The following is a 72089-nucleotide window of genomic DNA, read 5'->3' on the forward strand; positions in this document are numbered from 1 at the left end:
ATGCACAAACAAATCTATTATTGACAATCACTTGGATTAAAATCATATTAGCCTAAAAAAATTATTATTTATCTTATTAAGTGTGATTTCAAGTACAAATTCTCTTTAAACCTGCAAGAGAGGGCGTGATCAAGCAATAACAATAATATCAAGCAACATAATATTATTGATACAACAAATCCTCATCATCATAATAATAATATTCTCCAAGCATAGTATTAGCAAGATCCTGGGCGTGATACTAACATGATTAGTAACAAATCCTATCATGTCACTAAACAATAAAGATCAAAGCTTTAGCCTTAACACGATACTAACATGATAGAAAAAATATAGGAAACAACCTAAGCATGATACTAGAAAGAAATAAAAGCATCCTAACATGATACTAGGAATTAATATAACCTAAACATGCCTTCTAAAGATATAGAGCAATTAAATTACTTACTTTGTTGCCTAGTATCTCTTTCTATCAAAACAATACACACGTTAGTAACTTCAATGAAAATATTAAATCAAACAATTAATGTAAATAATTGAAATAGGGATTTGGGACCAAACCCTCAGAAATTATCAACCTTTCATGTCTAGGGCGAAGACAACTTCGAGCAAGGTTTAGAAAAAGGGAGTAAGAATAAGCTTCTAGATTTGAGAGAGAAAATAGAATACAAAGATGATTGTTCGTTGATTATTTAAAACGGGGAAATACGACCCTATTTATAGAGAAAAACATCCAGAAACGATAGAAAAGAGTTAGAATTCGAATCGGAATAAAATTGGTTCTGTCGTAGAGCTATCGCCACGAGAGAGCCATCGCGGCGCTACAGAACTGTCCCTAGAGCCAACAATTAATTTTTGGCGAATTTTGTTTTTAATCATATCTTTTCATCCAGAAGTCAAAATAAGTCATATTATATGTCGTTGGAATATCTGACAAGAGGAAAATGTAGGTCGTTATCTACCTCTCCCTAGAGCCAAACTTAATTTGTAAATACTCGACCAACCTAATACAAGTATATGGTAAGTCAAGGGTCGAACCCAAAGGAATGAGTAGGAACGATGCTATAGCCTATGTCAAGCTAATTCGAAGAATATAAATGGTTGTGGTTGGTAAATAAGATGTCAAAAAGCTAGACAAATCGAAGAATTCAATATGCTAAACACTAGGGATATTGGTTCCACATGCAAGCTCAATGATTATGCTAATTTATAGATCACTCAATCAATTCAACATCACAAGGGACAAACAATAGTTGCAATCAAAGGAATCCAAAAGCTATCTCCTATAAGCCAAGCTAGGGTTCACTATAACAAGGAAAATCACAATCAAATTTAATCAATTAAAGCAATTGTCAAAGCAGGGGTTCATGTCATTGAAATTTGCAATGCAATCTAGATTAATCTTATAGGTTGATCACTCCTAGTTTAATTAATCACATGCAAAACTATGTCAACCAATTTAATTGCAACATTCAAATCAATTTAGCATCATCAACTAGCAAAAATTATCGATCAAGCATGCTTGAATAAATCTCTCTGCCTCCATTAACGCCTCTGAGAGGATGAAGACCCTCTTCCTGACGCGGTCAAACTTAAAGGTTGGCCCGTCCTTCAGACCCTTAAAGAATTTTTTTTAGGGTACCTCGTCAAACAGCCTTTGAATCTAGATTCTCACTAGATTGAACCGCCTAACATAGGAGCGAAGGCCTTCTCTCTCTCTCCCTGGCGTATGGTGCTCAAGTCGAGACTTGTTTTCTTGGCAGGGATGTTCATCGAGAAGTTTGAAGAAAACAAGAAGGCAAGCCTATTGAAGCTATCAATACATCCGGCTAGCAAATTGCCAAACAATTGTTGGGCCATGCCCTTCAAGGTAACCGGGAAGCATCTGCACCACATGGCATCATCCAACCCCTGCATATGCATAAGGTTGGTGTAGGCCATGAGGTAATCCTCAGGGTTGGTGGTGCCATCGTAGGCACCAACCAATACATTTCTTAACCTTGGCCGGCTGTGCTGCCTCGGTTATCTCCCTAGTGAACACAGAAGTTCGTTCACCAAGTTTGAGCAGACGAAGCTGCCCGTCCAAGGGTTGGACATTATATGTCGCCTGACCTCCAAAGAGGGTGAGCTGCATGAATGGTGGGACATATTGCCTGTATGGCATTTGAGGCACATACGGGGCCTACCCAATCATCTAAGGGCCAGTATTGACGGACTTGCCGCTTGTATGACTCTCATGCAAGGATTGAGAATTCCTTGCGGAAGTGTTTTTAAAGCTGTCTTGGAAGCTCGATGTGAAGGCTGACTCAAACAGATGTTGCCTCCTATTACGTTCGATGATGTGTTAGGCATCAGAGAAGGTTTTCTTGCTGTCATCCGGCTGAATTGCCCGGATGATCTTCCTTTTTCCCGATTGAGGCAGAAGGATCTTAGACCAGTCAATGGCAGGTGTGGCCTTCTCTTTAGGATATGGAGTATGTTGCCTGTCTCTGACCGGCTTTCTCCTCTCAGCTTGAGATGTCTTCTTAGCTGACTGACCCTTGTTAGAGCCAGCCTTCCTTTTGTTGGTCAGGTCCTTATTTCACCCTCGAAACTTGTCATGAATTTCATGAGTTCGTCTCGTGTGACTAGAGCCTGGCCCCTTGCTGTCTGGGTTTCCCCAAGCGGTGGCGCATTAGATTTAATGGGACCAGCTTCATTGTTACCCCGTTCCAGTTTTCACACAGTGTTTGTGGTGTCACGAATGGATCCCCTCAAGTACATATTCAAGAAATCTACGCTTAAAAGACGCATCTCAAGGTGGATAGTCAACCTAGCCCAGTTTTATGTAAGATTCATGCCTCAAAAGGCTATTAAAGGATCTGTAGTCTCGGACTTCTTAGCGGACTTTCCAATAGAAGATTCGACACCAATACACGACAATGAATTTCCTGATGAAGACTTAATGGTCACGGAAGATGATACTTGGACTTTATACTTCGATGGAGCCTCGAACCAAAAGGGATGTGGCGTAGGAGTCCTATTAGTATCACCTAAAGAGGAGCATGTTCCAATTTCAATAAAGTTAGATTTCGACGTTACCAACAACGCTGCAGAATATGAAGCATGCGTAGTAGGCCTCGAAACAGCTTTAGCATTGGGTGTAAAGAAACTTCGAATATTCGGAGATTCTTCCTTGATCATCAACCAAATCTCCAAAAGATGGAAAGTAAGGAGCGAAAGCTTAGCCCCTTACCAAACCTATCTGGAAACTCTCACCGATCAACTGAAAAAGGTAGAATACACATATCTGCCAAGAGAAGAAAACCAATTTGCCGATGCCTTGGCAAGACTAGCCTCAATGGTTAGGATTCCTAAGGAAATTGAGCAAATGCCTTTAACTATAGAGAAAAGACACAAACCAGCATACATTCAAGCTATAGAGGATGATGAAACAATCCAAGAAGAAGAAGAAGAAGAAGAAGAAGAAGAACCATGGTATACCAATATACTCAATTATGTCACCAAAGGAGAATACCCTCCTCATGCTGACAACAGAGCAAAACGAGCTTTAAGACTTTTGGCTTCCCAATACGTACTCATAAATGATGTGTTACACAAAAGGGTACCTAAAGGTCGAGCCCTATTATGTGTAGGCAAGAAAGACGCTCAAAGAACTATGAGAATAGTCCACGAAGGAGTATGTGGAACACATGTTAATGGCAAAATGCTAGTTCAAAAGATAATGCGAGAAGGATATTATTAGACTACCATGAATAAGGACTGTCATCAATATGTAAAAAGATTCCCAAAGTGCCAAATTTATGCAAATTTGCAACATATTCCTCCATCTCTTCTCTACACCTACACCTCACCACGGCCATTCTCAACATGGGCAATCGATATAATCGGAAAAATCACACCTCCTGGAACAGGAGGTCACGAGTACATCTTGGTAGCAATCGATTACTTCACGAAGTGGGTTGAAGCACAATCATATGCTAAACTCACTGCAAAACATGTAGCACTCTTTATCGAAAAGAACATAATTTGTCGATACGGAGTCCCACATGAGATGATAAGTGACAATGGAACTCACTTTCAAGCCGAATGTGAAGAATTGTTACAAAAGTATGGTATTCAACATCACCATTCTTCCCCTTATAGACCTCAAGCAAACGGAGCAGTTGAGGCAGCTAACAAAAATTTAAAGAATATCATCGAGAAAATGACAGAAAATTACAAGGATTGGCCTGACAAACTCCATTTTGCACTTTGGGGATATCGCACGTCAATTCGAACGTCAACAGGAAACACGCCATTCGCCCTAGTCTATGGAATGGATGACGTGCACCCTGTAGAGCTAGAAATACCTTCTCTACGCATTGCGTTAGAAAGTAAACTCGATGAAGTTGAATGGACTAGAGCACGGCATGAAGAGTTAATTCTACTTGACGAAAAACGACTAGAAGCTCTACATCATACCCAATGCTACCAAACTCGTATGGCTAGACACTTCAACAAGAAAGTCAAGACAAGAAACATCAAGGTTAGAGACTTGGTACTAAAAGCACTAAGGAAAAATGTTTTGGATCCAAGAGGCAAATTCAGGCCTAATTGGTCCGGACCATACATTGTCAAAACAATCTTGTCAGGAGGTGCAGCTCAATTAACTAACATGGACGGCAATGAATTCTCAAACATGACCAATCTTGACCAACTTAAGAAGTACTACCCATAACTACTTGAGTAGGATACTCAAGAGAGCTACGTTTGGCCTGATTCCTTAAGAAAGGATACGTATGCAACCCCTTAAAGGGTGCGGCCACTTTAATTATCAAGAATCTCGCGCCCCAGCATCGACAAAAACAAAAAAAATAAAAAAAAAGAGACCTTGTCGCCAAACGACAAGTTTACGCCAGGCGACAAGAGGAAAAGTCTGGCGACAGACTCGCATGAGCAGCGCCAATTTTCTGCGGACACCTGGACAACTTTGGTGCATTCTGGAAATTTTTTTCGACTTCCGTACTTGAAGAAATTTTTTCGGAAAAAATATTTTAAGTCGTTTTCATTTCTTTAATGTAAAGTTAATTTAATTAAAAAAGATGAAATTACATTAATAAATAAAGAATTACATTATTGATGGAATTTAAATAAAACTTAACAAAATTAAAATTAACTTAAATTGTCTAATAAATTGAAGGAAAAGCAATACTCTAATCTTTCTTTTCTTTCTTAGTCCTTTTCTAATTCCTGTCAGAAGCTTCCTCTTCATCCATCACTTTTGCTAAGAGACATCCATTAGAAGCTCTACATTTGATTTTAGTATGGATAGTCTCTCCCACAGCTAAAACTCCATGCTTTTTCTCTACCCAAACCTTCTTTTCTGTAGAGTCCCCCTTTCTTTTCCCTTTATCTTTATTAGCACTCTTCTTCTTAGACATCACAGGGGTCTTAAACTCAACTCTTTCACCTAGGGGTTCCTTAGCAGGAATTTTCTTGTCACCAAGGAAAGTCTTCACATTGGTCTTCTCTACTTTGGTTCGGTCCTTTTGAGATCTACCAGTCAACCATTGCTTCACATCATTGGACAAAGAAGGTGGAACCTTTTGGGTAATCACTTCCCATAAAGGCCTAGCACACCAATACTTGTCAAATCTTTCAACTTCTTGTGAAACGGGGAATTCATAAGGGCGACGAAGATCTCCCGTGTGAATGGTTTGCGCAATCCCATACTGCCTCTTTACTCTACAAGGAAAATAAAAGGTCAATTTTGACAAGCTAGGAAGACGGCAAAAGGGTTGGCTATTACAACCAATCATCTTTTTAAGCTTCCACCAGGGAATGACCCATTTAATGGAGAAGTCACAACAGGCAAAACACATTTCCCAACTCACGGCGACCCATCTTCAAGGAGAAACGTTTCTTTCGCCGAACAAAGCAATTGGGGGTATATTTGTCAATATTATCAGGAGGACTAATTAATTCTAGTCTCTCCATGAGCCACATCTGTAAAAATCAACGCACATAATCAGTATTGCTATACAAAAAATATATTTTTAATTTCTGTAATTAAGAATATTATTTTTCTACCTGTAATAAAATTGGAGAGCCTCGAAGAGGTGCTTCTGGATTCTTTTTCAATTCATCAAGACTAAGCATAGTCTCTCCAACGATTAATGGCATTGGATTTCTCCCAGATTCAATTTGTTCTAGCACAAATATTATAATTGCTTGACCATCATTATTTTTACCATTAATGAGAAAATATTGGCTAAGCATGCAAAAGAGGAAAGCTCTTCTCCTATAAACATGAAAAGATTCAGAGCGTGGTCTATCAAAATAAAAACGTGCAAATTCTTTTAAATCAACATTATTACCATGCACTATGTTTTTTAGATCTTTACCCCTAAGGTCAAGAAAACGCTCATAATCTTTGTAATAATACTCATTCACCCTAGGCATTACCACAAGATTTAATGAAGGAAAGCCTGGAATGGCTCCAAACTTTTTTGGTAAAGGACAAATTTCATCATAGCCTAATCTAAAGCAATGAGTATTAGGATCCCAATATTCTAAGGTAGTATGAATGAAGTCCATATCAAGATCTACCCCCTTTATGCCATAAATACCCCCCATATGGAAAAAGTCAAGTTCTTTTCTCTCCTTAGCAGTTAAAGAACGACACCACTCACGAGTGAAATCACAAAAACTCTTCTTAATTAAAGCCATGACTAATTTTTTGAGTTAATCTGTTCGAATTATACAGAATTCATCAGGTTTGGGGGCTATTTATAAACAATTTTTGGCAGATTTCGAATTCTGAAAGGATTTGGAAAAATAAGTTTGTCGCCAAACGGCAAGTTTGTCGCGTGGCAACAAATTCTGTCGCGTGGCGACAAAAGGACACGCTTGGCGACGACGCGTCTAAGCCAGCGACAATCACGCGTTATGCAAACCGCGTTTTTTTGACTTCGATTCGACTTTGATTTTGCACATTACACCCCGTTATTCAATACCCCTACATACAAATCCACTCCATATTGCTTCTTTTGATTAAATTGGGCTTAGGCTTATTTTTAGCCGAAGTCATTTTATTTTTCATTTTTTTCTTTTGGGGGAGAAAGTCGGATACCCTCCGTTGATAATAAAAATGACGCAAATTTGCGCAAAAGTCACAATTGCACACACCCACATGCACATGAAAAATAAAATGCAAAGATAAAATAGGCTTAATATAAAAAGTTTGTATGTACAATATGTTTAATATGTGAGTCATATAATCCAAAAGACAAAGTTCTATGAAGTCAAATAAATAAATAAGCACAGGTACAAAACTATGGTGCCGGAGGCCGTAGATGATGAGGTACGCCCATCATATCAAAGAACGCTGTAGCCCGGGGAGTATGCCCCTCACCATCTCCTGACCCGCCAGTCGGCGGAAACCTCAGCTCAGAGCCAGTCCACCCAAGCTCACCAATCGACAACGGCTGAGGCTGCAAGGGCTGCTGCGACGACGAGCCAACCTCGTACGTCCCACCACCCATCGAAGGAGCTGATGTCATGCCTCCTTGGCCCGTCGGCCCACCAAAGACATCCTCAGGCGAAGAAACCGAGTCCTCGGTTGGAGCAGCCTCAGACCGGCCACCTCAGCCACCATCAGAAGTGCGGCGACGCCTTGAGCCAGATCAAGTCGGCTCTCTCCTAGCCTCGGGTCTCGACCGAGTGCGGGGTGAAGGAATAGGTTGTCCCTGCAAAGGTAAATCAAGTCAGATACCAAGTAAAGAATGACACAAGAGAAAGATAAGAGACATACCTCCTCAACGTCGTTCCCCCGACAGGTAGCTCGGTTCCGTAACCTCACGAGCTGGCTGCGAAAGGCGTCTATACACCTCGCCATAGCTGTCACCAACTCGCGAGAAAATTGTCAAAAGAATATAGTCAGTAATAATTCAAAACAAATACAAAAGCAAGAAAATAGATAAGCTGACCCGAGTCTGGTGACGAGGAATGGAGCGCTCCACAAAACGTTGATCCTCGGGGGTTGGAGGAATCATCTCCTCGATCGGTCCGAACACACCCTGGTAATAGATAGACATCCTCGGAGGGACGAACTCCCTAGGCCCAGCCTGATAAAATAAAATTCAAATGACCAGAATTCACTTGGGGGCTACCTAAAGAAAAATAAAAAGTAAAGCATATCGCTGCCTCCTCAGACAAAACAGGGGCCGGCGCTAGCAAAGGCAGCAAGTCATCCTCGTAACTCTGCTCCAAATGAACATGAGACCGCCAAGGAGTGCTAGGAGACGACCGACTCGTAGAGTCACGCATCAACGCCTCATGAAACATATGTTAAGGCGGGCAAGTGGGGACGACGAAAACATCCGAGGAGTGCTGAATAGCTACTCTCTCGCCAAGATACACCGTAGCGTCATACGTCCCCTGAAAATAACGACTCTCGGTAGTGTACCGCGCGGCCAGCGCAGGTATAGCCAAATCAGCCCATGGTCGGTACACTACGTCAGGCTCCTACAAAACAGCTATGTAAGATAAATGTACTCAAAAGAGTAATATTAAAAAAAATAAGTGTTCACGAGAATCTACCGAGAGGATCAGATTTCGAATACGTGCAGTCTCAACCTGGCCAGTACGACCTCCCCAACCAGCACCAACGGGGAGCTCGCGAGGTGAAGGTCTCACCAACGCAAGCGAGGGGAAGTATTCGTAGAACCAAATCTACATAGATAGGAGAAAGTCAGCAAATGCTTGCACAAGTCTAGAGCTAATTTCAAAAGGATAGAAATATACCTCTACGACCCTCCAGAAACCAGAAAGTGCGACCCCTCCAGACAAGGCCCTGTGAAGGCAGGAACGTCCCAGGCCCAGAAGAAAGTCAGCATAGGCCAAGCTGGCCCAGTCATACGTCCCGACCAGGCAAAGGTCACGAACAGCTCTCAGGTAGTAGGGGAGCACTCAACTACCCTTGTCAGGAGAAAAGGTCCCTAACAGCAAGATAAGAACAAAGATGCGCACCTGCTGCTCGCGAGTGGTCGCATCATCCTTAAAAGCCACTACTAAGGTGGAACGACGGATGCACCGGGAACTAAGTTGTCCTGGCTGAGCCTCAGCACGGGCCCGAATAGCAATCAGACCCAATAACTCCAAAACCATCGGTGAGTAGACAGTAATATCACTGTCAAATGGCAGTGGAGAAGAACGAAACTCCAAACCTGTGATGATATTGAAATCGGCAGGAGTGACCGTCATCTTACCCTAGGGAAAGTGAAAGGTGTTGGTGGTGTCCCAAAAGAACTCCACCAAAGCTTGGACGACGAGGTTACTCCCATCATAGGAGTACATGGCCTGAGTAGCCCGAAAGTGGGGAGTCAACCCACTGGATTCCTACAATTGTCGCAACGCCTCGTCTCTGATGAAGTACGCTTTGTATAGCGTACCGATGACGTTGTTGCCAGAACCATGACTGCGAGTCCTCCCACTAATGAGCCCGCGTCGCACCTGCTCATAAATATGGTGCTCGGGAGAAAAGAAAAGAGTGTGCTCATCCCACTTTGGAAGAGGTCCAAGTCTAGTAGAAGGGTCCTCACCCTCGCCGACAGGCTCGTCCTCCTGGCGTGTTTCCCTCGACTGAGAACCAGAGCCGCGTTGCCTAACCATGCTATATTATGCAAATAATAAAGATTAAGGTTCTATAGTATCTAAGGTTCGCCTAGCCGCATGATACTATGTTAAAAAAAAATGGAGTACGTAGTAATAAAACAGAGCACAAATTCAACATTAGCATAATTAGCATTTTCGAGAAACCAAACAATTTCTTTCAATACTATGACAAATATTGTGACAAATTGTACAAGAAGAACTAGTAAAAACACAAAGAACGGGTCTCATTGTTCTTCACGACCTCAAGAGGTCCAACAATGGTGAATCGCTCATTTCTTCACCAAATTGAGTCAAGCAAGTCTCATAAGACTCCCAAGGCAATGCATAAGCATAATCAAGCAAGTTCAAGGCATGAAATTCAACAAACGAAGCAAAATAAGCAAGAACATATTCGAATTTTCGGAAAAGTCGCGAACAAAGAATGCATAATTCAGCAAAAACCGAGTTGAGTTTGAACAAAACTTACATGGATCGGGAAAATAGATGAAATAAGCTTTGATTTTCAACAAGTTTGAGCAAATTCGGTTGAGAATTGGGCGAGAACGAGAAGATCGAAGTTTTGAGCAAATGCGAAAAAACAGAACAACACCAGCGGAAAATGAAGAAGAAAGGGAGGGTGTTTAAAAAACCCGACCTGTCGCCAAACAACAAGTTTATCGCGTGGCGACAAAGCCTGTCGCTTGGCGACAAGCAGAAATAGCGGCGACAAGCAGTTCCGGCTAGCGCTGGAGCGACGACAGAGTAAAGGACTCCATAATATGGTTATGTGAACCTCGTGCAGTGGTTTGGGTTCCTTGGTATGCCAGTTAGCCCCTCTGTTGGACTTAATGATTTTGATGATGACACAACCTCACTTACTTACAGACTAATAAGAGCTTGATTGTTTAAGTGTGTGATCAGATGCAATGACTAGGAGAATTAAGTGTCGTGCAAAGATACCATGAGGAACAAGAAGGCCAGAAGCAAAGCTATCCAAAAAGAAGAGTTCTTTTGCAGGAACTGGTGCTTCAGAAATGAAGACTTGAGAAGAGAAGGTTCCCCTCAGGGAACAGAAGCTTCAGAGCAGAAGCTTCACCAGAGAAGAGAAGTTCCCCTTGAGGAACAGAAGCCTCGGAGTAGAAGCTTCACCAGAAGACATGAAGACTAAATATATTTTTATATTTTAGGATTTATGTAAGTATAAGAAATTAGTTACACTCGAAAAAGCTGTGTGGAATTAGTCTAAGTTGATAAAATTGTGCATGCTAGTTTTTAGGAAAACTGTTATCTTCTAACGGTTATCTTTTTCCTAACTAAAAGATTATATTTATTCTGATTTTAAAAAATATCTTTTGAAAATAAAATCTTCCACATTTTCTAAAAACTTGCGGCCTACTCCTCCATGATCTTCTTCAAGTCATGGTCTTGCACATTGAGGAGTTCATGTTTCCTTAATTTTAGGAACATGATCTTCTTAGTGGGTTGGAGTAGTGGCGTAGTGGATTTGCTGCACAAATAAGTTTTCCCTAAACGAATTTAATCTATAAATAGTCTTTGAAATCAGTTGGAAAAACTCACCTTTACTCACATAAGTTTTCAAGCTTTAATTCGAGTTAAGTGTCAATTCCACATAAGTGATATAGAGTGTTCTTATGTTCTTATACTAGAGTTATTTATTTTTCGAGTTGTAATTTGGGGAATGGGGAAGTTTGAGTGAATTTATGTATGTGAGAAAGAGAAGTGAGAAAGAGAAGAGAAAGAAAAGAGAAAAGAAAGAGAAGAGAAAGAGAAGAGAGATAGAGAAGAAAAAGAGAAGAGAGATAGAGAAGAGAAGAGTAACAAGTTGGGTGACTTGTTCCTCGGGGTTTCAAGTTCGTTGAGGAACTTGAAGTTTGAGTCTTTAGTTTGTAATAGGACCATTTGCCCTATTCTAGTGAAGATTCTTTTCCCAAAATCCCAAGTGGTCGTGGCTTTTCTCCTTGTTAGGGCCAAGGAGTTTTCCACGTAAAAATCTCTCTTGCATCTTTTAGTTCCTTCAGTTTATCTTTCTGTTCCTTTAGCTTACTTTGTTTTAATTTCGCAAAAAGTTTGGCTAAACTCTCATACTACAATTCAACCCCCCCCCCCTTCTTGTAGTATTCATTGAAACAACACCCTCTAAGCAACTTGACATGATTTAATGATCGGCTCGATTACGATTAAATCAAGTGATCGACCTGGTAAAAAGATCGTCTCACTTCGCTTAAAGCGCCTGAACATAGGCTCATTACAAAGGCACTGACATAATGGTTCATAAATAGCAATGGCACCGACATAATGGTTCATAAACAGCAAGAGAACCGACACATGGTTAACAAGAAGCAAAAGCGCCGACGTACTGGCACAGCGGAAGCAAAGTTTAAGCGAACTTTAAAGGATCAACAGGCATTGGTCTTCGGTGATATTCTTCGGAGTATTGTCGCAACAAATGAGGATGACTTTAGGCGAAGGTATCTTCAGCAGCGGTCCCTAGCTTGTGGAGGGTTGTCACAAACAACTTAAGATGGCTACAAGCAAAGTTATTTTCGATCGTGTTCCCTAGGATGGGGAAGATGGTCATAAGCGGCGGAGAATGACTACAAGCAGAGTCATCTTCGATGAAATAGGAGGCAACTACAAGTAGAGGGGTCTTCAAATGCAACAAAATCGGTTACCTTCAGAGACGTGTGCTCGACAGTGCAAGATACGCGTTTCTTAACTTTTTTATCTTTTTAACTAATGCTAGTTTAGAGGTATCGGCGTTACAATAATGATTTAGGATCGCAAAACGTTCTGAATCATTCTCTGTCCTTATCGCTACTTTGACTTTCATTTTCGGAACTTGTGTTTCTCCAAACTCAGTCAAAGTGGGGGCTTCTATAGACACCCAAATGTGTCTCCCCAAAACCAAACCCAGTGATGAATGCCTTTTGCGTCGAATGATTATCGAAAGAGGTGAAAGTGTGAAAGGTCAAGTGTTGCGGTTGGTTTTTATTAAAAATTCTCTCTTTCTGTTTTCGAAAAACAACTCTATTTCATGAAAACATCCAATCCAGTTTAGTTTGGTCTATGACAAGGGTCCAATAATAGTGTAGTTGGATGGGGCTTGCAAAGAGCTTTCCAACGATATATTATAAGCCCAATTCCGATGAATAATGAGGAAGTTATGGCCAAAATACTAAACTGGGCCCGGTTAAGTCTTTACATGCGGCCCGATGATCTAGGGGAGGGCCCAATGATAATTATTATTCCTAAGGTTATTAGAATTAATTATAGTCTTCTAGAATTCACTATAAGGTTCTTTTAAGTCCTAATAAAATTAGAATTAATATTTTTATAAGTTTTATTTGGAATAAAATATTATTTTATGAAAAATACGATTTTAGTTTTCATACGGACTTTACAAGTCGATTTTGATTCATAAGTGGACTCCGTGTTTGAAAACGCGTAGGAATCCAGGCTGTCGCCACGCGACAGAGCTTGTCGCCAAGCGACAAGGTCGGTTTTGCGGCGACAGCGTGGATTTTTATTCCTTATCAAATTCTACCTATTTCCGGACTGTTTTGTTATAAATAGGGTCCTGAACCTCCGTTTTTATTCATTCACAATCATCAATCATCCACAATCATCTATTCTCTCTATGCTCACATCTCTATAGCTTTTCACAAACACAATTCCGCATACACGAGATCTAGAAACACCTAGTCAAGTTCGAAGTTGCATTCGCCATAGACGTGAAAGGTTATAATTTCTGAGGGTTTGGTCCCAAATCTCTATTTTAATTATTTAATTTAATTGTTTGATTTTATATTTTCCTTGAAGTTACTAACGTGTGTATTTTGTTATTAGAAAGAGATACGAGGCATCAAAGTATGTAATCTTGTTGCTCTATTCTTGTAGAAAGCATGTTTAAATTTGTTTAATTCCTAGTATCATGTTAGGATGTTTCTGTTGTTTTCTAATATCATGTTAGTATTATGTTAGGGCTAAAGCTTTGATATTTATTGTTTAGTGACATGCTAGGGTTTGTTATTAATCTTGTTAGTATCATGCCCAGGATCTTGTTATTATATTTAAGCTTTATTATTAACATGATTATGATGATTATGATTATGATGATTGTTATTATGTTGCTTGATATATATATTTATTGTTATTGCTTGATCATGCCTTTTATGCATGTTTAAAGGGAATTTGTACTTGTAATCACGCATAATAAGATAATTAATAATCTTGTTTAGGGCTAATTTGATTATAATTCAAGTGATCGCCAATAATAGTTTTATTTGTGCATTAAATTCAACCAACATAGATAAACAGGTTTAGGGTTAGTCTGTTGATTGCATGCTAGTCAAAAAGCGCGCATGAATACGAGAAGAATAAAGTAGAGGCCTATTTAGGGGAGGTTCAATCTCTTTTAGGTTGGATTTGTACCTTCATCCCCGAACCCTATTTGGTTCAAGACCTTTTGGAGTTGACGATCTCCTGGATCGTTAAGGGGTGTAATCTTCACCTTGTGAACGGTTTACAAGTTCCTAAAACTTGTTGGCAACTTTTTTGCTCTAGCTTCCTTCCCTTTGGACGCCACCATGCTTAATTGTATGATCACGGTGGGGTTCAAGCTTGGGGTTAATGGTTTGAAATATTCCCTACAGAGGTCGTCGTAATTTCGAGGCTAGCTTTCGAAGTAAGAGCCCCTCGAGGTCGGGCGAAGCACGCGTCAAAGGTATAATTATTATCTTAATCTTGTCATTAAGTTAATTATGTTTATGGTTTTATTTATTGCGAGTGCGGTCTTGGTTTTGGGTTTATTTCCGCAGTGAGTTGGACTCACCAAACCCCAATAGCGGTATCGGGGCCTCGCTCGTTTATTTTTAAAATCATATTATTTTTCGAGGTGTTTTATGGCTTAATTTTTCTGGTTTTAAGTTGCTAATTAGATTAGTAGCTCGTTTTATTAATTTTAATCCCATATTAGAGCTGACTTTAGCTCCCGAACCCAGATTTCGACCCAAAAATAGTGAATTTTGGGTGGAAAAGGCGTTCTGGAAATGGTTTAACCTTTCTAGGACTCTTTTTTTAGCCAAAAAACGACCAGAAATGCACTTTTCGAGGGATTTTTCGTTTTGACGAAAAATTTTAAGTCTTTCTAACATTGAAAATTAATTGCATATTTATGGTGGTTATGTAATTGGTTCAATACATATTTTATATGCTATTTTAAACCTCTTTAGGCATGATTACTTTGTTGTAATTTGTGTTTGAAGCTTGGTTTTATTTTTCACATAATTGCAAATTAATTGCATTAAGTGTGAAATTATTGTTCTTTGAGGCTTCTAAGTACTAAAGATTCAATCTTTAATTATGTTAAGTGATTGAAACTTTAAAGTTACTAAATTCCATGAATTTTTTGTTAAACTTTGTTGATTTAATCATTTCTAAGTTGATTGGAATCATAAAGTTTGAAACTTGTGATAGAAAATTGTTTATCTTCATATTGGAAGATATAATTTTTCAAGGATTCACAAGTATTAAAGTTGGAATCTTTATTGAACTTATGTTCATTTTTTCCAAACTCCCTTTTACATTGTCAAAATATCAAGATTAATTTAACAAAGTTAATTATTTATTTTGTTGCACCAAGTTAAACCAATTTTATTAAAGAATGGTTCTTGGAATAATTTTTGGTTTTACGCACTTGGATGAATTTATTTAAGTTGGACTTGTTATATTTTCATTTTTCCTCAAAATTAATTGATTCTAAAATTAATTTAGAATTGATTAAGAATGTCACACAAAATCAAGAATTTTTCCCGAGGCAAGAGCAACAAATCGAGGCCTAAGAGCCCCAAGCATGCTCTCGGCCAGCCGGGCTGCTCACGCAACCCACATGGGGCTGCCGAGGCTTCTGGGCGCCTCGAGTGGTGTGTGCGTGCGAGGTGTACACATGAGGCAACAAGCCTGTGCGTGCGTGTGTGCGAGGGAGGCTACTGCTCGCTGCCAGCAACGAGCAGCAGCACGATGCAGCAGCATGGTGCTGTGCACGCTGTGCGTGCTACTATGCTACGCTGGCCGTGGCTGGTGCGAGCATGAGTGCTCGTGTGTGGCTTGGTGCAGCAGTGGTGTGCGAAGGCTGTGCTGCGAGCTTACGGCATGGTGCGCATAGCTAGCAAGCTTGTGCGGCCTCGTGGCTTGTGTTCTTGCACGCCCCGGAGAAGAATCGACGCGTATGCGATATTCTAAGCTATGGATGTGACGCTTAGCATGGGTCACGGCTATGTGCACCTCCCCTTAATTAGCACATATACCACGGTTTTAAGGCGATATTATTTTGCTCTTTAGCCGTTTTATTTATTTTAATTAATCTTGTTTATTTTAATTAAAATTTTGGAGGCTAGGCCTCAGTTTTGAGCGGCGTTGGTAAAATTTAATTTTGACAAATTTTGGGCTTAATTAATTGGATTAATTAAGTTGGATGCGGAATTTAGTGGGAGCTTCAAATATTAATTGCGCTTATTTACATAATCGGTTAAAACAACTTTGACTAGTTTTAATTAGGCGTGTTAATTGGATTAACCACCTAGATTAGTTACTAATTATCGCGTGTTTATGCATTGTTACTTGTTTTATCGTTGTAAATTGCATGGGCCATTCACAAATAGTGAATGGATGAATGGAATGTATATTCTCTCACAGGTTTAACAAAATGGCAACTAGTGGGGCCCGATTAGGATAGAAAATACGGACTGCAATCCGTGATGTATTTTTGTAAATCTAAATACGGTTTGCGTACCGTTGAGTATTTTTGTACCTTAATATTTAGATTAGTCCTAATCGTAGATAAGTCTTGAAGACAGAGGTTCTTGGAAGACAAAGCCATGAAGTTGCAAAATAAGACCTTTTAAAGACTTGAAGAATTCAAGGGGTCATGCTAGTTGCCAAATGTGCATCAAAATGCTTATGCTTTACATATTTATGATCATTTATATATGAATTATATGTTAGATGCGACTATTTATTCAACCAAGAGTGGCTTGGAGCCATTAGCAAAGCGTTGCTTACCTTGGGAGATTGAGTGCTAAAACAAGCCAAAGCATGCTTAGTCACTCTTTGTTTCCTTGGATCTTGGAATCGACTTATTTTCACAAAATAGGGACAATTTTATGTGTAAATAAGACGTTAAATAAGTTTGAAATATGCATGAATTAAATTCAATCTTATTTAAGTATCATGAATGGTTTTTCATTAAAATTCTTTCAATTTTAGAATCATGTCTTCAAGTAACTCAAACAACCAGTTTTCATTGCGCTCAATTCTTGACAAGGAGAAGTTGAGTGGGCCAAATTTTCTTGATTGGCAAAGAAATTTGCGAATTGTTCTCATGCAAGAGCAAAAGGAATATGTCCTTGATGAGGAAATTCCCGACGCTCCTAATGAGGAGGTGACTCAAGCTACCCTAAATCGATGGCAAAGTGCCAATCGGGATGTCAAATGCATCATGTTGCCCACAATGTCTCCCGAGCTTCAAAAGACTTTCTTTGAGAACGAGACAGCTTTTGAGATCATTTCTGAGCTGCAGAATATGTTCCAAGAGCAGGCCCAAACTGAGAGGTTTGAAACCCACATATAGATCCTTGAGAGCAAGCTCAAGAGAGGAGAGTCAGTCAGCCCACATGTACTCAAAATGACAGGATTATTTGAGAACATGGGAAGGCTTGATGCAGGGTATTCAACCGAGATGGCAATTGACATCATTCTCCACTTGCTGCACAAAGTCTATGATCAGTTCAAGATGAACTATAATATGCATAGCATGGAGAAAACCCTCACTGAGCTTCATGGTATGTTGAAGCAAGCCGAAAAAACGCTCAAGGATGAAGGAAAACATGATATGCTCATGGTCAAAAAGGGCAAGCCGTTCAAACGCACGGGCAAAAAAAGAAAGGCTTCAAGGGGAAAGGTAAGAAGAACTTTCCGTCTAAGCCGAAAGCTACCAAGGACAACAAGGAAAAGAAGGTAGTGTCTTCTAAATCTAATTCCGAATGCTTCTATTGTAAGAAGAAAGGACATCGGAAGAGAGATTTCCTCAAATTCAAGGAAGATAAAAAGAACGGAACCATTGCTTCTGAATCAGGTATATTCGTTATATGCTTAAACTTCACTAGCTCAACATCATGGGTAATAGATACCGGATGTGGCTCACACCTTTGTTCCAATTCCCAGGGTCTAAGGAACGTTAGGAAGCTAGCGAAGGGAGAGGTTGAACTCTAGGTTGGCAATGGAGCCAGAATTGCAGCCGTATGCGTGGGAACTCTCAGTTTGTCTTTGCCCTTTGGGCTTGTTTTGGAACTTGAAAGTTGTTACTATGTTCCCAACATTACCTAAAACATTATTTCAATTTCGGCGTTGGACGCCAAAGGTTTTGAATTTCGAGTAAAAGACAATGAATGTTCGTTTCTCGATAATTTTTTATATGGTATTACACATTCTGAAAATGGTCTTTATGTGCTTTCTTTAGACAAACAAGTTTATAATGTGAATAATAGTACCAAAAGAGCTAAGACCATGGAGTCAAATCAAACTTACTTGTGGCATTGTCGTCTTGGCCACATTAACATCAAACGCATCAAGAGGCTTCTACAAGAAGGCGTTCTTGACTCTTTCGATTTAGAATCTTTTGAGAATTGCGAAGAATGTTTATTAGGCAAGATGATAAAGCAGCCATTCTCCAAGATGGGAGAAAGAGCAGGTGACTTATGAGGTTTAATACATACCGATGTATGTGGACCAATGAGCTCCGCCACAAGAAATGGACATCGATATTTCATCACCTTCACGGACGACTATAGTAGATATGGCTATGTCTACCTCATTTCGCATAAATCTGAATCATTTGACAAGTTCAAAGAATTTCAGAGTGAAGTTGAAAATCAGCTTGGCAAGAAAATCAAAGCCCTTCGATCGGATCAAGGTGGTGAATAATTGAGCCAAGAATTCGATGACCATCTAAAAGATGATGGTATACTTTCAGAACTGACACCTCCGGGAACTCCGCAATGGAACGGAGTATCCGAACGGAGAAATCGAACCTTGTTAGACATGGTACGATCAACCATGGGTCTTAGTGATCTTCGTATCTCTTTCTGGGGACACGCACTTTTAACTGCGGCACTAACACTGAACCGTGCTCCATCAAAAGTTGTAGAAAAGACTCCATACGAGTTATGGACGAAGAAACCTCCTAGGTTGTCTTTTCTAAAGATATGGGGATGCGAAGCATATGTCAAGAAATTGCTTTCTGACAAACTTCATCCCAAATCCGATAAGGTTTACTTTGTGGGCTACCCAAAAGAAACCAAAGGGTATTACTTCTACAACAAATCGGAGAACAAAGTGTTTTTTGCTCGCGATGGTGTCTTTTTGGAGAAGGAACACCTTTCCAAAATGACAAGTGGGAGGAAAATCGAACTCGACGAAGTTCATGAGGATGAGAAACAAAGTCAGAATGACAGTCAAAGTGCTCAAACAACATCTGTTGACAAAATTCAAAGTGATCAAAATATGCAAAGTTGAACCGACAATGCAAATGCTCAGTCCATTACACTACGTAGGTCTTAAAGGCCGAGATCTCAACCTGATAGATATCTTGGTTTAGTATTAACCGAGAATGATCATGGATGGAGATGAACCGGCAACCTACAAGCAAGCGATGGCAAGCACCGACTCTGCTAAATGGCAAGAGGCCATGAGATCTGAAATGGATTCCGTGTTTAAAAATCAAGTCTGGGACTTGGTTGACTTACCCGAAGGTTACACACCTATCGGATGTAAGTGGATTTTCAAGTTAAAAACCGACAAAGATGGAAATGTATTCATTTAAAAAGCAAGATTGGTAGCAAAAGGTTATAGACAAGTTCATGGTATTGATTACGATGAAACCTTTTCTCCAGTCGCAATGCTTAAATCCGTTCGGATTTTCCTAGCGATTGCTGCATATTACAATTATGAAATATGGCAAATGGGCGTCAAAGCTGCCTTCCTAAATGGTATTTTGGAAGAAATTGTGTATATGACACAGCCTGAAGGTTTTGTCGACCAAAACAACGCTGGAAAGGAATGCAAGCTTAAGAAGTCCATTTATGGATTAAAGCAAGCAAGCAGAAGTTGGAATCTGCGATTCGATGAAGCCATCAGTAAGTTTGGTTTTATCAAGAATCTAGATGAGTCTTGTGTTTACAAGAAGGTCAATGGGAGTGACATCGCCTTCTTAGTCTTATATGTTGATGACATATTACTCATTGGAAACAGCATTCCGTTATTAGAGTCTGTAAAGGCTTGGCTCGGAAAATGTTTCTCAATGAAAGACTTGGGAGAGGCTCAGTACATACTAGGCATCAAAATCTATAGGGATAGATCGAAAAGGATGATAGGATTGAGTCAAAGTACTTATATTGATAAGGTACTAGCTCGTTTCCAAATGGAAGGGGCCAAGAGAGGTTACCTGCCCATGTCACATGGCATAACCCTAAGCAAGAAGCAGTGTCCAAAGACACTTGATGAGCGAGAAAGGATGAATCAGATTCCATATGCTTCGCTTATTGGATCGATCATGTATGCCATGATATGTACTAGGCCAGATGTATCGTATGCCTTGAGCGATATGAGCCGATACCAATCAGACCCAAGAGAGGGGCATTGGACTGCGGCCAACAATATCCTAAAGTACCTGAAAAGGAACAAGGATAAATTCCTAATCTATGGTGGCAGAGATAAATTAGTTGTTGAGGGTTATACTGACGCAAGCTTCTAGACAGACAGAGACGACTTCAAGTCACAATCTGGGTACATATTCTGTCTCAATGGAGGAGTGTTTAGTTAGAAGAGTTCTAAGCAAAGCACAACTGCAGATTCTACAACTGAAGCCGAACACTTGGCAGCATCTGAGGCAGCTAAGGAGGCAATTTGGATTCGCAAGTTCATTGGTGAACTTGGTGTTGTACCCTCCATCGAGTGACCAATAGACCTCTATTGTGACAACAATGGAGCTATTGCTTAGGCCAAAGAGCCAAGAGAACATCAGAAGGTCAAACATGTCAAGCGGCGATTTCACATGATTCGAGAATGAAAATCAGAAGATGAAATCAGAATTTTTAAAGTTGGAACAAATGACAATGTAGCCAATCCACTGACTAAACCTTTGCCTCAAGTGAAGCACAACAAGCACGTTAAGGCAATGGGAATCAGACACATCGGAGATTAGCTTTGATTTCCTTATTTTAGTGTTTTAATTAATTTTGGACAATTTTAATGTAAAGCACTATGATGAACCATTCAGTTTTGGAGTAATTAAATTTTTCATGCGATTTAAATCACTCCGTTGACTATTTAATTGTGGTTTAGAATTAAATATTGAGTCCATTCGATTCTTGGGTCAAAATAGGGTATCAAGACCAGTCTTGGTAAGGAAACACCTATTAAGTGAACATTGAATGTTATAATCGAAAATTATCCCTAATCGAGGTCATTTAAACGATGGACGATTAATGACCATTTGAGATTAGTGTGTAGTTTGATTTATAGCACCGATTCTTGTGCTACAAGGACATGATTGTCATGAATCATTTGCACAGGTATTGGTTTAGAACCATACTGGATCGACCTATGAGAATACTTTAAGAGAGTAAAAACCATCATAAGTATACTTCTCATTATTGCTATCGAAAACTTTTTCCTCGACCATGAGTATTGTGAGATTTCTTGTTTGATTACTAGTCCGCTTTGATGATTGTCAAACGTCTGCCGTAATAGGGGATTATAACGGCATCACTCGGGCGGCTAGGTCCTCTTAGTAAGAGAAGCTACATTACAAGACTGGAAATGTCCCCCTACTAAAAATTAGGGAAGATGTCTTTGTTGTTTACAAGGCCTCTCGTAGAACGAGACTGTAAAATGCATGGCCGTGCTCGAATGGATTTTAGAAATTATCTGTTAATTGACAGTCGGACTCGGAATCGAGAAACACTTCTGGACGTAATAAGGATGACAAATTAATCTTACCTTATAGTTCATGAAGAGGCATTAAGCGACATAGAAAAAGGGTTATACACTAAAAGCACACTTGTCCGGAAGGACAAGTGGAAGATTGAAAGGAATAGTGTCCTTCAAACAAGTGTATTATTCCGATAGGGGGTTCGGAATAATTAGAAAGCTAATTTTTAGTAAGGTCAAGTGATTGGAATGGCTGGGTGGAGGCTGCTTCCGATCAGTAATATTAATGCATAATTAATATTACGGCTTAATCTTGACTGAACCCTTCGGGTCACACCCAAGCAACTATCGAGCCAAAGTGACGAATTAATTAGGAAGTAATTAATAAGTCGACCGAGTAATTAATATTTAGACGTCGAAAAATCGAGCTTGGCAATCGCTGATAGCTTTGATTTGATAAGTCGACTGAGTAATTAATAAGTCGACCGAGTAATTAATATTTAGAACGATCGTAATTCTGAAACATTCTTTGGTGCTTGCCAATCGCTGATAGCTTTGATTTTCTTCGAATCCATTCTGATGCGACCTCCGCCCACAAGGTGTACGAGAAAGCCCATTTCTTTATGAGCAAAAGCGCATTTCGCCCACTTCACGAACAAATGATGTTCTCTTAATTTCAAGAAAACTTTCCTCAAGTGCTCCAGGTGGCCTTCAAGGGTGCGGCTAAAGACCACAATGTCGTCCAAATAGACCAACACAAATTTGTCAAGGTACTCGTGGAAGACTTGGTTCATCAACGTACAGATGGTAGCAAGAACGTTTGTTAGCCCAAACGGCATAACTAACCACTCAAAAGATCTGTATCTGGTGACGCATGCCGTCTTTGGTTCGTCTACTTGGGCAATTCAGACTTGATGGTAACCCGATCGAAGATCAAGTTTGGTGAAATAAACAGCATCACCCAATTGGTCGAATAAGTCGGCCACCAAGGGTATAGGATAATGATTCCTCACTGTCAAATTGTTTAAAGCCCGGTAATCGATGCATAATCTCAAATTCCCATCTTGTTTCTTCTGGAAAAGAACCGGTGCACCATACGCGCCTTAGAGGGTCGAATAAACCTGGATTTGAGTAACTTATCAAGCTGTCTGCGCAGTTTCGCTAATTCGGGAGGTGCCATTCGGTGAGGACTCCGCGCTGGAGGTTTGGCTCCCGGCACTAACTCTATGCTATGATCGATGGCTCTCCGAGGAGGGAGTGTTTTCGAAAGCTCCTTAAAAAGAAGGTCAGCAAACTCCTTAAGCAATCCTTTCATGGAAAAAGGGAGGTTCGTCGCATTCTCATCTTCCTTCATCGAGAGAGTAGCAAGGAATATTGGCTCATTTCTCTTCATTCCCTTTTGGAGTTGCATTGCTGACAAGAGATATCCCTTCTGACCTTTCCCTGCTTTAACCGGTGAGCACGTTCGCAGGAGACAGGGATGGTTACCGGCAACAAGTAAGGAGCCCATGTGGGGCATCGGAACAGCTTTACTGACACGGAGAAAATCCATTCCCAATACCATCTCGAAATCATCCATTGCTGCCACAGTGAATTCAAGTGTACCACTCCAGTCTCCAATCTTGCCTTTCACGTTGTTTGAGGTACCGTGGATCGGGCAATCTTCTGCATTGACAGACTTTATACGGCCCCCGCCTTGTACCACTTCCAACCCCAACTGGCTAGCAATCTCCTTGATGACAAAGTTGTGGGTGGCTCTAGTATCAACCATGGCTTGGACCCTTTTTCCATTAATCGATACTTTCACGTACATCAGTTCATTCGGTGGCTATCTAACTTCCAACATATCTGCTTCCAGGGAGTACATGAAACGTATTGAACTTAGTTTCGAGGGTTCCTCTTCATCGTTCTCCGCTTCCTCCCTGCTTTCTACCTTCTCTTGTTCGAATGACATCGAGGAGAGTTTCTTTTGAAGGTTGTCAATTTCCCCCTTGTGGCGACACTCGAACCATTTGTTGAGGCCCACGGCAAAGAATACAAGTGAGGGACTTATCCACGAGGTGGAGCTGGAGGCCGCACCTTTGTTGGACGATGCGAATGCTCCATTTCTTCGAGAGTTGTCTCCCCCACTCTTGTACCTACTCCCCACGCTGTTTGAACTGACTTGGGAGTTCCCGGTGTTGCTCATTGGGGTACTAGATGCTGACCCGCTATTTCCTTTCTTCTGGTTCAATCCCTTATCCGACAAGTAGTCCATCAACCTTTCAGCTGCGGCTATGGCCCCCGACAAGGTGTCTATCTTCTGGCGTCAAATCTCTCTTTGGGCCCAATCCTTCAAGCCCCGTACAAAATTAAACAGGCGGTCCTTCTCGGACATGTCATGGATCTCTAACATGCACGCGAAATATTCTTTCACATAGTCCCGAATAGAGTTCTTATGTTGTAAGGTTGCCAACTTTGTACGGGCCACGAACTCCGTGTTCTTTTGGTATAATTAGGATATGAGTTCCTTCTTTAAATCCTCCCAACTTTGTATATCGGCATACTTGATTCGCCACCAGAGTTTCGCGTCGTCCACCATGTACATTGTGGCCGTGTCAACCTTAATATCATCTTCCAATTGACATATGCGGAAGTATTGTTCCATATCGAAGATGAAGTTAACGACTTCCCTTGAGTCTCTCGCGCCATTAAAAGTCCGAGGTTTAGGAGGTTTTATCTTACGTCCACTTCACCCGAGTCCTCTTTGGGCACGCATCAAGGTAGCACATTTGTCTTCAGCTTCGTCCGCTACTCCTTGAACGAAATTGAGCTGCTCCGTCAACCCATCCACCGTTGACTCAAGCCTTTCTATTTGCTCAGCTTGCTTTATTACTATATCTTTGAGCTTGGGTACTCTTTCTTCGAGTACAGCCTAAAATTTCGATTTCCCTTCAAGCCAGGTAAATTTTTCTTCCCACGTATCAACATGTTCAGGCATCACCATTATGGGCGACTTTAGAATGAGCCTCGGCTATGATAACAACTGTCACGGTCCGAGTGTTCTGACACCAAATCGTGCGGCACACTCTTGTCTATTGGCGACAAGGACGCAAGCCTAGAGTGAAAGAGGTTCATGAGCACACAGCGACACAGACCAAGGGTATCTCAAGGAAGCAGTCGTCAACAACGGGTGCGGAGTCAAGGCTTGTGACAGCCGATGCTTCAAAGCGGGCACAAGAGAAACCAACGAGATAAAGGCGTCTTTTGAGGTTTCTTGGTTTGGTGGGGGATGCTTTAAAACAATGTAAGCACAATATCTATAAAGGCTTAAAACAACACACAAATATTAAAACAATAGCAATGGGGTAAGGAGCTATGATTCAATAACCATTCACTTCTTAAAGAGCTTTATATTGATTCCATAGAGAAATACAAGTGAACACTGAAACTACAGTAACACAATAATTCTCCCTAGCATCTAGAAAGTAAAAAGAAAAGACTTAGAAGGAAAAACACAAGGGGAAAACAAGGAAAAAGAAAGGGGTACATAGAGAGAGAGGCGGATTCTAACACGTAGATACTAGTATTTGAATTATTTTGGTTATGTCTTGAAAACGGAGGTTCCTGGAAGACGAAGCCATGGAGTTGAAAAATACGACCCTTGAAGAGTTGAAGACTAAAGGGGTCATGCTAATTGACAAATGCATCATTTATTTATGTTTTCGATATATATTTATGATTATATAATATACATGAATTATATGTTAGATGCATGTTTAGGATTTCGAATGTTGGGATGATTAATTAAGTTCACTTAAATCAACCAACATAGAAACCCTAGGTCACTAAAATATTGAGTAAAATTTGTCATTCCAAAAAAACACTCATCGACCTATTAAGAGTAGTGATGGGCTACGCTAAAGCGAGACATCGCTATTATTTCAAAGGATACGTAAGGTATGATGATGGGTTTGCCAAAGCAAGACATCGCATACATGTTGGTTTTGGTTATACTCAACGATATGAGTGATAGATTCCTAACATGTCATGGCAAAGTGGATAAGTTGTTGAGAGACCATTAGATGCGACGATTTATCTAACCAAGAGTGGCTTGGAGCCATTAGCAAAGAGTTGCTTACCTTAGAATATTGAGTGTTAAGACAAGGAAAAACATGCTTAATCACTCATTGATTCTTTGGATCTTGGAATCGCCTTATTCTTGCCGAATGGGGACAAATTTAATGCGTGGATAAGACGCTTAATAAGATTGAAAGTTTGCATGAATGCTTTTAAATTTAAAACTTATTATGTTATTTTCTTGATAAATGGTTATACTTTGCACTTATATTTGTAGAATTCCAAATCAAACTATATTGTTTTTCGTGATTTGTAAAGGAAATCTTTGAGAATAATTCTCAAAGAAAGGAAAGAAATTTCTAAAATACAATTCTCATAAATGACTTTATAAGTCTGAAAGGACGGTTGGACATCATGTATTCAAAATAGTAGGTAGTTTTGATAAACATGAAGTATTGAGTTGGAAACTCAAAATTGTCAATGCTTGACAACCAACATATCTTTTATCTTTATACGCTGGTGAGCACAACTCATTGATGTATTAATTCAAGTACGAATTAAAGGAAAAGATGGAACTTTGTTATACGGCGCACTAGATGCTTAATTATGCCTAACAAAGTATAAAAGTCAAAAACACTTAAAGAAATGGTTCTTAATGATTATGAGATGAAGTATGATAAGAAATATAGGAAACAAGGAATAAAGAAAAGGAATAAGATTCCATTTCTACTAAAGAGTTCATGTTAACTTAGCAAGTCATTATCTTCACAAGTATCAAATAATGCTTGAGTGTTCCACTTTAAAAGTGACCTCAAATTATTGAAATTAAGCTAAGTTATTGACTTACAAGCTTAGAATAAAGCAAAAAAAGCTACATTAGTTGTAAGGTTGTATGCTTTGTTTAAAGACATTTTAAGCTAAGGCTGGAACAAATAAATGGTTATTTTGTTCCATAATCAGCAAACAATCCGTTAACACACGGAAAGACTCATATTCAAAGAGCAATAGTTGCGAATTTGTTTGAACGGCATGGTTTCTACACCATGAGTCAGGAATGCTTGATTATAAACAAACATTTCCCTAACATGAAAACTCACAATACTTCAAATCATAGGCATGATTTGTGTTCCGAACATCTTTAGCAATGTCACATTAACAAGAACGTACTCAAGTCTATAAAGGCTCTTGACAGTTGATCGATTCGGAATCATTCTAAGACAAGCAAGTCTTACTTGTTAAAAACCGACAAAGTAAAGAGATATTGTTCTTAGCATAGATAATTGACTCCAAACGCTAAAAAATATTCAGTTACTTCAAAGTTTCACGAAAAATTTGAAAGAATATGGCTATATTCATCAAATGTGAACAAAACTTGACCTTGAGTAGCTCAAGAGTTCAATGAAGACGATGGGGGATAAGCTTCATCGTCGAGAGGGAAACAGCCCGGATCACAGAATCGAATTGGCAAGATATCAAAATGTCTAGATTAGATCAATCGATGTTTGCTTGAAACAAGCATGACCATCACAAAATTATGAAATTGAAATTTTCATAAATAACTCCACAAAGAACATAGTGTGTCTTCACGGAGACCTCGATGCCATTTAAAAATGACTCGAACAATGATAGATCACATCCCTTCCTATAGAACTCTTAAAGATTTGCACAAATGACTAATGTTACACTATACAAAATGTCAAATCTAAGAAAGGACACCATATTCAGTTATGGATAGAAATAACTTCTAAACGTCTTTTCAAGTATATGTCAAAAACTCTTAGCCTCAATGGGAGCTCACTAGCTCAGTGGGAGCTAAGTGACTCAGTGGGAGCTCACCGGCTTAGCAAGTGGTAGGTGGCTTAGTGGGAGCTTAATGGCTCATTAAAGGCTAAGTAGCTCAAGTAGGAGCTAACTGTTTGTTTCACAATGAACTTTTACCCAAAAACAATATACATGTCTCTTTGTAAGCATTCAAGTGAGACTACGGGCATTACCTCCACAACCTAAGTGAGAACATAATGTTTGTTGCTCTAAGTGGTGTCTTTCTGGAAAGTAACACATTTCCAGAACGACAAGTGGGAGGGAAATGAACTCGATGACTATTGAGCTTAGCAACAAACTAGAATTGAGAATCTCGGAAGACTCAAAAGGGTTTTATGAGAATGATTGATTAAGAATACTTGATCAAGAATACTCAAAAGGACTTTACAAGTGACTTAAAAGAGAATTCATTACTCGCAAAGTTCTGAAAAGTTGGAGTAAGATCAAGATAAACGAAGGGCTTTGGAAGCGCGCTTTGGAAGCGCCTTGAAACTCATTGTTTGATGCAATAACCCTGTATAGGTATAGAATTCACTAAAGTTTTGGATTGAATCCTATAAATTTTCTAATAAGTTAGAAATTAACCTAAAACTTACAAGCATAATATTTACTATTAGATAGTAAGGGAATAATGCCTTGTAAAATAGTTACGGTAAATCCAAATTCTGAATAATGGTTAGAGGCCATAAAATCTGAAATAGACTCCATGTTTGAAAATCATGTTTAAAACTTGATTAATTTGCATGAAGGGTGAAAGACCCATCGATCGCAAATAATTTTTCAAGGAGATAACTAACAAATGTGGAAATGTATATGCATACATAGCTAGATTGGTTGAAAATGATATAATTAAATTCACAGAGTTGATTTTAATAAAAACCATTCACCAATCGGAATGTTCAAATCTTTTCGTTGTTATTCTAGCAAAATTGGACATATGAAATATGGCAAAATAGATACCAAAACCGCCTTTCTAAAATAGGATTTTGGAAGTGACTATGAAAATAGTCTAAGGGTTTTGAAAATCTAAATAATGCTAGATTTGAAAGCAAGCTCAACAAATCCATTATGGGATTGAATGAAGCATTACATAAAGGAATTGGAACGTGTTTTCTTATAAAATTAATAAAAGGATTAACTTATGGAAAAACATAGAAATTCTTGTGAATAAAAAGTTTTGTGGGAGCAAGAGTCAATCTTGTAAGGTCCAACAAGAAGTTTACGAACTCTGTTGTAAATTAACTATCAAATGTTAAATGCTTAGATTTGAAAGTATATTCAACAATGGACCAAGCAAAAGATGACACTTAGTACATATTGGGAATTAAGATCTATTATATAGACTTAATAAAATGTTTGAACGAGTAAAGGAATTTACCGTATTAAACATGAATTGGAGGACTTAAAAGGCTTTCGACCCGCATGTATAAAACTGAGTAACTGTTTGAACTAAGTATAAGCTAGGCTAAATATTAAGTTAAACAAGAAAGACTATAGTAGAGACTTTCAACCGTATCACATAGCAAACAAGTTAGCAAAACTCAGTGTAACTGGATGAGCTAAAATGTCACATGGATGGAATAAGATTGAGAATCATTCTACAAATTAAATCCATCATGTACGCTACGATATAGAATCGTCACAAGACTTACTTTCTTAGAGCATGTGAAGTATGTATATAGTACTAATCAACCTGAATCTATGTAATAGATCGTTAGATTATGGCCAAGAACATCCAAAGCACTTGGATAAGTATGAGGATGAATTCCTGACGCATGGAAACGATATAATTTGAGTATTGATGTTGCAAGCACAAACCTTAAGAAGGATCAGATCCTTAACAAGGATGCCATTTGTAAGCACGAGCTAAGAAGCGTCGTGGCTTGAGAACGGTAACATGGATGTGCATCCATGTGTAATGTGTGGAAATTAAGGTAAATTTACACGATCACAAGTGATTAGGGTATCCCAAATCATTAAGAGTCGTTTGATGTGAAACCCAAGCAAAGCATCATTAGAAAGTCTACTAAAATATATGTTGAGAATATGGTTGCCTTAAAGACAAAAATAAAAAAGATGTTAAATGAAAAGTTCGTTGTTAAACGTTGATGATTGTAGGTTGTCAAGTTGAAGATCTCAATCATGAAGATGAGTGGGAGCCATCACTTGGACAATAAATCCTAAATCACATATAATCCATGACACTCTCAAATTTTATCATCTTATTATGAAAGTGATCAATAATGAAGATGCTAATATTAGCAAAGTAATTATAACTAAACCTATGCAATAAGTGAACGACAACATTTAAAATTACACGAAAGAAATCAAGCATATTAAATATGGGTGTGATTCCTATAAATGTTTTATAAGGAGTGTTGCTCTTAAAACATTTGGAAAAACCATTTATCATAAAATGAACCATTCAGGTTTTGGAGTAATTTAATTTCATGCAATTTTATCACCCCGTTTTCATTTAATTGTGGTTTAAAATTAAATTATGAGTCCATTCGATTTTGAGAATATTCAAAATAGGGTATCAAGACCAGTTTTGGATAAAAAAAACACCTATTAAGTGAACATTGAATATTATAATCGAAAATTATCCCTAATTGAGGTCATTTAAATGATGGATGCTTAATAACCGCTTGAGATTAGTGTATAGTTTGATTTATAGCACCGTTTCTTGTGCTACAAGGACATGATTGTCATGAATCATTTGCACAGGTATTGGTTTAGAACCATACTGGACTGACCCATGAGAATACTTTAAGAGATTTAAAAATCGTTATAAGTATACTTCTCATTATGGCTATCGGAACTTCTTTCCTAGACCATGAGTATTGTGAGTTCTCTTGTTTGAGTACTAGTACGTTTTGATGTTAGTCAAACGTCTATCGTAAAAGGAGATTATAAAGGCAACACTCGGGCGGGTAGGTCCTCTTAGTAAGAGAAGTTACATTACAAGACTAGAAATGTCCCCCTACTAAAAATAGGGAAGATGTCTTTGTTATTTACAAGGCCTTTCGAAGAGCGAGACTGTAAAATGCATGGCCGTGATCGGATGGATTTTAGAAATCATCTGTTTGTTGACAGTCGGACTCGGATTCGAGAAACACTTCTGGACGTAATAAGGATGATGAATAAATCTTACCTTATATTTCATGAAGAGACATTAAGTGACATAGGAAAAAGGCTATACACTAAAAACTCACTTGTCCCCAAGGACAAGTGGGAGATTGAAAGGAATGGTGTCATTCGAACAAGTGCATTATTCCGATAGAGGGTTCGGAGCTGTTAAAAAGCTATTTATTCAATAACTTCAAGTGATCGGAATGCCTAGACAGAGGCCGCTTTCGATCAGTAATATTAATGGATAATTAATATTACAGCTTAATCTTGACTGAACCCTTCAGGTCAAACCCAAGAAACTAACGATTCGACGCGATGAATTAATCCGAAAGGAATTAATGAGTCACTCGAGTATTATAAACAAAGACGTCGGATTCTGAGCTTAGGATTCTAAGCTTAGAGCGTCAGAACCGAATCTCAAAAGTCGGGCCAAAATTTAGGAATTGGCGAGACGAAAAAATGCTTCTAACAAGTAAAAACCCTAGCCACGCGAAGTTTAAGGAAGCGCGGCAAATATAAGCGCGCCACGTGGCAGAGCACATGGCAGTACGCCATGTGGCAGCACACGTGGCAGCCACCAAGTGGCATCGCGCCACGTTTGCAGCCACCAAGTGGCAGCGCGCCAATGTGGCGGTGTGACACGTGGCAGCGCGCCACGTTGGCAGCCACTAAGTGGCAGCGTGCCTTGTGGCAACGGGCCGCGGACCCGTTTGACGGGTAATGGACGCGAGCCGCAGGATGGCGACCTAACCGAACCCAACTTGGGGCTAAAGGTTGGGTGCCACATGATTAGCTCACAATGCATGTGAGTTGCCTTGGGGAGCAAGTGTGGAAGTGGTCCTCACCTAACCATGTGACACTTGTTACTTTGTTATTTCTTGGTTTATTAAACTAATGATTAAATTCAACATTTTTTATATGTGGGATTTTTTTGTGAAATAGTCCCACATTGAAAGATGAGTGGAATTCACAAGGAAGCATTTCTTATAAATAGCCAAGGTATGCTTTAGGATTATTCACTTGAGTAAGAGCTCAATTAGGCATCTACACTTGAGAGAAAACCTATAATCTCATAAATTAATCGGGTAGTGTTTTTGGTCGGACTTGGCTAACCTCCAAGTATTAGACCGGTCGGGTCAAGTTGCGAGTAGACTTTCGTTGGAGGTACTTGCCATTTGTGAGACTCGGCTTTTCTCAAGTAAGATTTCCATCCGAGTGAGCGAAGCACGCTTCAAGGGTAAATTAGTCTTTTCTCTATTCTTGTTAATTATGTATTTTGTTATATTAATTGTGAGTTTGTTCTTGGACTCGTGTTTTATTTCCGCGATGAGTCGGACTCATCGAAACCCAACAACATTAGCTAGCATATGGAAGGCGAGATTCAATTCTAGAGGAAAGTAGTTTTGAAAGGTTTAATTGGGTTATTTGTGGGTAGTTACACCCACCTTAATCAAGTAATATCTTTCCTTGCTCCTCCTCTAATGGTTGGTGACTTGTTCGACATATGTTGGTATTGTTGGTTTGATTTTTTTCTTTTCCCCTCCCATGTATTATTTTATTTATGTTTGAGCATGTTATCTCATTCAAGTTTGGGGGAGGGTATTCTATCATGTTTGGTGGGATGTTGATTTATATATGTCATGCACGATTGAATATGCATTTCCATGCTCTTTATTTTGAAAAACTCCAAAAAGATTTTTGTTTCTATCAAGGCAAATTTACATTGTGTTTGTTTTGTTCTTGCTTTGGACATAATACTTTTGGACTTGTATAGTTGAATGTTTTTCTTCTTAAATGATAATGGTGTGCACGGTTTGAGAGTATATTTGGTTGATTCTAGGATAGAGTATGCTAAGGTAGTGTCTTTAGAACTTTTGGGACCTTGAAGCCGGATTCTAATTGTTTTTGAAAATTTGAAATTACTCCCTTTTGGTGAATTTGAAACTAATAGTGAGTTATTGCTACAACCATGTGATGTTTAATTTTTTTTCAAGCCTTCTACCTATCTTGCATGAGGAGCACATGGATCCATGACTATTGTGTGCTTTATCTAGAATTTGACTCGTCTCCTGAGATCGCGACCGAGCCATTTAGGAAGGACAAATGCATCTTTTCGAAGTGGTAATTTTTACTTTTATAGGATAATTTTCTGCTTTCTTGCTAACCATTTGAGCCTTATACCTTTGTTTTTTTCAAGCCACATCTTTAGCTTTTGAGCCTTTTGTTTCATTCTTGTTCCCATCATTGGTTTTTGTGAAGCATTGGTCTCTATTGTTGGAGTTTTGGTGGATGAGAATGATTGTTTGGTTCTTTTAATGAAAACAAGTTTGTGTTGTCAATATTTTGTGAATAAAAAGCAAATGCAAAGTTGAAAAAACCATCCATAGTCAAAAGAGGCAAGGACAATGAAATAATGTGAAAAATAGAAAAATGAAAAAAAATGAGAAAAAGCAAAGCAAATTCTAATGCTTTGACAAAAGTGAAAAAAAAAATTAAAAAAAAATGAAAAATCCAAAAATATTTTGATATAAGTGTATTTCTCCCTATTTTAAGCATTGAGGACAATGCTTTGTTCAAGCTTGGGGGGAAGCATTCTTACGCTTTTTGTATATATGTTTGTGATTTTTCCTTTGAATAAGCTTGGGGTGTTGGTGTTTTTGTTTGGTGATTACTTGTTTTGGGTGTTGAGATTTGGCCAATCTTTGCTTCACAATTTAGGTATATCACCAAATTTCAAATTTTAGCCTACCATCACCCTTTTCGCCCTTACATTACAACCCTTCTCAATACCTTTTGACTTTTTTGGTTGAGTCACAAATCGGTGGAGGGAAATGTGAGTCAAGCTTATAGTCGAGATGTCGAGTAGCCTCAAACTTCTTTCTTTTCCGGTTCCTTCGATTAACCGTTGAGATGCTCACTAAAGGTAGATTTGAAGCTAATTGGGAGAATGTGTTAAAAATGTTTTGAGATGAAAGTGAATTGTGTTTCATTAGTTCTCTATGCTTAGCATATCCTATGTTTAAATCAGCATTGGATATCTTGAAATGTGCACTCCCTTATTTGTTTAGAAATAATTGCATCCATTTGTGCTTGTTCATTTGCAAAGTCCATTCATGAACATTTGTTTTCTTTTCTTTTCTTTTTGCTTCTTTTTCATTCTTTGCCTTGTTTGTTTGGTTTGTGAGATTTATGGATTAATCTCTTAGGAAACTCTTACAAGAGCATCACTCGTCCTCTAGGGCGATCTAGGGGTTTAAATGGCTTGTCTTTAGTTGCTAAAATTGACCGTGATTCCTACGAAAGTGAGTTAGTGTATATTCTTGTCTCTTCTCTTCTTCTTTTGTTTGTTTGAATAAAATCATTATTTTTCCCTTACTTGTTTTGGTTTTTCTCGAGGATGACCAAAAGTTAAGTTTGGGGGCATTTGATGAGTGTCATTTATGGCACTCATTTGATAAGTATTTAGCTTGTTTTTACCTTCTTTTCATAGCTTTCCTTCTTAATAAATGCTTAGTTTTATGCATTTTCTCTTTATTTCCCTTTTCTCTCTTGTTTTGTGTTTTTATGGTTTTTCTTTTGTTTTCTCCTTTATTTCTCCACTTTTCGTGGTTGTAGGTATTGCACGAGGTTCGGGTCTCGATATTGATGGTTTTCTAAGTTGGAAGATAATTTTTAAGTAGACTCATAGCATTGGAAAAGCTCAACATGCAAGGAAGTGGGTGCTCCAAGTTCTAGCTCTTGCACTCTCAAGCCGTAACCTCGTAAAAGGTGGTGTTGGACCCACCGAAGAGTCCATTTGAATCTGCCATGTTTAGTGTTGATTACCATCAAATGCGTGCTCTTGAAGGCCCCAATTGCGAACGCACAAAACGGCGAGAAAGTCGGAAGAAACCTAGAAGAGAGCGGGCGCGCAAGCCCTTGTGCGCGGGCGCGTGTGACCTATGCGCGGGCACGCGTGGCCTGTGTGCGGGGGCGCGTGGCCTGTGAGCGGGCGCTCCTCTCTGTTTTCCGGATTCGCTCGATTTCGTTTTACGCGCCTCTATAAATACCTTTCTTGACCCGATTTTTGTGAGAAGTTTGGAGACATAATTTTGATCATAATTTTAGCTTAGTTGAGAGTTTCTCTCTCTGGATTTAGGGTTAGTTTTAGGAGTAGAGTTAGAGAGAGAAAGAGTGGAATTTCATTGGGATTTGAGAGATTGAAGATTAAAGGTGACAATTGTATTAAAGATCTCCATAATCAATCAATGAGGATTTGTAACTCTATCTCATTTTATTGCTTTGTTTAATTTCATGTTTGTTTTGTTTGGTTTTGATGTTTGATCTTGATTAGTGTAATTGTTCTTCATATTTTGTTGATTCTTGATTTATTTAGTTGTTTGTTGATAGATACAAGAAGCCCTTAAAACCCCAAAGTCGTCAATGAGAACGAGTGAGGTCTCGTGAGGGTTTCCCAAGAGGTTAATCCACAAATCTCTCAAACCAAACAAACAAGGCAAAGCATGAAAAATAAACCAAAAGGAAAGAAAAGAAAACAAATGTTCATGAATGGACTTTTGCAAATGAACAAGCACAAATGAATGCAATTCTTTCTAAACAAATAATGGAGTGCACGTTTCATGATATCCAAGGTTGATTGAAACATAAAATATGCTAACCATAGAGAACTAATAAGACACAATTCACCTTTATCCCAAACAATCTTACCGCATTCTCCCTACTAGTTACAAATCCACCTTTAGTGACCATCTCAATGATTCCTCGAAGGAACCAAAAAAGAAAAAATTCTAGGCCTACTCGACATCTTGACTATGCAAATCGCTCCATAGACTTGACTCATATCTCCCTCCATTGACTTGTGACTCAACCAAAAAAGTCAAAAGGTCTTGAAAAGGGTTGTAATGTAAGGGCGAAAAGGGTAAAGGTAGGGTAAAATTTGAAATTTGGTGGTATACCTAAATTGTGAAGCAAAGAGTGATCAATCCTCAGTAACATAATCAAGCAATCGCCAAACAAAAACACCAATACCCCCAAGCTTATTCAAAGACAAAATCACAAACATATATACAAAAAGAGTAAGAACAATTCCCCCCAAGTTTAAATGGAGCATTATCCCCAATGTTCAAAATAAGGAGAAATATACTTACATCAAAATATTTTTGAGCTTTTCACTTTTCTCATTTTTATCACTTTTGCCAAAGCATTTGCTTGTGCTTTGCTCTTTCTCATTTTTTCTTCTTTTTTTTTTTTTCTATTTTTCACTTTATTGCATTGTCCTCGCCTCTTTTGACTATGGACGGCTTTTTCAACTTTGCATTTGCCTTTATCCACAAAATATTCACAATACATACTTGCTTCAACATAAGAACCAAATATTCAAACTCATACACCAAAGTCTCCAACAATAAGGATTAATTGCTTCACAAAAACCAAGAATGGAAACAAGAATGAAACAAAAGGCTCAAAAGCTAAAAATATGGCTTGAAAAGAAGGTAAATGGCACAAATGGTTAGCAACGAGGCAAATGTAAACCCAAAACAAAGAAAATAAAATCTATTCTAGAAAAAGAAAAATTACCACCCCGAAAAGATGCATTTGTCCTTCCCAAATGGTTCGGTTGCGATCTCAAGAGATAAAAGTCAAATTCTAGATAATGTAAACGATAGTCAAGGATCTATGTGCCGCTCGATCAAGAAATGTAGAAGGCTAGAAAAGTGAAACCTCACATGGTTGTAGCAAAAATTCACTTTTGGATTCAAATCCATAGGAAGCAACACCATCTTCCCACAAACAAGTAGACTAGGGCTTCAAGGTCCCAAAAGTTCTAAACAATTACCTTACCATACTCTATCCTAAAGTCAACCGAGCATATTCTCAAACCGTGCACAACGTTACCATTTAAGAAGTAAAGCATTCAACTATACAAGTCCAAAAGTATTATGTCCAAAGCAAGAACAAAACAAAACACATTGCAAATTTTCTTAACCAATGTTTTTTTTTTCTTTTTTGTATAATTTGTACTTTGTATAAAACAATGATGGACTCTTAAGAAATAAGGTCAAACATTTGTCATTATTAACTGTACTCCTTATCGCCTTTTATCCTTCTCTGTAACGCCAACCCTCCCCTTCTCCCTTCCTTACATGTTTTTTCCTAGAGTCAATCGTCTTACATGTTATGAAAACTCTAAGGGGCCGTTTGGTTGGGGTTAATAACCAAAAAGGGAAAGGGAATGAACATTTGTTGCTATTTGTTTGTCACATTTTTCATTCCCTTTACCCATTTTAATTTGAGTTTACCCCAAAATCATTCCACATTGATTCCCCACCCCCTAGCCTTTTCCATTCCCTTTCCTATGCCACCATACCCACTACCTTACCCAGTTACCCCTACCGCCCTGCCCCTCTCCTCGCCGGAACCCGTCGCACCTGCCCCTTCCCTCGCTGGAACCTGTCGCACCTCCCCTTCCCCTGAAAACCTACCCCGCCCACGCAAACCATCGAAACCCTAGCTATCTCTTTATCATTGCAAATCGATCCAAAATCAGAGAGAATAAAAAGCAGATTATCAACCCAAACCCAGAAATTAAAATGATAGAGAGAGAATTACGATGGGGCCATGAACAGAATCACCGACGATGAAGTCCTAAACATCGGATTTAGACCAAGAGGGGTAAAGGCTTATCGCGCTTTACAAATCTAGCCGCTAGGATGGATTTGCGTGGGCGGGGAAAGGGTTTCCGGGGAGGGGAGGAGAGGGGCTGCGAGGGGTGGGGGAGGTGCAATGACAGGCGGCGAGTCCCGATGAGATGGTGGCTGGCGGGAAAGAGAGGTTGTGTGGTGGTGATGGTGATTCCCTTTGTTTTTTTAAAACAAACGATGTACTACATGGAAAGGGTTTCATTCTATTCTCTTTCAATCTCTTTGTTGATTACATTCCGTTTACCCCGTGCAAACCAAACGACCCCTAACAGTTGAGCTAGTTGACCACCAAGTTACAATTTATTCGCTAAATACTCCAAATGATTCTACATGACAATCAGAATTCAATTTCTCAGCTCAGACAAAAACACTAATAGAACCAATTGATTGAGGGAGGGTAAGGAGTTCGAGACTAAAAGTGTAACAGACTCAACCTCATTGATTCACTTGGTAAACTTATTACTTCAACATACATACATGAGAAGAAAAAAAAAAGGGAAAAAAATAAAATCAAATTTCAGAAAAATCTTTGGTGATATTTGCAGGCATTAGGCAAGGACAACAAAAACCTGACACCAATGGAGAAATCAGCATAAGTTTACCCAAATCTTCTGCATCTTAAATGATCGCTTCCTCATTGATATCACGATTTATCTATCCAATTTCATCAACCGGCTCCAGGATAGCAGCAATCCTCATTTTAATTAGGAGCCCTTTTCAAACTAAAAAGGGTGGTCATGTCTGCTATTTGCACCACACACCAACTGCCACCTTTATTTATATGCCTTTGTTAGAGTAGCTTTTACAGCTTGTGATATACCATAAGTTGGAGTAGGGTGTCCCTAATTAAAGCAAAAAATCAATATTTGTGAGAAATGCTAAACAGAAGAGTAAGAACAGCAAGACTTGCAACAGGTAGAATACCTGATTATTCAACAGCTCCATAAGTGTGTCATAGTCTCCCATCTTAAGTTGCCACCCATACCTTTTTGCTGTGAATAAATAATAGAGAAACATAGTTGTTATCTACTAATTACAAGATTTGTCTAGTTAAAAATATAATAATGTATGGTTAGTAATAGTTTACTTCATAAACATCTTTCCAACGAAAGATCGCCCAAGATTATACCCTATAAACTTTTATCTAGTATCAAACCCATATCTGAAAATCAAACCACAAGTTCAAAACATGTTTACAATAATAACGGCACAATATCATAAACAACTAACAATAACAGCACAATATCATAAACAACTAACAATAACAACAGCCATAGCAGCAATGATAGCAATAACAATAGGTGATATTAAAGTAACAGCAGCAGCGAAATCAATAATAGTAGCAGTGACAAGTATAACAAGTGTAAATTAGTTAAATATTACCCTTACTTAGAGATCATAAGCCCCTATATACAAGCTGGCAAGTACACAATATCATGTCACAAAATACAAAAAAGAAAATCGTTACGTATTCACTAATGCTGCATTTATGTTTTATCCTTTCTGATTTGGGCATTAGACGGCAGTGGCTCTGTATCAGAAGTTTAAAGAACAATTACTCCTTATAACTAAAAATTTGCTCCATTCCTAGTACATTTAAAATTTTAAATACCCATGGGTCGAAATTTCATTTATTTATTTTTTAAATAATCATATGGTATTTATTATTTAGAGGCAGTCAATCTCTCTGTATATGAGGTTCAATTGCTTGCAGATGACTATATATTATCCTGATCCTGGTGTTGTATGCTATAACTTATAATTAAGTGTCATTTCATTATACAATGGTGGATATATTACTACAGCTGTGTGTCTGGAGCATTAATACCTGAGAGAAGAGGAAGACTGTCACAATACAACTTCCAGCTGGTAAGGTAGCTACTGGTGATACACAAGTCTAGTTTCACTCTGACCCAACAACTTGAATACTGTCTCAAGTACAAACCTGTATCTGTGACTATCACACCTCCTATCCCTATCTCTCACAGGATATCTACCGCGATAATCCTGTTGAACAGTAACAGAAACAACTGAGTAAGAAAAGGAATAATCAAAGTTCAATTTGAAACAGATGAATCAGATGAGGAATGATACTTGAACCTTTTAATGTTCCTCAATATCTACATCATATCTTCTTCCTTTTCTTCCTCCTCGTCAAAATCATCTTCAGGGCACTTCTGGGTTCACCACCATTCTCAAGATTCCATCTGTTCATCAGGAACTGATGAATTAGGTACTATCCTATACAAACTAAAAGACCTCTGAGAATAGAACAGGACATGTGCAACAAAAAGTGCAAATATTTAGAAACTGATACATAAAAAATAAATAAATAAAAATTGCAATTTTCTGACAAGGAATAAAAACGCACTTAATTTAAACACAAAATGATTATCAATGATAATTAGATACATAATAATTTCATAAACTCTGGGATAATAAATATAGAATAATTCAAGTTTAAACACTCCTACATGTTTATAAGTTGCAGCAAGTACATTGTATTTTACCAAGCACTTTACAAATTCTGACAAGAAATTCAACTAACTTACACAACTAAATCTGCCAGACAATAATAATTGCTAGCCTATATCATCTGTTAATCAGCTCAATCACCTCAATGTACCTTCTCAAAATTTAAATCTCTATATGTTTATAGTATCTTCATCAAAAGCCCGTGCCTAATCACTAAGAAGAACCAAGCAAGGCTTGGCTAGTGGAAAGATTAAACCAAATCAAGGTGACCTATCTCCAAAAAGTACTTTATATGACTATTATAGATTTTAGTCAATTCTTAGTTTTCTACTCACCCCCTCCCAGCTTCTCCTTGTATTACTCTCTTAATTTCAAGAGCATGACTTACAGAGACTATTAGCCCCAAAAGCTTAACAGGTTATCACACAGAAATGTAAATGGTATAAATTTTTCAGAATAATTAACAAAACTGAAAAAAAAAAAATCCACCAAACATGTTGATCTAAAGACCCATCCTTTGTTCTGTAATAGATCAATCTGGAGGGGTAGTATAGGTATTCTAGTTTATATTAGTTTATTAGGGTTAAGAGTCCTTAGTATAAATAGGTAGAGAGGAGTAGAATGAAGGTAGGCAGAAATTGATTAGGGAAACCTAGAGAGAGTCATGGCCTAAACCCATTTTGGAGAGTTGTGAGCTAAACTCACTTTTGAAGATTGATAGCCTTATCCTATTATCCTATGTTTTGTAACCTTTCAACCATTATCAATCAAACTCCAACCTTTAATCTTTATTTACTCGCATTATTAAATCAGATTTTAATCCTAGAAAGTCAGTCCATTACATGTTCCACCTACAATGAATGATAACAGAACAGCTCCCCTCAAAGATATAATTTAGCTACTAAGTACTCTGAAGAAGTACGTAATTGCCTCATAGGAAGGTTGGAAATAACATATATTGAGGCAGGCCCATCATACTTTAAAAGCTGAGACCACCACCACATAAGTCTCACTTCACAAACAATATGACAACCCAATATTTATGCCAAAAAAACGAAAATTAATTTGTATGTAATCCATCAGCATATAACCTCTCCTAATCAAACCCATATTTAATTACCTTCAACTAAATAAATTGAGTCAAACTGTTAATACAAGTAACCACACAAACTCTCTACCTGATGAGTGCTAAGTGTAAGTTTCTACATTAGTTTTAGGTTGTTTTTAGCTTGTTTTGTAGCTTTAAACTCCAATGACCATTGCTCTTGCTTTCTTGAGTAGTTAGTCGAAGCGAATGCATGTTTATTCGATTCCTTACTCAACTTTGATAATTTTTCCCCTTGTTCTTTCATTGCTCTTGGTTTTGTTGTGTAGGTTCTTGGAGTCTCGTTCAAGTTGATGACAGATAGAGAACTCAAGGGTGGTGAACCAAAGGAGCATGGAAGAAGAATAAAAAAATAAGAAACCAAGTGCTATGGCATGGACAGGAGGTGTGGATTTGTAATAAGTTGTTGTACTTTCTTCTGATTACAATCGGGGGAATAATGAAAGATTAAATTGTTTGATTCTCAAATTAGTTTAGGCAGAAGAAAATTTTATGATAGTCTTTTCTCTCAAGGAGAGTCAACAAGTACTATTTCACGGTATCAAGTCACAATTTGTGACACTTGTTGCATATATTAGCCTTGACAATCTACTCTTACCAGACCTTTTCACCTCTAGCCCATGCTTAAAGTTTTTTTTTAACTCCTTCACAAGTTTTGCTTTTAAGACCCTTCTATTGACTGCTTCCTAGTTTTTATGACAGCAAACAAAGGTAAATTGTTTACCAATTCTAAAGTACAATTGAGGCCAATTTGATTTAAGCAAGCAAGAAATGAAATCTGAGAAGTTCAGCACTGGCCCTTAATCATATTAAGAATCTTAATGGAAGTTGCGATTAGATGTAAGTACTCACCTGGTAGCAGTAGAGCTATCATCTAGTTGAAACAGATTGGCTGCCATGTAGCTACCTTTAAGTACCAACACAAGAATGATCAGGTTTGTATTAGTTGTGACACCCTTTTTTTATCAAGTCATCCCTCAGCATTGCAGCCTTCTCAATATCTCCGGATAAATGGCAGCCAGAGATCAAGAAATTATAAGCTATTGAATCAGGACATATGCTCTCACTCAGCATAGAATCCCATATCCTAAAAGCTTCCTGCATATTACCACCTCTACAGTACTCATACATTATAGTAGAATAGCTCACACAATCAGGTTTGATACCATTTTCAATCATCTCTCCAATAAGATCAAATGCCTCCAGAATCCTACCAAGTTTGCAAAAACCATGTATCAGAATATTATATGTTACTGTGTTGGCCAAAAACCCTTTAATCATCAACTTATGAAGCTGTACAGCATAGTCTACATTTCCAATGCTTGTGTAGTAGCTAAGAAAGCATCCATAAGTAACCTGATTTGGATATGTGTCATGGGTGAGCATTGTGTTGTAGATGAGATATGCTTTGTTTACGTTTCCCAGACTACATAGGCCATTGATAAGGGCAGTGTAGGTAACAACATTTGGCTCACATCCTTCACTGAGCATAATATCCAAAAGTTGAAATGCCTTCTTAAGATTCCCTGCCTTGGTGTAGGCATTAACCATATTTGTATAAATGACATTATCGGGTTTCAATCCTTTGCAATTCATCTCCTGTAAGATCAGCAATAGCCTCTCCCGATTGTTCTGTTTCATTGTAGCATCAATAAGTATTGCGTAACAGACAAGGTCCATTTTGATTTGTCTCTCTATCATCTCACCATAAACACACAGTACATCCTGTACTCTCCCTGCCTTATTATACCCTTGCAAAAGGGCACTGAAACACATTCCATTTAATTCAAAATATTCCTTGTGAAGATCATCCACAAGCTTTTTTGCATCAAACAACCTTCCAACTGAGCAGAGCCCGGATATCAAGGACCTGTAGGTGTACGTGTCTGGAACAAGACCCTTTCCCAACATTTCTCTCAGCAAGTGAAAAGCTTTAGATATATCACCTTCCTTGCAATAGCCATCAATCAGAATATTATAGGTTACCTCATTGCAGTAAATACCTCCCTCAACCATTTCCTTAAAATAATGGTTTGCATCATCCAACCTCCTTGCACGGCAAAGACCATGAATTAATGCTGTATATGTGTAAGTACTTGGTGCAATGCCCTTCCCAGTCATCTCATGATAGAGCCTAAATGCTTTATTAAGTTTTCCAACACTGCAATACGCACTAATGAAGGATGTATAAGTTACCACAGTTGGTGTTAATCCCTTACATATCATTTCTTTGAAAAGAACCTCACCAGTGTTCAACTTCCCAAACTTACAATGCCCGTGAATCAAGGAATTGTATACATAGTCTGTGATTTTTACTTTCATCTCTGACATTTTCGCAAGTAAGCTAAGTCCATCGTCAAGCCTTCCTTGCTTGCAAAACAAGTCAATCATGGCCAAATAAGTAACTTCATTTGCGATTAATCCCCTCCGCTCCATGCTCATAAATAGCGACTCTGCTTGTTTTAATTTTCCGTCCTTCCGTAGAGAATTGATTAGAGCAGTGTAAACAACCACATTGGGCACAACTTTATGCCTCGCCAATTCATCAACCAAACTAAATGCATCCATAACCTCCCTTTTCTTCCTAAGCCCTTCAACAAGAGTAGAAACCACACCCTCACTCGGAACCAACCCAAGTTGCAACATTTCTTTCGTCATTTCCAACGCCTTCAAATACTCTTCAGCTTGACATAACCCAAGCACCAATGTGCAATAAGTGATAACATCAGCACTCAACCCCTTATGACCCAACGAGCTCTTAATATCAACACCTTCTAGAGCCCTCTGATTTTTACACAACCCACGTATCAGCACATTATAAGTTACAACACTCAACTCACAGCCACTCTCTTCCATCATATGGACAACTTCTAGAGCTCTATCTACCTTTCTGCACTCACACAAACAGCGAATCACCGCCGTACATACATAGACATCAGGACGCATATTACGAAAACCACTGAAAATTTGGTCATACAATTCAAGAACTAAACTAAATCTCCGAATTCCAATCAAGGCATGAAATAAAGTACTGAGAGTCCTAACCTCAGGTACAATGTCATTCTCAAGCATCAGCTTAAGAAAAACAACTCCATCAATTTGCCTCCTGCATTGCACGTAATTCTGGATCAACAAGTCAAAACCCAGCAACGACAAAAACCCGTAATCCTTAAAAACCGCAAGAAATACATGGAAAATATTTGGGGGTTGATGATTATGGTGATGAATTAGGGTTTGCACAAGAGATGAAGCAGGCCAAAAAAGATTGGACTGAACAAGGGCATGAACAAGGATAGAGAAAGACGCCATTGAATGAGAGAAATTGTAATGGAGACCTAAGAAATTAAAGAAACGAAGAGCTAACCTTGGATTATCTAGGGTTTGAAGCAACACCTTATCAACATGGCGAGGTTGAAGCTTGAGATTTAGATTAGAAATGGCGTATTTCCACGAACTCTGAGGCTTATTTCTAAGAATTAATGTTAGGTCTCTCACTGTTGTTGATTCTTCAGGAGCTTCATTTCTGCCATTGTTGAGAGTGGTACAAAGTTTGCCTAAATTTTGGAAGGTAGAGAGTTGTCGACATTGCAATGTTTTAGCAATCATTGTTGGGGACGGATGGTTGAAGAGTGCAGAGGGGATGAAAATATGAATGTTGAGTTTGGGTGACGATGCAATAGCCAATACTTGTAGGCTTGTAGCAGCGTTGCCCGGCTACTAAGGATGGCAATACTAAATTGATATCCGCTAACCCGCTTCACCCGTTTTAATTAAATGGATGAAAATCCAATTTAAATAGATGAGAAGCGGATGATGGATCGGATCGGACATGGATGATACTTACTTCACCCGTTAACCATCCACCCATCCGTTTAACTTATAAATAAATTTTTTTATTTATAAATTAATAATAATAAAAATAAAATATAGAAGAAAATTACTTATTTTTGTGTTGCAAGTTAATTTTTCCAAAGAATTTGTTGTTATTGTTTTCTTTTATATTATTAAAAATAAAAAGTTATTGTATAAATAACTGAAAGTTAGAGTTTATGTCTTTTTTCACTTTAATTACGCATCTGTCAGTCATCCGCTCCACCCATTTCATCCGCGGATGATGGACGGATGGATATGGATGATGGGTGAAGCGGGTGACGGATGTAAATGGAGCAATTGGAATAATGGATGGATGCGGATGAAGCTCCACCCGATCCAAATCTAATCCACTGCCATCTCTACCGGCTACTCACTTAAGGCTTGTTCTCAGCTTAAGTTCAGTTCAGTTTAGCTCCAAGCAGTCAGTTCAATTCAGTTTAAAGCCTTATTTTCTTATCTCATAAATAATTCATTTTAGCTCTATTCAGTTCAGTTCAATAAATCAGAATAGGCCCTTAGCTCTATTGTTTTCATCTTACTAGGGGGAGTACAGAAAATATGGTGAAATGCTCTAGTCAAACGAGAGGGTCCAATTAGTAGCAAGTGGGGGCTATATTGTATTTTCGCTACTTTAATTGGGGGGCCAACTGGTAAGTAAAACGGGGGTCGTTATGCTAACTATACCCAGGGCTGAAATCTTCATGAAAATTTCATATCCCGCACAAGTTGAGAATTTTTTTTGTCTGAAAATTTTCTATTTTCGATAAATCAATTAAGAGAGAGAAAGTTCGAGCTTGAGAGAGAAAGTTCTGGTTCAAGAAAGTTCAAGCTAGGGAGAGAAAGTGATGGTTGAGAGAGAAAGAGTGAGCATTGAACTCTTCTTGTTTAAGGTATATCTCAATTGAAATTCTGAATTTATCTTTCATGTAATTGTGTGGAAATTATTGATTAGTTGTATTTTTTAGGTGGTAATTTTAATTGATTAATTCTTAATTTAGATGAATTGTTTGATTAATTCTTAATTTAGATGAATTTGAATAATTTATGTTTTTTTTTATTACTTGCTTTTGTAATTGACTAAAATTGCTCAATGTGAATTTTTAATTGTGGTGGTTTGAATTGAAGACCATTGGTACAATTTAGGGTTTGTGAATTGGTGGTTTGACTGATTTGGGCATGAATTTACGGTTTTAGTTGAAGAGCTTTAGCTCAATTTACTTCAATTTAGCGTCGATGAAGCTGTATATGATGTACAAGGAAAATTAGCTCAATTTAGTCCAATTTAGGGTTTTAGTTGAAGATCATTAGCTCAATTTAGTTGAATTTAGGGTTTTAGTTGAAGATCATTAGCTCATTAGTTCAGTTTAGGGTTTTTGTGTTTGTCGTTTAATTGACATGTAGGATTTGAATAATTATGGATCGTTGTTTGGGGCTCGCAGTTCAATTAGTGATACTAATTATAATTATCAATTGAAACTTCTGGGTGATCGGTGATACTAATCTTGTTTAATTGGCAAGTAAGAGTACTTAATATCAATTGTGATTGTAGATCATTGGCTACTTTTTAATGTGTATAAAGAACGTGGTTAAGACTCAAGATATTCATGAGATGTGTGCATGCATGTACTTTAGCAAAGTAGTGGAAAGCATGTACGTTGTCTTATTAAAATTAAAGTTGCTACGGTCGGTTGCACCGGAGAATACTGATCAGGTTTGGAAAGTGTATGTAGACGGGAGCTCTACTATGAACGGTTGTGGTGCAGGCGTTATTTGTCAGTCTCCTAAGGGGCACAAGTATGAGTATGCACAACGGTTCAAGTTCAAGGCCTTAAATAATGTGGCAGAGTATGAAGCCCTGCTAGCCGGAATTCGTATGTGTAAGGCGGTAAGGGCAACAAAATTTGACGCCTGCTCTGATTCACATTTGGTCGTTAGCTAATACCATGGTGACTATGAAGCAACCCATCCGTCTATGATAAAATACCTTCAAGTGGTCAAAACTAAAGCTAGGACACTTGAAGAATTTCACCTAAGTCAAGTGCCAAGGTCTGAAAATAATAAGGCGGATGCCATGTCCAAATTGGCATCATCCGCCTCCTGTGATGTGCCTCAGTCGGTTTTCTAGGAAGTAATGGAAAAACGAAGTATTGTTGAAGAAGAGCCCATTGGAGTACTTGTCCAAAGCTCTACCTTGATGGATGGCAGTCGGCCATACTAGCTAGACGGCACGCTGCCTGATTTTGCCCAGGAAGTGGTCGTAATTAAGAAGCGTGCTGCAAACTTCGAGATGCGAAATGGAGAAGTCTTCAAGACAAGTTTTTTAAAGCCTCTATTGAAGTGCGTCACCCCAGAAAAGGGGCATCAAGTTCCCGAGGAATTGCACGCGGGGTACCGCGTCTCCCATATAGGCGGCAGATCACTCGTAGTTAGGGTATCAACCTTTCACGTCGAGGTGTAAGGCAAATTCGAGATTGGTTATGTGTATTCGAGTCTCGTGATGGACGTATGGTGTACTTTGAAAAGGCTAGGCTTAGAAATCAAGAAAGGGAAAGAGAAAAGGAATAAGCTTTAGCTTAAAGATAGAAGAGAGAACAAAGAAGATGATTATGGATGATTCCAAATGGGGGAAATTGACCCTATTTATAGAGAAAAATCAACCGTAAACGATAAGAAAAGAGTCAGAATTTGACTCAGAAGCACCATCGCGGCGCAACAGAGTTATCGTGACGTGATGGCTCTATCGCATGGCGACATGCCTATCAGCGCGATAGTAGCTGTACAATAGAAATTCCGTGTGGAGTCCTTCTTCCAATGGAATTGGGCTACTTATAGTCCGTACTTATCTTTTATTAAACCGGATTCAATCTTTTTAAAATGCTTATTTTATCCCAAATAGAATTCTTTATCTTTTTAAAACAAATCATAATTATAATTACTAATCCTAATCCCTTTAGAACTTAAAATAACCTTCTAGATAATTCTAGAAGACTATGATAAATCCTAATGACTTTAGGAATACAATTAAAACTAATGAACCCTCCACATGATCATTGGGCCGCCCATAAAACACATTTAGACCCAGTTTAGTAATTTGGCCATAAATTCTTCGTTATAACTCGAAATTGGGCTTATAATATATCGTCGGAAAGCCCTTTTCAAGCCCTATCCCTACACAGATTTGGACCCATATTATGGACCAAAATAAACTAGATTGGACGTTTTTCATAAATAGGATACCAAATGAATGATTTTCGAAAACAGAAATGAACATTTTATTAAAACATTTTAGAAAACAGAAGAAATCACAAGACTCTTCAACGTTTCACCTCGTTCGATATTCAATGACGTTAGGGTATCTGTAGACACCCAAATGTGTCTCCCCAAAACCAAACCCAGTGATGAATACCTTTCACGTCATTTAATTATCGAACAAAGCGAAAGTGTGAAAAGTCTAGTGATGAGGATGTTTTTATTAAAATATCTCTTCTTTCTGTTTTTGGAAATATTTCTTTTCTCACCCTATTTTATAAAAACGTGCATTCCAGTTTAGTTTGGTCCATGATAAGGGTCCAATAATGGTGTAGTTGGACGAGGCTTGAAAAGACCTTTCCAACGATATATTATAAGCCCAATTCCGATAAATAATGAGGAGGTTATGGCCAAAATACGAAACCGGGCCCAAACCGGATTTTACCTACGACCCAATGATCATGTGGAGGGTCCGAAGGTTTAATCCTATTCCTAAACTAATTAGGATTAATTAGAAGCTTCCATAAGTTTCTAAAAGATCTTAATTATCCTTTTTTGAAAAGATAAAATCAAAGAGTTTGAAATTGAATAAAAACTTTCCTTTTTTAAAACTTTCCTTTTTTAAGTCCTAATTCTATTCGAATTTAAAGATATTCAAAGACAGTCAGATATTATTTTCGTGCCTCATAATCTTTATATAAGTCTTATATGATTGGATAGATCTTGAAATTATCTTTCCAATGATATATTATAATATTAATTCCGAGCGATAATGAAAAAGATATGAATGGAATACGAAACTCTATCCAAAACTGACACCCTTTCGCTATTTCGGCCATATAATTTTATCTAACAAAATATTTTAATCTAATTCCAATTGGGATGGAAATTAGACTTCAAGAGCTTTCCAACGACATATTATATGACTTATTTGGACTTTTGGATCAAAAGAAATGATAAAAACAAAATTCGCAAAAACTGCTGACCGACGAGTTTTATTTCGATTTGAATTCGGATTCTTTTCTTATTCTTCGACTCTCTTTTTTCCTATAAATAGAGTTCATATCTCCCCTTTTTTGAAGCATCTACAATCAACAATCTTCTCTCTAAAGCTAGAAGCTTTCTCTCTCTCTATTCTTTTTCTAAACCTTCCATCTTACAAAATTCCACATAAGCACTAGACACACCTAGCCAAATTCGAAGTTGCCTTCGCCCTAGACGTGAAAGGTTATAATTTATGAGGGTTTGGTCACAAATCTCTATTTGAATTATTTAATTTAATTGTTTGTTTTTATTACTTTTCCTTGAAGTTACTAACGTGTGTATTTTGTTAGTAGAAAGAGATACGAGGCATCCAAGTAAGTACTTTAATAGTTTAATTGATCTTATGATATAGAAATCATGTTAAGATTGTTATTTTGGTTCCTAGTATCATGTTAGGATGCTTTGCTTAATATGATATTCAGGGTGATTTGCTTATATCAATTATGATTTCTAGGATGCTTCCTACTTTATTTCCTAATATCATGTTAGTATCATGTTAGGGCTAAAGCTTTGATTTTTATTGTTTAGTGACGTGCTAGGGTTTGTTATTAATCTTGTTAGTATCATGCCTAGGATCTTGCTATTAATATTATGCTTTAACATGATTATTTTTATAATTATGATGATCATTATTATGTTGCTTGATGTTTATTTATTGTTATTGCTTGATCACGCCTTTTATGCATGTTTAAAGGGAATTTGTACTTGTAATCACGCTTAATAAGATAATTAATAATCTTGTTTAGGGCTAATATGATTATAATTCAAGTGATCGTCAATAATAGTTTTGCTTATGCATTAATATTCAACCAACATAGATAAGCAGGTTTATGGTAAACCTATTGATTGCATGTTAGTCAGAAAGCGCACATGAATACGAGTAGAATGAAGTAGAGGCCTATTATTAGGGCGAGTTCTTTCTCTTTTTGATTGGATTCGTACCTTCATCCCCGAACACCAGTCTTGGTTCCGGACCTATTGGAGTTGACGATCTCATGGATCGTTAAGGGGTGTAACGTTCACTCTGTGAACGGTTTACAAGTTCCTAAAACTTGTTGGCGACTCTTTTGCTCTAGTTTCCTTCCCTTTGGACGCCACCACGCTTAAGTATATGATCACAATGGGGTTCAACTTTGGGGTAATGCTTGAAATATTCCCTACAGTTTTTGGCAACTCCACTGGGGAGGATTTCTATTTTAATTCCTAAAATTTATTTTGGCAATGATTTAGAATGAGTGGATGAGACTCGAAAAGTTCTAAGTATTTCATGTGCGTAATTTTGATTAACATTATTTTCATATGCATAAAAAAGGTTCTCATTGGAAAGACCATCCGTAATGAGTCAAAAACATAGTATTTTTTACACGTAGGAAATTTTAGGAATATCTTTCATAATTAGAACCGAAATAATGCTGCGAAAAACAGGAAAATTTTATGAACACAGAAGGCTGCTGAGGCATGTAGGAACTGGCGTCTAGAAAACAGAGCCTGTCGCCGAAGATATGGCTCTGTCGCCGAGGGACAATTCTGTCGCCAGTCGACAGGACTATGTCGCGGCGACAGTCTCTGTTGGCTGGCACTGCGTTCTTCCAATACCGAGCCAGAAATATGAGTTCTAATTTCGACCAGTTCTAGCACAGTTGGCTCGATTCTACTTCCTGATTGAGTTTTTCTCACTTTTCTGAAACCCATATGTGTTCTACATATGGATATAACCCTTTGGGAATTCATGCTCCATCTACCCGATTGAACGCTCAGAGCAACAAAGGGTACATCCGAGAATCTTGAATTCACCAAACCGTGGAAGCGAGTTTAACTAACGGGGTCCCATCCACACGCGCCAACCCTTCCAAAGGTAGGCTTCCACGCGGTGCATTCAGAATCATAACCATGGACCCTCTTTGACTAACCCATATCCTGAACTTTAGAGAACTAGAGCCATGGTTAGGTTGCAAACTCATTGCATCATATTGTGACTACTTAACTACTTGTGCATTATTTGTTGTGCATACTCTATGTGTTTTTCCTAACCGTTTGTTTGACTTGTGATTAAGTCTAAATAAACTAACCAAGGACTAAAGGACTTTTCTTAATTAATTGATTAATTAATTTGAGCTAATAAATATGTCTAAAATCGAGTCATAGTTCCTTTGAGTCAACCCGGATATTTTATTCCCGTATACTGCACAAATGTCAACTTGTTTTGGTTATATCCGGAGTTCTAAGAAGAGTTACGAGTCGTACAGCCTATGGATCTGTAGCCCCGAGTTTTATATTTCATTTGGCGTTGATTTCGTCCCAATCAGAGTCACAGATCAAAAGTTATGACTAAAATACTACAACCTGTCCAGTTTAATGCATACGTGAAGTCTTAGCTTAGTCTTTGCTTGAGTCTAGTCACATAGTCTAGCCACATGGTCATGACACGAGTCTTAACATGTCACCTACACACACTAATCGTAGTACACACTTTGTGTATATGTCACCATGACCATGTCTTAGGTTCATGCATGAGTCGTCCTTTTCGTCATTTGAGTTAGGGGTCCGTCCTATTCCAGAAATTTCTATAGCTTTCCACAGTCTTTCACATCACTTCTTCATACATTAAATATCTTACACTTTTCTTCTTTCACACTTTTTACATTCATGCACCACTTTCATCTTACATGCTTCCTTCATACATCATTCACCTCATTACACTCTTTTCCCATTCATGCATGTTGAGTCGAGTTTGAGTCATGTGATTGACAAACAAAAAAAAATGAGGGTAATGATGAAACAAATGCACAAGGCAAGCTTCTCACCAAGATTTCATGATTTCTTCTTCTTTTTTCAAACCCTTCCCCAACAAGTCTAGCATAGGTACCCTTCATTCTCCTTAGATTTATTTTTTAGAGTTTGATTTCTACCCTTCACTTTTAAATAAAATGAGCATTTATTTTCTTGCATATGATCATGGCATTGCATTCAAAAAAAAAAAAAAAAAAAAAAACCCATGTCGAACTAAGCATAAGGTATACCAATGATTTGAGGCACCCTTTGTACCCTATCATATCATCTTCACCTTTTCAAATATACAATCCTTTTTTTGATAAACCACTTTAAGCCTCGTCTAACGATAGACCTTTCTTTCTTCGACCCACATCTACCTAACCTTGGGATGGGATGGTGTGTGACTTATGCAATTCAAAGAACAAAAGCTTGAGTGATTCAAAAGATTAAAATAGCAAAATAGAAATAATAAAGTGTACAAAAGGGCAAGTGTTCCAATGTCTTTGACATGAACACGTCTTTGATATGAACACGTCTTGGATTGCGTCTCTTATCGAGTGCTCGGTACCGTGTTTGAGAAACATGAATGCCAAGTGAGTGATAGACCGCATGATCGGGATCGCCCACACTTATAGAAAAGATTCAAATATGAAAAATGCAAAAACAAAAAAGAGAGCAAAAAGAAAAAAAAAAAAGAAAGAGCTCAATAGTGAGAAACCTCAAGCATAATAATACAAAGATTCAAAAGCAAGGTTGCACACCTTGGGGGCTTATCTAGTGTCTTGAGCCTTTATACCTTTCTTCTTCAACCTTTAGCCAAACCACGTTACAACCCTTCAAAAGACCTTTTTGAGGTATACACACTTGTGCAAGGTTCGGCTAGAGCTACGTTTGGCCCGATTCTAAACGGATACGTAGGCAACCTCACATCGAGGCGCGGCCGTAAAAAAAATGCATTCCTATTTACATTCATAAATGATCATATCAAGGGATCCCCTATGCTCATCCCTATCAACTTAAAGCTAGACTTGGGGGCTTGATCCCTACATTGTCAGCTTACCCAGCCTAAGAGTCACCACCATTTGACTCTTTTCAATATATTTTTTCACACATAGCCTTTGCAGCCTAGCTTTAGTGTCACTTTCACACACTGCACAGATACATGACCAAATAGTCCTTCCCTTAGGAACCCTTTGTCATGAAATCTTAACACAACATTGAAGCATACTTTTTCATAACAAAATCACTCATCACTCATCATTGCATCACAAAGTATGAAGTGCTTAGCCTCCGTGCCTAAGTTACCCAAATACTTTCATCATTGAGTTAACAATTGAGATAGCCTAGGAAGAGTTAATCCTTGCACCTTGAGAGATAGTATCAAACAACGTTTGACTAAGCACATTCAACATGCACCATCAAAAACTTCTTCCTTTTTGCGTCTTTCTTTTTCTGGAGAAAGTCGGTACCCTCCACAAAAATGACGAAAATCTTTGTTTTTCTGCATTTCGAGTCATGTACATATCGAGCTTCATGAGTCAACACTATGCACACACGAGTCACACGAAGTGAGTCAGCATTAAGTCAAGTTTATACCTTGAGTCATGTCAAGTCAATGAGTCAAGCAACACTAAGTCTTAGGTCAACCCTAAAGAAAGATAAGCAAAGTCCTATAGTCCAAAATATAAATGCAGGTACATTTCAGTGAGCAAGAACATACTTGGATTTTTTTCGAAAAACCGCGAATGAAAACCTGACTCCAACGTCAGACGACAAGGCTGTCGCCTGGCGACAAAATCTATCACCTGACGACAGAGAGAGGACGCGGCGACAGCGGTTTCCAGCGTGCGCCGGAGCAGCAATGATATACATGACCCCATATTGGATTATGCGGACCTCATACAACAATTTCGGGTTCCTTGGTACGCCAGTTAGCCCCTATAAGCAAATTGACATGATTAGTAGTCGGCTCGATTACAATCGCAGTAAGTGATTGACCTGACGACGATCGTCTCACTTAGCTTAAGCGCCTAAGCATTGGCTCATTACAAGCACCAAGGCATCGGTTCAAAAGCAAGCACTTATAAGACAATTTTTCCAAGATTGGATTGTCATACACATAGTTCCCTATGGCAAAATTTCCCAAAGGATTTTCGTAGGTCTCTACTCATCATAAATTTCGACAAAGGTTCCTCAACGTGGATTGTTATTCATTTCAGTAAGTGGCAAATTTTCCCGAAGTGGATTGTCGGTCGACTCTTTTTTGCAAATGTTCCAAGACGCGGATTGTCAATGGTGGCAATATTTTCCTAAAAGGATTGTTGCATAGCGTTGGAAAATTTCCAAGGTGGATTGCTTTCAAGAGTTATATTCCAAGATGTGGATTGTCGATCGTAGCAAAGTTCTTATGACAGATTGTTATGAAGCATTGGCAACTTTTCCCAAAATTAGATTTTGGCAAATTTTCCGAGATACGGATTGTCGCTTCATCGTAGCAACATTTCCAAGGATGGATTGTTACGTGGCATTGACAAATTTCCCTAAATTGGATTGTCATACATCATACAAGAGTCGTGTTGACAACTATTCCCAAAGAAAAGAGGATTGTCATCACCCAAAGCATCAACAGCAAAATTCAAGCAGCATTAAGGATCTACAGGCGTTGATCTTCGGTAATTTTCTTCGGAATATTATCGCAACAATTAAGGATGGCTTCAGGCGAAGCAATCTTCGATCATGTTCCCTGGCTTGCGAAAGATGGTCACAAGGCGGTAGAAGATCGTTTCAAGCGAAGCAATCTTCGATAGTGTTCTCTGGCTTGTAGAAGATTATCATAGCAGAAATTGGAGGCAGTTACAGGCGTAGCAGTCTTCAGGCGGTATCGCCTAGCTTGTGGAAGATTGTCAAAGCTCTTTGTTCAGAGACGTGTGGACATATCAAAGCTCTTTTGCTCAGAGACGCGTGTGCATATCATTTCAAAGCTCTTTGTTCAGAGACGCGTGGACATATCAAAGCTCTTTTGCTCAGAGACGCATGGGCATCCTATCAAAGCTCTTTTGCTCAGAGACGCGTGGGCATCCTATTAAAGCTCTTTTGTTTAGAGACAAGTGAACATCCCTCTAAAAGCTCCATTGTTCAGAGACGGGTGAACATTCCTAAAAAAGAAGCTCTTTTGTTCATAAACGAGTGAACATCAACGACGACGAAGCACGACCACAACATCAACAACTGCAAGATGGAATTCCCTAGCTTGTGGAAGGTTGTCACAACAACAATGCAACAACAAAAATCGGTTACTCCAGAGACGTGTGCTCGACGGTGCAAGATACACGTTTCTTAACTCTTTTATCTGTTTTAACTAACACTAGTTTGCTGGTATCGACATTACAAGAATGATTTAGGATCGCAGAACGTTCTCAATCATTCTCCGTCCCTATCGCTACTTTGACTTTTGTTTTCGAGACATAAGTTTCTCCAAACTCAGTCAAAGTGGGGGCTTCTGTAGACACCCAAATATATCTCCCCAAAACGAAACCCAGTGATGAATACCTTTCATGTCATTTGATAATCGAACAAAGAGAAAGTGTGAAAAGTCTAGTGATGAGGATGTTTTTATTAAAATATATCTTCTTTCTGTTTTTGAAAATATTTCTTTTCTCACCCTATTTTATGAAAACGTGCATTCTAGTTTAGTTTTGTCCATGATAAGGGTCCAATAATGGTGTAGTTAGATTGGGCTTGAAAATACCTTCCCAACGATATATTATAAGCCCAATTCCGATGAATAATGAGGAGGTTATGGCCAAAATACTAAACCGGGCCCAAATCGGATTTTACCTACGACCCAATGATCATGTGGAGGGTCCGAAGGTTTAATCCTATTCCTAAACTAATTAGGATTAATTAGAAGCTTCCATAAGTTTCTAAAAGATCTTAATTATCCTTTTTTGAAAAGATAAAATCAAAGAGTTTGAAATTGAAAAAAACTTTCCTTTTTTAAAACTTTCCTTTTTTAAGTCCTAATTCTATTCGAATTTAAAGATATTCAAAGACAGTTAGATATTATTTTCGTGACTCATAATCTTTATACAAGTCTTATATGGTTGGATATATCTTGAAATTATCTTTCCAATGATATATTATAATATTAATTCCGAGTTATAACGAAAAAGATATGAATGGAATACGAAACTCTATCCAAAACTGACACCCTTTCGCTATTTCGGTCATATCTTATTATCTACAAAATATTTTAATCTAATTCAAATTGGGTTGGAAATTAGACTTCAAGAGCTTTCCAACGACATATTATATGACTTATTTGGACTTCTGGATCAAAAGATATGATAAAAACAAAATTCCATCTAAAATAGAGGTCATATCTCCCCTTTTTTGAAGCATCTAAAATCAACAATCTTCTCTCTAAAGCTAGAAGATTTCTCTCTCTCTCTATTCTTGTGCTAAACCTTCCATCTTACAAAATTCCTCATACATTAGCACTAGACACACCTAGCCAAATTCGAAATTGCCTTCGCCCTAGACGTGAAAGGTTATAATTTCAGAGGGTTTGGTCCCAAATCTCTATTTGAATTATTTAATTCAATTTTTTGATTTTATTACTTTTCCTTAAAGTTACTAACGTGTGTATTTTGTTATTAGAAAGAGATACGAGGCATCCAAGTAAGTACTTTAATTGTTTAATTGATCTTATGATATAGAAATCATGTTAAGATTGTTATTTTGGTTCCTAGAATCATGTTAGGATGCTTTGCTTAGTATGATATTTAGGGTGATTTGCTTATATCAATTATGATTTCTAGGATGCTTCCTATTTTCTTTCCTAATATCATGTTAGTATCATGTTAGGGCTAAAGCTTTGATTTTTATTGTTTAGTGACATGCTAGGGTTTATTATTAATCTTATTAGTATCATGCCTAGAATCTTGCTATTAATATTATGCTTTAACATGATTATTTTTATAATTATGATGATCATTATTATGTTGCTTGATGTTTATTTATTGTTATTGCTTGATCACGCCTTTTATGCATGTTTAAAGAGAATTTGTACTTGTAATCACGCTTAATAAGATAATTATAATCTTGTTTAGGACTAATATGATTATAATTCAAGTGATCGTCAATAATAGTTTTGCTTGTGCATTAATATTCAACCAACATAGATAAACAGGTTTATGGTAAACCTATTGATTACATGTTAGTCAGAAAGCGCACATGAATACGAGTAGAATGAAGTAGAGGCCTATTATTAGGGCGAGTTCTTTCTCTTTTAGATTGGATTCGTACCTTCATCCCCAAACACCAGTCTTGGTTCTAGACCTTGGAGTTGACGATCTCATGGATCGTTAAGGGGTGTAACCTTCACCCTGTGAACGGTTTACAAGTTCCTAAAACTTGTTGGCGACTCTTTTGCTCTAGCTTCCTTGCATTTGGACGCCACCATGCTTAAGTGTATGATCACAGTGGGGTTCAAGTTTGGGGTAATGCTTGAAATATTCCCTACAGTATCCCAAATTATTATAACCTATTTGGTATAAAATCCAAGCAAAGCACCATTAAGAAGTCTACTGAAAAATATATTGAGAATTTTGTTCCCTTAAAGTCAATAACAAGAAAGTTGTTCAATGGAAAGTTTGTTGTTGAACGTTAATGATTATATATTGTAGGCTAGCCGAGGAATGCGAGGTTGGCTAGGATTGCTTCGTGGGCCTGCGCACCTCAGCACCTAAAGCCGAGCTGCCCAGCAAGGCCAGTAACCATGCCGAGCTTACAATGCTGCTACTGTTGCTCAGCTGCGGTAGGCGCATGGGACTGTTGCCTTGTGCAACTCGGCAAACTAGAGATGACAAGCTTCAATTTGCTAAAAACTTGAGCGAATTTCGTTGAGAAACTAAAGAGAGGGAGCCAAGAGTAATTTCGAGCGGAAATGAGCGAAAATGAAGTACAACGGCGAAATGAGGAAGAAAAGGGGTTTTATTCTAAAATCCCGATTCCATCGCTCCGCGATAAGCCTGGCGTGTCGCGATGGCACTCGGCCGTAGGGGATAGCCTCCATTCCTCGACGATGCACTTCCTTAGGCCCCATATTGGTTTATATGGACTTTATGTAGAATAATTGGGTTCCTTTGTATGCCAGTTAACCCCTATATGAAAATTGACATTATTAGTAGTTGGCCCGATTACAATCGCAATAAGTGATCGACCTGATGATGATCGTCTGACTTAGCTTAAGCGCCTAACATTGGCTCGTTACAAGCACTAAGATATTGGTTCATGAAAAAATCACGGCAAAGCAACAACACAGCAGACATTCAAGCAAAGCTTAGGCAATCTGAGGATCGTTACAAGCAGAATGATCTTCGACGACGTTTCCTAAAATGTGGAGAGTTGTCACAAACAACTGAAGATGACTACAACCAGAGTTACCTTCGACAATGTTCCCTAGCTTGTGAAGAATTGTCACGAAAACGGGAGATAGATACAAGCGGAGCTATCTCAGACTATGTTCCCTGGCTTGCGGAAGATGGTCACAAAACATCAGAAGATCGCTACAAGAGGAATAATCTTTGATGGTGTTCTCTAGCTTACGGAGGACTGTCAGAGTAAAAAAATTGAAGACAGCTACAAGCGGAGCGGTCTTCGGTGATATTCCTCTGGCTTGAGGAAGGTCGTCACAAACACAGTAAAAACGGTTACCTTAGCGACGTGTACTCGACGGTGCAAGATACACGTTTCTTAACTCTCTTATTTGTTTTAAACTAACGCTAGTTTGCAGGTATCGGCGTTACAAGAATGATTTAGGGTCGCAGAACGTTCTGAATCATTCTCCGTCCCTATCGCTACTTTGACTTTTGTTTTCGAAACTTACGTTTCTCCAAACTCAGTCAAAGTGGGGGCGTTTGTAGACACCTGATTGTGTCTCCCTAAAAACCAAACCCAGTGATGAATGCCTTTCACGTCATTGATTTTCGAACAAGGTGAAATGTGAAAGAGTCTCGTGATGCATTTGTTTTTAATAAAAAATACTTCTTTCTGTTTTAGAAAATATTTATTTTCATACCATATTAATGGAAAATGTCCAGTCCAATTTCGTTTGGTCCATAATACGCGTCCAATAATGGTGTAGTTGATGGGGCTCGAAAAGAGCTTTCCAACGATATATTATAAGCCCAATACCGATGAATAATGAGGAAGTTATGGCCAAAATACTAAACTGGGCCCAAAATTATTTTATATGGCCCAATGATCAAGTGGAGGGCCCATTAGTTATTATTCCTAAAGTTACTATGATTTACTTTAATCTTCTAGAATAATCTAGAGGGTTATTTTAAGTTCTAATGGAATTAGGATTAATAATTATACTTTAATTTTATTTAGAAAAGATAATGAATTTAATTTGGGATAAAAAAAATATTTTAAATGATAAACCGATCTCAAATTAGTGATAAACACGGAGTCTAATTATATTAGAGGAAGGACTCCGTACGGCTATTCTAACGTAGCCGCGCCATCGCACTGCGAGGAGTCTATCGCAGAGCGATAGGCTTATCGCATCGCGATAGGGGCTGTTTTATTTCGAGTCAAATTCTAACTCTTTTCTAAACGTTGCGGATGTTTTCTCTATAAATAGGGGTGTTATTTCCCCGTTTTCAATAATCAACAATCATCAACATTCATCTAATTCTAATTCTCTTCTCTCTTAAAGCTAGAAGGTTGTTCTTTCTCCCTCTTTCTGAGCCTTCCCTTTTTTCAAATACAATACCGCATTCACGAGTCTTAGACGCACCAAATAACCAAGCTCGAAATTGCCTTCGCCCTAGACGTGAAAGGTTGATAATTTTTGAGGGTTTGGTCCCTAATCCCTATTTCAATTATTTAAATTAATTATTTGATTTAATATTTTCATTGATGTTACTAACGTGTGTATTGTTTTGATAGAAAGAGATACAAGGCAACAAAGTGAGTAATTTCATTGCTATATTTCTTTAGAAAGCATGCTTATATTATTTTAATTCCTAGTATCATGTTAGGACATCTTTTCACTACTACATAAAACCCCTAATAAGTCGGACTTTTAAAGTCACATGTACATAAGGTGCAACTTATAAACCTATCGAGTCGCCTCATACTCATTAGGCGACTCTTTAAGTTGGGGTTAAAATCAACAAAGCACCTAACGAGTCGCCTAATATATATAAGGTGACTTGATAAGTTAACAAGTCTCCCCATATATGCATGTGACTCTATTGTCCGACTTATTTGGTGGTTTAAATTAGATTTTCAAAGTCACCTGTACATAAGGTGCGACTCGAAAACCTGTCGAGTCGCCTTATACATATTAGGCGACTCAATAGGTGAGTTTTGTTATCTATGACTCTCACCTAATGAGTCGCCTAATATGTATAAGGCGACTCGATAGGTTAATGAGTCGCATCTTATATACAAGTAACTTTGAAAATCTAATTTAAGCCACCGAATAAGTCGGGTTATAGTGTTGCATGCATATATGGTGCGACTTGTAAACTTATCAAGTCACCTCATGTATATTAGGTGACTCATTAGGTGCTTTGTTGATCTAACAAGTCGCCTAATAAGTATGAGGCGACTCAATATGTTTACAAGTCGCACCTTATACACAGGCAACTCTAAAAGTCCGACTTGTTAGGTGCTTTATTATATGACCACTACCTAATAAGTCGCCTAATACGTAAGACGCGACTCGATAGGTTAATTCTAAGAATGTATTTAAAATAGTTACAATATCTTATATATATGAAAAGTAACTTTGGCATAATGGCAAGAACTTCAACCTTCCAGGCAAAGAACCAAGGATCAAGCATGCTGAGTGTCATAAACATTGACATTATATGAGCTAATAAAAATAATTGGAAAAAATGTTGATTTTTTAGGTGTCGCCTCTTTCAACACAAGCGACACAATAGATAAATCTATGGAGTCGCCTGTTTCAACATAAGCGACACAATAGCTTAACAAATAGAGTCGCCTAATAATTAATAGGCGACTTATATAAAAGCTATCGAGTCGCCTCAGAGGCAACTCCTAAAGTTGGAAGCTATTGTGTCGGTGGCTATGGAGTCGCCTTTAAAGCGACTCGTTAGGTCATTTACAGGCGACTCGATAGGGGTTTTTTGTAGTAGTGTTTGTTGCTTTCTAGTATCATGATTAGGTTGCTTCCTATTTCTTCTATCATGTTAGTATCATGTTAGGGCTAAAGCTTTGATCTTTATTTTTTAGTGACATGCTAGGATTTGTTATTAATCTTGTTAGTATCATGCCTAGGATCTTGTTAATACCATTATGCTTTAACGATGAGATTATGATTGTTTGTTGTGTCAATATTATTATGTTACTTGATATTTATCGTTATTGCTTGATCACGCCCTCTCTTGCAGGTTTAAATGGAATTTGTACTTGAAATCACGGTTAATAAGATAATTAATAATTTGATTTTAGGCTAATATGATTTTAATTCAAGTGATCGCTAATAAAAGATTTGTTTGTGCATTCATATTCAACCAATATAGATTAAACAAATTTAGGATTAATATATTGATTGTATGTTAGTCAGAAAGCGCACATGAATATGAGAAGAATAAAGTAGAGGCCTATTAAGGGCAGTTCAATCTCTTTTAGGTTGGATTTGTACCTTCATCCTCGAATATCCAGTCATGGTTCAGGACCACTATGGAGTTAGCGATCTCATGGATTGTGAAAGGGTGTAACCTTCGTCCTGTGAACGGTTCACAAGTTCCTAAAACTTGTTGGCGAATCTTTTGCTCTATTTTCCTTCCCTTTGGACGCCACCATACTTAGTGTATGATCACAGTGGTGCTCAAGTATGGGATGCTTGAAATATTCTATACAGTCCTCCGGCTCCCGCATCAAGGCAAGATTTTCATTAAGGGCTTAGACCACCATAGAAGATTTGGATGAATTGATAGGTAGGGATCCCATGGTGTGGGAACTCTTTTTAATATTCCTTGTACCTCTCCCATGCCTCATAAAGACTTCCATTGGATCTTTGCTTGAAGCTTTGAATGAGAGCTCTTGCTTCGACTGTTTTCTTTTGAGAATAGAATTGAGATAAAAACTCTTTCGTCACTTTATCCTATGTCCTCAAGGATTTTGGTTTCACCTCCTTGTCAAACCATTCCAATGCACGTCCAATGAGAGAAGAAGGGAAAAGCTTAAGGTGAATAAACTCGTGAGAAACCCCACTCACTTTGATAATGTTGCAATACTTCTCAAATTCCTTAAGATGGTTGAGGGGACTCTCATGCTTTGCACCACTAAATTGACATCTTTATATTAAGGTAATCATTGCCGGTCTAAACTCCAAGTCGTTTGCCAGTGTCGTAGGTGGAGCAATCCCACTCTCATACCTATAGGCTCCCGAAACTCCCAACTCCTTTAATGCCACTCTTTGGTTATCTCCCATGATGACTTGGTCTTCTTCTTGCCTTGGAGAACGTCTAGCAAATCTCAACTTTGTGATTGTCCTTTTAATTTCCAAATCGAAGGGCAATAGAGAACAAACACAATACGCATACAATCTTAAAGAAAATGTTAGTAGCATGGCTACAAATATATCCTAAAAGAAAGAAAATCTTTTTGTATTTTTCAAGTAAGATGGAATAGACTCAATCAACTATAACAAATAATCATGCCATTCCCCAGCAACGGTGCCATTTTGACGAGGGAAATTCTAGGTCGTTGGATCCTAAAACTCCTTCAATCAAACAAAATTTATAACCAAACCTACTCCTAGTATAGGGATAAGTGCGATTTGAACCCAAAGGAATGGACGTAAGTGCTATGGTCTTAAGTCAAGCTATTCCAAAGTCTAAGCAAATCGGTTTGGTCAAACACAAGAACTAATCAACACTACAATTTGAATATGAAAACCAATATAAAAAATACTAGGGAATTAGGATCCACATGCGTTCACGGTAAACATGCTAATTGGATAGGAAATTAATCAATCGAATAATGCGAGGGAAAATAGTAATTGCAATAAAAACCACTCGAAAAGCTATTTCCTAGGTGTCAAAATAGTTGTCTCTACGAATGACAAATATGGAAATAGCACGAGTCAAGTTCAATCGATAAAAGTAGCTTCCAAATCAATGTGTCGTATCAATGAAAACTACAATGCAATCTAGCTTGATAATTAAGGTTAATCAATCCTCAAGAAATCAAACACATGCATAACTTCTACCAACCAATTTAATCACAATACCAAATCAATCAAAATCCCCCAATTAGCTATGAATTATCATTCATACATGCTTCACCCTATCCCTAGCAAGAAATCTACTCACTACACATTGTAAAATTGAATAGCAAAACTAAACAAATTGTCAAATTCATCATCAACATTGTATTCAAATTATCAAAAATCAAAACAAACTTTCAACTAGAAATTCAACCAAATATCAAGGATCAAACTCTAAAATTGAATTAAAAAGAAAAGACTTCTTACAAAACTTTGATCAAAATCAAAGAGGATGAAGATCAAAAGTAGCAATCATTAAGTCACCAAGTTTCTCTATCTAGAATCTAAGAACCAAATTTTCCCCAATTTGAGCTTCTCTCTTTAAAAATCAAATTCTATACAATTTCTAATACAATTCTCTCTCTAAAAATAAGGAAAATCTATATATAGTAAAACTAACAAAGGAGAAGTTAGTTAGACATCAAAAAAGAACACGTACAGGTGCGCCTTCTCCTCATATTGCGCGACCGTGAAAAGTGGATACGGAACGGGGGAGCAGGGACTGCGCGCCCGCGCCTCGAATGTGCGCGCCCGCGCCATGGCCGTGGCCGCTCGCGTGTGGGAGCAGGGCAGCTCTCTCATGCGACCATTGATGCTTTCGTGCGCTCCAACTTGGTGAACATTAGGGGTGGCATTTTCTAAATGCTCCCACGGTGGGTTCAACACCACTTTTAATGCCCACGCAGCAAGAGAGCTCGGCCTTGAATACTTGGAGCTTGCACACCTCAACTCTTGAGCTTCAAAAGGAGAGATTAGCTTGCATCATGAGCTCTCTAAATTCCGAGAAAAAGCCATGGAGATCCTTGGACATCACCTTTCTGCTGTAAACAAAGAAAAAAAAACAAACAAATAGAAATGGCGAAATAAACTAAGAAATGCAAGAAAACGGGAAAACATCCATGGAAAACAAAAACTAGAGAAATAGAAGATAAAATTAAAGAAAAGGAGATAAAAGAGCTATAAAAATAACTAAAAATCATCCTAAAAGAGGCTAAATGAGTGTCATAAATGACACTCATTAGAGACGTGTTCATATCAAAGATATGTTCATATCAAAGACATTTAAGCACTTGCCTTTTTGCACACTTTTATTGCTATTTGCTTTTTTGAACTTTAAAAACTTTGGTAAAAATAAATCAAGCTTTTGTTTTTGACTATTAAAATTGCATAAGTTGCACACCATCTCATCCCAAGGTCAAATCGATGTGGATTGAAAAAGAAAGGTCAATCGTTAGACAAAACTGAAAGTGGTTTATCAAGAAAGGAATTGTATACTTGAAAAGGTGAAGGTGATATGATGTGGCTACAAGAGGTGCCTCAAATCATTTGTATACCTTGTTCTTAGTTCCACATTTTTTTGTATTATTTATTTTTTATGCAATGCAATGACCATATTCAAGGAAATAAATGCTCATTTATTAAAAAAATGAAAAAAGGGTTTAAAAATCAAAATCTAAGAAATAAATCTAAGGAAAATGAAGGATGCTTATGCTAGACTTATTAAGAGGAAGGGAATCAAAAATAGAAAAGAAATCATAAAATCTTGTTATTGAAGCCCGCCTCGTGCTTTGTGATTTATCATCACTCATTCTTCTTGCCAGCTAGAGGGAATGGAAGTTCGTTTTCATCGATGAGATCTTGGATGAGGTTTTGAAAGTTGTGACATTCATTTATAGTGTGATCGTTACCTCGGTGGTACTTGCAATAGGAGTCGTGGTTCCATTCGGGTGTTCTCCTTTTAAGAGGAGGATCTTGCATAGGTCCAATTGGAGTGATGAGTCCCTTAGCATGGAGTCGATCAAAGGCAGTATTGTAGCTTATCCCAATTGGGGTGAACTTTTTTTCTGGTTCTTTGGTCTTTAAAACATTTTTGTCAAGAACCCAGATTTCATCGATGTAACTTCCATTTTGATGGGAAGAAGCGGAAGAAGGATTGTCGTTCTTTCTGCTTTTTCCATTGTCCCCATTGTTATTCTTAATCTTGGCCTTCTTATTTCTCAGAGGAACATGAAAGCAATTCAAATCAATGAGGTCTTGAATGCGATCTTTAAGGGTGAAGCACTTTTCGGTGGTGTGACCATGGCCACTATGATATTTGCAATAGGAGTTTGGATCCTAATTCGGAGATCGTTTCTTGGGTACTAGATCTGGGATTAGATCGATGGGATGAATGAGACCTCGACCATGGAAATACTCGAAAGCTTCATTATAAGTCATTCCTATTGGTGTGTATTCTTCAATGGTTCGTTAAGTTCTTGACGGGAAGAAGAAGGAGGATGGTCATTCTTTTCATTCTTTCGGTCCTGGAAGTGATAGTTTTGTTCAATGACCGACACCTTCCACCATATTTAAGAGCATGACAACAACATTTTGAAGTTTATGAACATCTTCTTGTAGACTTGACGAGCTTTTCTTTGTAATGTCTAAAAAAACCTCTTCATCCTCCTTAATAATGGTCACTTCGTTAATAGAGGCTTCATAGAATACCTCCATCATGGGCTCACCAACCGGTGTAATGAGGAGAGAAGGATCAAAGAATATTTGATCTTCTGCGATGGTTAGAATCTTGAAAGTTTTATCGTCATCAATCAAGTCTTGGATAGCTTCTTTGAGTTTCTAACATTCCTCAATGTCGTGATCCCTTCCCTGGTGGTATTTGCAGTGTTTATTAGGATCCCACTTAGGTTGCCCGGCCTCCGAAATTTTGTCTTTGATGGGTCTTATAGGCATGACCAGTCCTTTGTGGTGTAACTTACCAAAGGCTGTCTCATAACTCATACCAAATGGACTAAACACTCTTTTTGATCTTTGGATTCTGTGCTTGGAAGTGTTTGTAGCATGTACTTCTTTAATGGGAGAGGAAGAAAAAAGATGGTCGTTCGTCTTTCCTTTCGCATTATCATGGTTAGCAGCAACCATCTTCATAAGGTCGTCTTCAATTTCGATGCCTATATCTTAGACAGCTTTGAAAGTGCTTAGAGGTTGATATTTCATGTTCTTATGGTATTTTTCTTGAAGATTTTTTGTGAACATCCTCACGAATTCCTTCTCATTTGGAATCTCAATCAACTCAGCGGAAGTTTTCTTCTATCTATTATAGAATGCAGTGAAACCTTCATTCTCCTTTTGTTTAAATATTTCAAGTTCCTTATGATCAGTTTTAACTTGAATATTACATTTATACCTATTAGTGAAAGCATTTGTAATAGAATCCCAAGTAGCCCCTTTTACAGAGTCCATAGAAAAGAACCATTATTGACATACTAACTCTAAGGAAAGAGAGAAAAGTGGGGGAAAAGCTTTCATATCAAACCCCTTGATTCCCATGATCGTTTGAAAAGCCCTCAGGTGAAAGTAAGGATTGTCAGTTGGCTTGAACTTAGGGTTGTCATTGGCATTGAACTTCTGCGGAAGAAGTTCCATGTCCACTGAGACCCCTTGGGAGCTAATCCCATGGAACTTATGGTCATTAGACATTTGGTTCAATCTGTCTTCTATGCGTTTGATTGCGTCTACTGTCACTTACTTGCTAGGATCGATTCGTTAACTTGGGTAGTGAGAACTCTTGAGCATCTCAGTGAGTCCATTGATAGTTTGCTTGATTTCATCAACTTCCTGTTGCGTGGCCATTATCACGAACTTTTTTCTGTGTCGAATGGGTTTGTCAAAGAGTAGTACATGAACAAAAATGTTGTCCTTGATTAGACGCCCTTTTCTCCTTGAGCAAGTGTTGTGGAAAGGGATGTCACGGATATTCATTGTTAATTATTTGACTCAAACTCAATTCAACATACATAGTTGGGAAAAGATTATGGTGTATGAGGAGAATGGTATGTATGAAGAAAGCTTGCAAGATGAAAGTGATGTATGAAAGTGGAAAGTGTGAAAGAAGGAAAGTGTAAGATATATAATGTATGGAAAAGTGATGTAGATGGAAAGATATGGAAGACTTTAAAAATAGAATGGACCCTCAACTCGAATGATGGAAAAGACGACTCATGCATGGACCTAAGACATGGTCATGGTGTGAAAGAAGTATGTACAAAGTGTGTGCTAATACTAGTGAGTGGAAGTGATATATTCAAGACTCGTGTAATGACCATGTGACTAGACATGTGATTAGACTTGTACAAAGACTAATTTAAGACTTCATCTATATACACTAAACTGGACATGCTATAGTATTTTAGTTATAACTTTTGATCTGTGACTCTGAATTGGATGAAACCAACTCCAAATGAAAGATAACATCCGGGACTACAGATCCATAGGTGTCACAACACGTAACTCTTCCTTGAACTCCAGATATGACCAAAACAAGTGATGCTTTGGCAGGATACGGGAATAAAAATCCAGGTTGACTCAAAGGAAAAAAAAGGAACTATGACTCAATTTTAGACACATTTATAAGTTCAAATTACTTAATTAATTGAGCAAAGTCCTTTTTAATTAGTCATTGGTTAGTTTGTTAAGACTTTATTTATAAAAAAAAGTCAACATAAACGATTAGTTTAATCACACATAAGCTATGCACAAGTAGTCAAGTAATCATAATATGATGTGATGAGTTTGCAACCTAACCATGACTCTAGTTCTCTAAAGTTTGAGGATTATGGTATTGAAAGAGGTTCCATGGTTATAACTCCGGATGCATCATGCGAAATCCTTATCTTTGGAAGGGTTGGCGCATATGGATGAGACCCCGCAAGTTAAACATGCTTCCATGGTTTGGTGAATTCACAAACTCGGATGTACCCGTCGTTGCACAGAGCGTTCGATTGGGTAGATGAAGCATAAATTCCCAAGGGCTAAACCATATGTCGAACACATATGGGTTTCAAAAAAGAAGGAAAAACTCAAATAGGAAGTAGAATCGGCTAAACAGTACCAGAACTGGTCTAACTTGTTTGCCTCTATTCCAACTTCTTTGAAGAGAAGGTTCAAGGATTATGAGTTGACCTTCCTACGAGAATTTCTACGTGCCATCTATAGAGGTGACGTTAGGGCATTAGAAAGTGGAGGTATCAATGACAAAAATGTCAAGGAAGTTTTTTACGCGACTCCTCAAATATATTACTCCTGGACTGACAGTGTAAGGTTTAAGACTTACAATATTCAATGTAAGATAATGGCTAAGAAACTCATCCCTGGCCAGTCAATTAAGACCCATATCAAGGAACTGATTAAATTACTCAATCGGATGGATATCTTTGTGAGGCCATTTGATAATGACTCTTCACATGACACTATTCTGTTTTCACTCCACGATGGATTTGATCTCGTCAAGCTAATTCATAATGATGATGGCTCGACAGTGATGCTAGTCGATCTATTGATCAACCATACAAAGGAGTACTTGAAGAAGGAGGGAAGTCAATGCTTCTATTGCGGTAGGTGGTCTTGCCACTTACCAGGTTGTCCCCACAACACACCAGTAAAAATAGAAGGTGAGGAGTTACCTAATGTTTTTGTTGTAGAAATTAACGTTACTTCCTCTTCAACATGGGTATTCAATACCGGTTGTGATACTCATATTGTTAATCAAATGCAGGGATTAAGGGTGAGTAAAAGGCTAGCAAAATGGGAGATGATGCTTCGAGTAGGAAATGGAGCAAATGTTGGTGCACTTGCTATGGGAAGATATGAACTCAAGCTCCCATCTGGACTCGTTTTGATGCTTAATAACTATTATTATGTTTCCACGATTACTAAAAACATTATTTGAGTTCCTATTTCTATTTTAGATAATGAAGGTTTTTCTTTTGAAATTAAAGACAAGGGTTGTTTTATTTCAAGGGAAATTTGATGAGTGCCATAAATGACACTCATTATTTGATGAGTATTTAGGTTAATTTTACCTCCTTTTCATAGCTTTCTTTCATAATAAATACTTAGTTTTTCTTTTTATTTCCCTTTTCTCTCTTATTTTATGTTTTTATGGTTTTTTTAGCGTTTTCTCCTTTATTTCTCCTCTTTTTGTGGTTGTAAGTATTGTACGAGGTTCGGGTCTTGATATTGGTGATTTTCTAAGTTGGAAGATGCATTTGGAGCAAGCTTATAGCATTGGGAAAGCTTAAGATGCAAGAAAGTGGATGCTCCAAGTTTCAGCTCTTGCGCTCTCAAGCCGCGCTCTCATGAAATCACGTTGTTGAACCCACCGTCAAGTTCATTTGAATCTACCATGCTTAGTTTCTATCACGAAGACCCATTTGCGAGCGCACTAAGATACGAAGACTTGATAAAAACCTAGAAGAGCGCGGGCGCGCAAGGCTTCTGCGCGGGGCGCGCACCCCTGCCAGCGAGAGCGCTCCTCTCTTGTTTCCGATTTTTCCGTCTTCTAGTATTGGCAACCTATAAATACCTTTATTTAACCGATTTTTGTGATGAATCTTTTAGACATTATTTCCTCATAATTTTAGCTTAGTTGAGAGTTTATCTGTCCAGTTTTAAGGTTAGTTTAGAAGTAGATTTAGAAAGAGAAAGTGAGAGATTTCAATGGTGATTTGAGGGATTGATGATTCAACGGTGAAAATTGTATTGAACATCTTCTCTATTATCAATGAGCATTTCTAACTCTATCTCATCTTATTGCTTTGTTTAATTTCATGTTTGTTTGATTTGATTTTGATGTTTGATTCTTGACTAGTGTAATTGTTATTCATATTTTGTTGATTCTTGATTTCTTAGTTGCTTGTTGATTTGATGCAGCTTTTAGACAATATTTTCCTCATAATTATTGTATAGGATAGCTCCTGCTGAGCTATCACCAGGCTCCCAAACTGGCCCTCGGGGTGGGCACTCACCGATTGGAAGAATAGTCGAAGGGGCTTCTTAGCCCGATAGAGTCAGCCCGCAGGCTGACCAAGTATGACTCTCCACAAAGTAGATCAGACGCCTATAAATATAGGGAAAAGTACAATGGAAAAGAAGACATACAAGTTATTACACTCTCTATATCTCTCTAAGTACACTTTCTATCTCTAAACACATTCTAACTTAAGCATCGGAGGGGGGTTCGTCGAGCCAGCCCCGAGGGCAGTTTACGTATGTTACCTTGCACAGGTCATCGACGGGACCCTAATCAGGCCATCAAAACCCTTGGATGCACACCTGGAACAATTGGCGCTAGAAGGAGGGGTAGGATCATCTAACCTGAGGTTCACCAGCTGAGCTAGGGAATAGTTGACAGACCGCCATGGCCGGAGAGGAAGCTGCACAAACACCAGTCTCTAAGACCAACGAAGCCAACCAAATGCCGTAAAAAACAACATCAATAACTCTTAACCCAAAAGGAACAACTTAAAAACCCAATATCTCAAAGAAATCTAATCCCACCGGATCGACGTCTGCTGCAACCAAGCGACGGGGAAGCCAATAGATCCGATAAGGTCTAGTTCTTCTTTCAAGTTCGGAATGCCATTGACGGGCACGAACAATGAACCCATCATTTCGACACCAGTAACCCAGAAACCGCAGCCCGACAATATGCCAGCCATTCTGCAGAACCTCTCTATGTGCAGTAAAGAGCAGTTGGCAACCATGACAGCAGTCCTTACCAACTTCGGTAAAGGGACATGCTCCCTACCGGTAGCTACAGCTACAAAGTCGGCCATAAAGAAGGCGACACTCATAACTCTTACCCCGGAGCAGACAGAGCTGGTCTAGGTGAGGAAGAAGGTGCTGGAACCAGAAGCTCGAAACCTGAATAGAGAGTGGAGTGTAGATGAAGCATCCAAAGAAAAGGGCAGCCCGGAGGCTCGAGTCGCTCGCAAAAGGTCACCAGCCTTTGAGCGAGGACCAAGCCTGGACAGGGAGAAGCGAGCACGAATCTAGGTTGTTCCAGATGATTCCCCATTTTGCAGGGAGATTCTGGAGGAGCCGGTGGAGAAAATAAAGATGCCCAGCTGTAAGTACAATGGAACCACAACGCCTAAGAACCATGTTTCGGTGTTTGAGAATCACATGGTGCTTTACACCATGATAGACTCAGTCTGGTGTAAGACATTTCCACTGACCTTGGAAGGGCTGGCGGCTGAGTGGTACGGAGCCATCTCAAAAGGATCTGTTTACTCCTATAATCAGCTGAAGAGAATGTTCATGGAGCACTTTGTCACCCTGGTGGATTGTACAAAAATGACCACCAAACTGATGTCACTGGTGCAAGGAAAAGATGAACCCCTAAGAGAGTTCATCACTAGATTCAACAAAGAAGCAACAACCATCCCAAATATGAGCTAGGAGGTAGCACTGCTAGCAATGCTGAGCGGCCTACTGACGGGCTCACTATATAGAGCGTTTATGGGACGAAAGAGTCTTAAAACGCTAGCTGAAGCGGTTGGAAAAGCACAGAGTTCTTAAAAGCAGATGAGATCGACAGGGCAATGCTAAACAGAAAAGAACCTAGTGACCCAGTTAAGCGGGCTGATGTCACTCGGCCAGAAAATACAGCCAAAGTGGATCAGCCCAGTAGAGCTGAATAAGGTTGCAGGGATGTAGACAGGACGGTGGGAGTAAGAAGATCAGACCAGAAATGAGGAGGTAGGCCTGGAAGGTTTGATCAATACACTCCGCTCACTCATTCGAGGTCCCATATCTTCAGCGTGAACAAGGCTGACGATAAGTGGCAGAGACCACCAAAAATGGTGCATAGAAATTGTGATCCAAGCAAGTGGTGTGACTTCCACAAGGACCATGGGCATACCATTGACAAATGTACAAACTTGAAAGACAACATAGAGGACTTAGTCCGAAGAGGAATCCTGAACCAGTTCAAGCAACATTCTGACTCCTCAAGGAGAAGAGAAGAGGATAGGTCTAGCCATGACCGCAGAGGAGGTCACAAAGGCCTGGATGAGGGCAGAGATCGATACAGTAAACTAGAGGGCAGGGTGTATGTAAT

At 38.3% G+C, this 72089-nt stretch overlaps 2 protein-coding genes across 3 annotated transcripts; both read right to left on the bottom strand.

The window, feature by feature from the left end:
• Positions 1–22693: 22693 nt before the first annotated feature.
• On the bottom strand, positions 22694–23413 carry LOC145565167 (uncharacterized). Its single transcript, XM_081625251.1, has one exon. The coding sequence runs from the start codon at positions 23411–23413 to the stop codon at positions 22694–22696; it is 720 nt and encodes a 239-aa protein (XP_081481377.1).
• Positions 23414–37688: 14275 nt separating this feature from the next.
• Positions 37689–44580, bottom strand: LOC145563902 (uncharacterized). 2 transcript variants are annotated; one of them, XM_081624297.1, is made up of 6 exons: positions 44300–44580; positions 41788–44041; positions 39456–39562; positions 39184–39362; positions 38280–38347; positions 37689–38197 (listed from the first exon to the last, which is right to left on the bottom strand). In XM_081624297.1, the coding sequence occupies exons 1-2, from the start codon at positions 44539–44541 to the stop codon at positions 41878–41880; spliced, it is 2406 nt and encodes an 801-aa protein (XP_081480423.1). In that variant the 5' UTR covers positions 44542–44580; the 3' UTR covers positions 37689–38197; positions 38280–38347; positions 39184–39362; positions 39456–39562; positions 41788–41877. The 2 variants fall into 2 exon arrangements, with proteins under 2 accessions (XP_081480423.1, XP_081480422.1); XM_081624296.1 differs by having other exon boundaries at positions 41788–44580.
• Between the last annotated feature and the right edge of the window lie 27509 nt (positions 44581–72089).

This window comes from Chenopodium album, chromosome 10 (assembly GCF_948465745.1).
Source record: "Chenopodium album chromosome 10, dcCheAlbu1.1, whole genome shotgun sequence".
Lineage (NCBI taxonomy): Eukaryota > Viridiplantae > Streptophyta > Magnoliopsida > Caryophyllales > Amaranthaceae > Chenopodium > Chenopodium album.

What these genes read in the sequence shown, in the direction of transcription:
- LOC145565167 (XM_081625251.1), bottom strand. Translation starts at nt 23,413, where the DNA reads ATGGTTGATACTAGAGCCACCCACAACTTTGTCATCAAGGAGATTGCT.
- LOC145563902 (XM_081624296.1), bottom strand. Translation starts at nt 44,541, where the DNA reads ATGATTGCTAAAACATTGCAATGTCGACAACTCTCTACCTTCCAAAAT.